Raw genomic sequence first — 72089 nt, forward strand, 5'->3', positions numbered from 1 at the left:
GAGATTGTGTGAAACAGCAGTATCTCCTTCCCACCAGATGATCATGACCACAGAGGTCAACATGAATGACTTGATGGATCTCGCCACTGTTTTACCCTTTATTGGGGATCCAAATTGCCATATTGGAGATGATAATGCCTACTGCCCTCGGAATGACCCCGATCTCTATGAACCCCCCTTTTCCCCAGATTGTTATTATTAAATTACCTTTTCGGAGTTCCATTCAGACCACCCATTTCTGTGTAAAATTATGTCTGACAACATATTAGATATGTAATGTATGGTGATGTCTATTGTTTGCATGGCATCAAATCGGGAATTGTGGTGGCAGAATTTGGGGTGAGCGGTTGTAACTTCTCAAGGGATATGTTCTCTATTGGACTGTGATGCTATGCCTGCTGGTTTGTCTACACCCTAACTCAAGGCTATTGTGTTCTGGAACTGTTGCTTGTATTGAAAAAAACTGTTGAGTAAACAATATGATTGTATTATCACCTCCCACTATATAAGGAACTGGTAACCATTTATTATTTGAGATCTTCCCTGTGAAATCAAAGCTAGATCTCCATTGCAGCTGCTTGTGTGAATAATTTTTCTATTACACAATTAAATAGTCTCTGCCATAATCTTTGGTTCGTATTTTCCAAAGCACCATGTTAATATGATATCTGAGTGAGAGTGACTAACAAAATCAATTAGGGGCCTCCTGGAGGTCAGAGCACCTGGGCACGTGCCCTGCTTCTCGGGTCGGTAATGTGGCCATGATTACTACAAGTTTAGATGGCTGGCTAGACTAACTAGACTAATTTACCAGTCTAAAAATGTTTTTTAAAAATGGCTAATTGAGTGTCTGTCAGTGAGTGACATATAACAAGAGAAAAACTGCTGATGCACAACCAAGTTTCGAAATTAAACCTTGTGTACGATGCTAACTGCCAACAGTAAGTTGAGACTGACTGAGTTCCAATAAATAAATAAATAATATATTTTAAGAATGTACCGAGGTCCTGACTGTACTGACCAGTAGAGTAGAATAGAGTGGAGTAGAGTTCAATAGAGTACACAGTAGAGCACACTAGAGTTGAGTACACTAATGTGCTTTACTGTACTGAACTCTAGTGTACTGAACTCTACTCTATTGCTCTGTGCTGTACTGCACTGTACTTTACTGTACTCTGCTGAGTTCTGTGCTGTACTTTTAGATTTCGTCCGGAACAACCAAATGTGGTCTTGTTCGGTGGCAGAGCTAATTACAATATTAGCCAGTGTGTAGAATAATACCCAGATTTGCAAAGGACGATATTGCACATGTCTACCTTTGTGTATCTATTTAGGATGCACCATAAAGAGAATGACATTCATATCCATAATTATACATTTCTGTGTAGTACAGATCAGGGACCCACGATGTAATTATGTTACCACAATTCTGTTACCAGGTGAAATCCACTTCACTGTAGTTCAATAAACAAAATATATTTTTTTACGAAGTCAAGGTGTCACATCATAGCTGACTCGCAATTCCTTCTGCAGAAATCTTTGAATCTTAATTCAGAGCAGATATTTAACAGAGTTTTTGGAAAACGTGGTCACATAAGGGAGGGGGGAGACTACTAAAATTCTGTTACCAAATTTTGCATCTGCACAGTTCTTCCAATAAATGTGTTTTTGTAAAGTCCTCAATGTAAATTGTTAAAAGTAATCCTTGTGCATAGAGTTGTATGGTTTGTTAAACTTTGAAATCAATCGTTTTATTTGGCATACATTTTAAAGGGAAAAATCTGCATCTCCCCTGCTAACAACAAACATTCCTACAACTTTAGAGAACGTTCCCTTAAAAGTCTCATTAGGTCATTACCTAGCGTTTTCAAATTTTCCAGTGGCGTGCAATGACTGTTTCTAAGAGACCATTCCCTTAAAAAATCTTAGGGCTAGGCATCCCGGCATAGGGACACCTGTCGACAACTTCCGATGAAATTGGAGGGTGCGCAATTCAAATAAACAATCATAAAAAATGATGGTACATACAAGTGTCTTATATCGGTTAAAAGCTTAAATTATTGTCCTCTTAAGGCTCCCCTGAATTTTTTCAACATTTTGTCAAAAATCGCGCAACATTTCAACGTCCTGCTACTCATGCCAGGAATATAGTATATGCATATGAGTAGTATGTGTGGATAGAAAACACTCTGAAGTTTATAAAACTGGTTAAATCATGTCTGTATTCAAAAGTATTCATCCGCCAGTCTCTGAATTGTCTATGGCAAGGGAAAATAGATAACGGTCAGTTTACAGTTCCTACAGCTTCCACACGATGTCGCCAGTACTGGCAATTTCATTGGTTTTAATCCTTGGTGGAATGAGAAATAGGCCCTTCCTGTCATCCAGTAAACAGGAAGAGACTTATGGGAGAGAGACAATGGCCGATGATTTCAAGAGTAGCTGCTATTGAATACAGATTATTAACGTTTACAAATACCTAAAGTTGGGTTACAAAAGTAGTTTGAAGTGTTTTGTCAAAGTTTATAGGCAACTTTTTTAATTTTAAAAAATGACGTTGCGTTTTGGAACGGAGCTTTTCCATGGATCAGACGGGCTATATAAATGGACATTTTGGGTATACATGGACGGATTTAATCGGGAAAAAGACCCAATTGTGATGTTTATGGGACATATAGGAGTGCCAACAAAGAAGCTCATCAAAGGTAATGAATGTTTTATATTTTATTTCTGCGTTTTGTGTAGCGCCGGCTACGGTAATTATTTTGTATACGTCCCCTTCAGGTATTTCGGGGTGTTGCATGCTATCAGATAATAGCTTCTCATGCTTTCGCCGAAAAGCATTTTAAAAATCTGACATGTTGGCTAGATTCACAACGAGTGTAGCTTTAATTCAGTATCCTGCATGTGTGTTTTAATGAAAGTTTGAGTTTTATAGAGTACTATTAGCATTTGGCGTTGCGCACTTCCATTTCCTGTTGACTAGGCTCACATGGCTCTAAGAGGTTAATCTAACTGCATTGTCCGATTTACAATCGGCTTTACAGCAAAAGCATGCCATGCGATTCTTTGAGGACGGTGCCCCACATCAATATATTTTTCAACCAGCACAGGCTTCATAAGTTCACAAATAGCGATTAAATATTCACTTACTTTTTGAAATCTTCCTCTGATTTGCAATCCAAAGGGTCCCAGCCACAACATGCATGTTCGTTTTGTTAGATAAAATCCTTTATATTCCAAAAAGTCTAGTTGGCGCCTTCGATTCGGGTAATCCGCTCGCTCAACATGCAGAGAAAGCAATCCAAAAAGCTACTGCTAAACTTTGTTAAAACAGGTCAAAATAAGTTTATATGAAATCCTCATGTACCCTAAAATGTAATTAAACTATAATATTTTATACAGAAAGAAGTATGTTCAATAGGAAAGTAAAATTAGCAGGTGTGTGTCCTCTTCGTCGCGCACGCACAGACTGATTTCCAACTCTGACTCCCAGTACCAAAACTCTAAATTCTTCCTCGTTTGGGAAGAAACAAGCCTGAAACCTTGAACAAAGACTGTTGACTTCTAGTGGAAGCCATAAGAATTGCAATCTGGGAGCTGGAATTGCGCCCCATAGCTTTCCATTGTAAGAGCATGGGCTCTCAAAAAAAAACAATGTCCAGTTGGTTTTTCTTTGGATTTTCTCCTACCATATCAATTGTGTTATAGTCTCATACATTATTTTAACATTTCTATACACTTCAAAGTGTTTTCTATCAAATGGTACCGAACATCAACAACAAACAAGAATGGTCCAAACACACCAAGACAGTCGTGAAGAAGGCACGACAAAGCCTATTCCCCATCAGGAAACTAAAAAGATTTGGCATGGGTCCTGAGATCCTCAAAAGGTTCTACAGCTGCAACATCGAGAGCATGGTTGCATGTTTACTGGTTGCATCACTGCCTGGTACGGCAATTGCTCGGCTTCTGACCGCAAGGCACTACAGAGGGTAGTCTGGTGCCAAACTCCCTACCATCCAGGACCTCTATACTAGGCGGTGTCAAAGGATCACTTGGGCCAAACTCCCTGACATCCAGGACCTCTATACCAGGCGGTGTCAGAGGAAGGCCCTAAAAATTGTCAAAGACCCCAGCCACCCGAGTCATAGACTGTTCTCTCTACTACCGCATGGCAAGCGGTACCGGAGTGCCACGTCTAGGACAAAAAGGCTTCTCAAATGTTTTTACCCCCAAGCCATAAGACTCCTGAACAGGTAATCAAATGGCTATTTACATTGTGTGCCCCCTCCCAACCCCTCTTTTTACACTGCTGCTACTCTCTGTTTATCATACATGCATAGTCACTTTAACTATACATTCATGTACATACTACCTCAATTGGGCTGACCAACCAGTGCTCCCGCACATTGGCTAACTGGACTATCTGAATTGTGTCCTGCCACCCACCATCCCGCCAACCCCTCTTTTACGCTACTGCTACTCTCTGTTAATCAGATATGCATAGTCACTTTAACCATATCTACATATACATACTACCTCAATCAGCCTGACTAACCAGTGTCTGTATGTAGTCTCGCTACTTTTGTAGCCCCACTACTGTATACAGCCTGTATTTTTACTGTTGTTTTAATTCTTTACTTACCTATTGTTCACCCAATACCTTTTTTTGCACTATTGGTTAGAGCCTGTAAGTAAGCATTTCACTGTAAGGTCCTGATGTATTCGGCGCACGTGACAAATAACATTTGATTTGATTCTCTGGATTGATTTGATTAATATGCATATCCTGGCTTCTGGGCCTGAGTAACAGGCAGTTTACTTTGGGCACTTCAGTCAGACAGGAAGTGGAGAAAAATAGACCCTAGCCTGAAGAAGCTAAACATAGCTTATGTTCATAGAACATGGCAACCATGTGCTGTGTAAGTAAACATGTCGGCATTTCGATTTTTGTGTATTCTTGTTTCTGTGTGTGTGTGTGTGTGTGCATCCATGCCTGTGTTAGGCCGACTGCCCTTGAAATATTTCTGTGTGTGTGGTGTCAGCCCAACAGTTGTGTGTTTGTGCAAGTGTAGCCAAGTATTTTCATCTGTTTGTGTGTTTGTGTGTCAGCTTGCCATGCAGTCTGAGTAATGAATAGCTGCCCAGGGGTTTAGATGTTCTGGGTTCCCAGTACATCCCGTTCCACCAATGTCCCTTTTGGAGGCATGACCAGGCCTGATGTGTGACTCATTGGGAATGAGTAGGATCAGGAATGATGACCCTGTGTGTTCAGTGACTGCCTGTCTGCCTCTGCCCCTGCCAAGCCAAGCTCTACTTCATTCATTCACCAAAATGTTACCCTTCTTACCCACTTCCCTTTAAGGATGTTTAAACATCAAGGGCAAACATACTTCTGTGCACAGACAGTTTGTTTGGAATTGGATAACTCTAAAGTTATGTTTTTACTCTCTCAGTGTTGTTCACAGAACATTGTCCTCATACTATTGGTAGATTGTAAATTGCTGTTTTATTTTACTGTTTTAAATCATTATACACTCTTAGTGTTAATAGGTTGTTATTATATATCATTAGAGATTGAAAGTAGTGTTAGGTTTAAACTCTTGCGTATGAGAAGCGGAATTATTTAGTGGACTGCAGTGTACTGTAGGAATGTGTACACCCAATAACTCTCCTGACTGATAAGAAGTCCTGTGATATGCATGGGGGAGCATGGAGAATCCTGGGTGATGGACAAGTACTGAAGTACATCTTTGTGAAAGGGAGGGGGCGAGAGCTGAGGGTATAAGTGGACACTGCACTGTATTGAATGTATGTATTCAGCTGGTGCATCTTCGCTGAGTAAACATTTGAAATGTCACTCAGAGTTTGGCCTTTTTGTATGATACATTAGTTTATGGTAAATTGAGATATTGGTCTTCTTATCACTATCCAAGAGAAAGGCCTGTTGATTTGCATTTTCTCTGGCTTTAATGTCGGCTGTATCTCGTATGGTCAAGGAGTTCAAGTCTAAGTCATCAGAGGCTAAGTCATAGAGTTTGAATGGTCACTGGTCCTAGATAAGAGATAAGACACCATTATGTTAACGTGCATTATGGGTTCTCTATTACATCATGCTACATAGTGGACAAGCTTGTAGATGACTGAGTGGCATGGAACCTAAGGGTAAAAAGAGACAAGGTACAGGAGTCTTTCTGAGTTTTGTCTGAGCAAAGTTTGAAGTTTAAGGGTCTGGCTGTTATGAGTTTTGGGGAAATCCAGGAGTGATTTCTGGTTCTGTGTTTGGTATTTTTGGGGTGAGTGTTTGGGGGTTAAAAACTTAGGATAAGCAGAGTCTGGGTCTAGAACAAGTCAGACCTGGGGTGTATGTTTGGGGGGTTTGGGGATGTGCAGGTTGTGTGTCTGCAGGGTTAACCTAAGAAAAGCCTAGAAACAGGCATTCAATTGTTGATTGTGTAGAAAAGCAAGGGCATCAGACTCTGTGAATGAAAGGTGTAATATAATACGTGGGAACATTTGCCGGGATGATATTAGCGAGAAGGGAGGATGATCATCGTGCCCCACGGGCCATGTAATGGACCAGTCGATTAGGAGGAGCGAAGGTAGAAGCTGTGATTCTTGGGAAGCCCCATAGGGCTCTGATCAAAAGTAGTGCACTATATAGGGAATGGGGTTCTTGGCCTTAAAAGGATGCTGTCCACAAAAAGTTGAGGAGAACCCAATGAATGATAATAATAAAAATAATAAATTCAATTTGTATAGTGTTTTTCTTTCCAGAGTTATCTCAAAGCTCTGATAAGGATGGGACACACTCATCCTTTTTATTCAAAGCTCTTGACAAAGACATCCCTCCGAAACGTGGGGCAATTGGCTTTTGTTTCTGTTTGTTTAACGCTGTGATTTTTTATTACAAGAAATAATATATTGGAATTTCTCTTGGAGTGCATCCCCTCCTTATCATCCTCAGGAGCTGTAATTCCGGCACTCTGCTTAGAACATGTGTGTGACTCATCTTTGATCACTGACAGACAGACAGCACTAAGTAACAGTATGTTCTGTATGTGTCATAAACGCCACGACCAGATCATGCCCTTGGGAAACCTACAAAACACTCTGGTCCCCAGACTGTGATTCAACAGTGGTTTATTTGAGAGGTTTAAAATAACCATGCCTTGTGAGTCAAACAAATCTGGATTTATTTACTCGTCAGTATTTTTTTTGTTAAGAGCGTGATGATGGGTTGTGAAGATGGCAACGACAGACATGGTCGCCCTGTTTCTAGCTCCTAGCCAACTTTTTTTTGTTTGTTATTTCTTACATATTTTTCTCTGAACATTTCTTGCATTATTACCTACAGCCGGAAATAATTTTTCAAATAACTTTCACTCATTTCAACCACAAATTCTAGTTACCTGAATTGTATCTTTTGATTGAACTCCCAGGGGCAATTCCATTCATCTCAGGAGCTGCTCCATGACACTGTTGCTGGAGAAGGGGAATAAGGATTGGACTTTTAGTCAGACTCAGGAGGCGTGAATACCACCCACCGCTTCCGAGTATATTACTCGCTAACTTGGAGGTGTATGTTTCATGATCAACTACTCATGGTGTGATTGTGGTAATGTACTGGAACTCAAGTCCTTTTGTTCTCCCGATCTATATTCCAGATGGAATTCTCTTCCCCCCCCAAGCCAACACCTCGATGTCTCTCAAATGGAAATCTGAGGAAAACGCTACCGAAGTTTTATCAAAACATCTCCTGTGCTACTCGCTCATCGGGCACTGTTGACCATTGTTCTGGGTTGCCTCTGAGAATAGTATTGACATATACACTGACTCGGTGACTGAATCAGGAAGTGCATAGGTGATGTTGTTCCCACTATGATGATTAGAACTTATCCAAACCATAAACTGTGGATATATGGCAGCGTTCACGCAAAACTGAACATAGACGTGTACAAACAGACCAGCTATGCCCTCCGTAAGGCAATCAAACAGGCAAAACAACAGTACAGGAACAAAGTGGAGTTGCAATTTAATGGCTTAGACACAAGATGTATGTGGCAGGAACTCCAGACAATCACAGATTATAAGAGGAAATTCAGCCATGTCGTGGACACAGATGCATTACTCCCGGAAATGCTAAACATCTTCTTCGCCCACTGAAAACACAGTGCTGCCGACATGGGCCAGCGTCACTCACAAGGACTGTGGGCTCTCGTTCTCCGTGGCCGACGTGAGAAAGACATTTAAGCATGTTAAACTTAGCAAGTTTTCCAGCCCAGACAGCATCCCAAGCTGTGTCCTCAGAGCATGTGCTGAACAGCTGGCTGGAGTGTTTACAGACATATTTAATCTCTCCAAATCCCAGTCTGTTGTCCCCACTTGCTTCAAGATGTCCATCATTGTTCCTGTACCCAAGAAAGCGAAGGTAACTGAACTAAATCACCATCGCTCCATAGCATTCAGTTCTGTCATCATGAAATGGTTTGAGAGGGTAGTTAAGGATCACTTCACCTCCACCTTACCCGACACCCTAGACCCATAACAATTTGCATACAACCCCAACAAATCCAAAGATTTAGCAATCACCATCGCACTGCATCCTGTCCTATCCCATCTGGACAAGAGGAACACCAGCCTTCAACACTAAACTCAGGGCCCTGGGTCTTAAAACTGCTCTGTGCAACTGTGTCCTGGACTTCCTGATTGGCCGACCCCAGGTGGTGAAGGTAGGCATCTATTCTGGCTCTAACCAGAATAGAAAGGGGAGTGGGTGGGCCCCGGTGCACAACTGTGCAAGAGGACAAGTACATTAGAGTGTCTAGTTTGAGAAACAGACGCAAGTCCTCAACTGGCAGCTTAAATATTTTATTTTTATTGGCCAGTCTGAGACAGGAGCCGCAAAACACCAGTCTCACCGTCAAAAATGAAGAGGCGACTCCGGGATGCAAAGAAAAAGCTATATCTCAGACTGGCCAATAAAAAGAAAATATTTAAGATGGGCAAAATAACACAGATACTAGACAGAGGAACTCTGGCTAGAAGGCCAGGGTCTCCTCTTCACTGTTGACTTTGAGACTGGTGTTTTGCTGGTACGATTTAATGAAACTGCCAGCTGAGGACTTGTGAGGCGTCTGTTTCTCAAACTCGACACTCTAACTCGACACACTTGTCCTCTTGCTCAGTTGTGTAAGCTTGCCTTGCAATGCAGTTGAAGTAACATAGCTAGCTAACTATTTACTTGCTTATTGTGTAGTGGAGGATAAAAATAATTGTATGCCTGTGGATGTGTAGCTAGCTACAGTATGTAGCCGATCTGTGTATGGACTCTAAAACATTAGGTTCTGAACTAATATTCATGCGAATCTAGGAACCTCAGCTATCATAGTTGTTTTATCAACTTCAAGTCTGAATGGCATTAATGAAGCCTATGCATCGAGTAGAATATTCTAACTTTATTGTGCCAAGGATGCAAGTCCTACATACATGTACTGCAGTTATTTCCACGCATGAGATTCTCACATTGTAGCCTGTACATTGAATATATTCACTGATCACCTACTCTTCCTTGGCAAATAAAGGTGCAGTTCAGGTATGAATCTCTGAGACGTTATTTTTCAGTCATATCAAACTCCATTATTTGAATGATGCTGTGTCTGCATGTATGTATTACAATTATACACTTCAACAGTGTTTACCACTGCTGCTCCTGGGACATCAATGATTATGCAACCGGTGTGAAATGGCTAGCTAGTTAATGGGGTGCGCGTTAATAGCATTTCAATCGGTGACGTCACTCACTCTGAGACCTTGAAGTAGTTGTTCCCCTTGCACTGCAAGGGCTGCGGCTTTTGTGGATTGATGGGTAACGATGCTTCGTGGGTGTCAGTTGTTGATGTGTAATAATGTAATAAAGTAATGACTTTTGAATTAAGTTACCTTACTCGTTATGTTGGCTGACAATTTGTTAGCTATGCTGTCCTTACGAACCACATAGCATATCATTACAGCAGTATGTACCGGTATGTTAGCTGGCTACCTAACGTTAGTTACATACATCAAACTTGCCAGTATATTAACTATAGGCTATCTAACTACCCAACGTTTATTGACCTGATTTTTCCAGTCATTCTTAGCTTAGCTAAATGGTATAGTCGTTGTGCGTTCTCAATAGACATTCGGGTGCATTCGTAAATTCGCTCTGGCTATCTACAGGCTGGACAATAGAACAGCTTAAGAACGTTGGCTAAGCTGGAACACTAGCGCAAGTCCATAGCAAATGAATAAAATTGAACTGTTTTGACTGGAGTAATGCTTAGAATTCCATTTCACCAAAATGGCACAAAAAATGTATCCCTTTTTATTTTACCACTACAATCTGTTCGTAGGACAAAACTGAAAAAAAAAACAACTTGTGTAGAAAGTTAACATCCGCACCTCGATGGTGTCAACTGTGTTTATGTCTGCGCAATGTGAAAGTAGGGAAAAAATAAAAAAATAACTATTTCTGGTCTTGCGATCGATAAAAACGAGCTCGCTGCCCAGACTTACATAATTACAAAGAGGAGATTCTCATGATTAAAATGGCGCCCGACTTGAAATAAATCTAAATATACACATTGCGAGATATTTGGCAAAATAGACAGACATGCCTATATTTCCCCCATAGAAAACAATTGGAAGACCACAGAGTTCCAATATAATTTTTTGGTTGTTTACGTTTTGATTGTAAAACAACGTGAGCAGCTCTCATTGCCAACAATAGCGAAGCAGGCATTGTGGCGTTGAACAATAAGCTGGAAATAGAACTTTCTGAAGGCAAGTTGGTGCCACGGTGCTCAATAGAACTAATAGGAGCTGGCAAGGTGAAAAATGCACTAAAATAAGACCTGTTTTTTCGCGATGACGTCAAATTGACGGTAAGCAGCTGGGAAATATGGTCACATGATGAAACTGGGCTCCACGGTGGATGCAATGAACTAGTTTTTATCAGAAAATAAAGTTTTTTAAAATGTCATGTGTCCAGCCTACTATCAACACAGATTTCAGAGCATTCTCATCTGAGTGTACCAGAGCACAGAATACAGAATTTACGAGCGCTCAACACCTGTTGAAAATGGCTGGTGTCAGTAAGTGTCGGGGAAAAAGCATAATTTCAAAACTGCCTTACCAGCTCAGCTAGGATGAGTAAAATGGTCAGAGTGGTCTCATTTATGTCTGGAAGTAGCTAGCAAGCTAGCCAACATTAGCCAACACAGCTTGACTGCTGTTGTAAGGCCAGAACGATCAAATCAACCCTACTCCTCGGCCCGAACGTTCATTGTGCGCTCCACGGTCTGAATTTACAAACTGACAATCTGACAATGCTCTGAATTTATGAGCGCCACGTTGTATAGCGACATATGTTCTGTTCCATCCTAATTGAAACCCAGAGGGTTTTTCATTTTTCATGGAATGTTAGCACCATAATATTAATCTAATTAATTAAGCAAGTAACGTTACCAGTCAAAAGTTTGGACACACCACCTCATTCCAAGATTGTTCTTTATTTTTACTATTTTCTACATTGTAGAATAATAGTGAAGACATCACAACTATTTAAAAAAACACAGGTCTCCCACGTTCCCTGCATTCTGTAGTACAGACATGGCCTGCTCTCCCTTATGTAAGGAATTAAGGCACTTTCCCATGTTTACTACAGTATGTATTGTAGACTGCACAGTAGACTAATAAACAAAAAAACACATTTCATTAATAAAATAATTAGAAAAGATACTCTTTCAAAATGCAGATGTTGATTTAGTTATGGATCCATAACGAATTAATATGGGAATAAATATCACTGATTTACAGAAATATTAGAACAAAGTTGTCTAATGAAGGAAAACAATTTAGAATCCTCCAATCCTGTAGTCTACTCCCAACCATCATGTTGTACATCGCCATATTTTCCATTCCATCCTAATGGAAATCCTGAGGGTTTCGTTTTTTGTTTTTCTCTGAAAAGAATCACCATACTATTAATCAAATTAATTAAGCCAAATTTCTTAAAATCAATCCAACATACTTTGTTATTACAAAAAATGTTTTAAAATCTGGTAATGCCAATACGGAATACTATCAAGCGCTTCTCAAAGATGCCCTCTGGTGGTCAAACTAGCAATAACTTGCAGTAACAGAAGAAATTACTGAGAATTAAATGACATGCCACAGAATGCTGCAGCAGCATGCAAGGTGTGCCGCAGTATGACGCAACTTTTAAAGGAGGAATAGCCCATCATGGAAACGTTGTTTGCACCCATAGGTTTTAGGCCTGCAGTAGGTTATAATAATCCATGCCTTCTGGGAATGTTTAAAAGTCCAAACGTTTGGGGTGGAGTTAGAATTTTGGCTGTCAGAAGTATTCAAATTAACCAATGCCTTTAATGCTTTATTATCCAAATGTTTAAAGTGTGTGTGGGCAATGGAGAGAATGCATTTGACTGTTTTGAATATAGGGCTTTCAGGAGGAATGGAAATGTGCGTGTCAATTCATAAACCATGTGCCATGGAATCAGTACATCGAAAATCTCTTCCCAACTATTTTGCAATCTATATGGCACAGCCGTTTTTTGGACCTTAAATTAAACGGATATATATTTTTATTTATCACAATTTTCTTTAACCTATTTTCGTCTTTAATGCAGGGCTGACAGACAAGTTCCTTACTTTTCCCCCTTCCACTTGATAAAGGTTCCAATTGATTAAGTAATTTCTCATTTCTGCCCTCCGAATTCATTTTCATTTTATAAATAGGCCCTTTTAAACCCTAAGCAAATACGTACATGGTAATGTAAAAGTTATATTTTTAGTAAAAGTAAAGTAAAAATATCAAGCTTGCAACACGCATCTGATTGTTCATTATGAATAGGCTTTATTTGATTTATGTTGTTTACATTCTTCATTGTAACCAAAAAAACATTTGTTTATTAAAGACTATCAGAAAGAATGTTGGTACTTATTTATTTTGATCCGAATCCATTAATGAGTGAATAATCCAATAATAATTGGTATGACACGGCTCTTGGAACTCATTAAGGGAGGCTTCTAAATGAAAGTACTTGCAGATCAATAAAATGTCCCTGTACTATAGATATAATTGAATTAGAGGATTGGAGGATGATAAATTAATATCTAAGCGGCATTTTTTGTTAGGACAAATCTGGTCTGTGAGAATATCTAAGGGGGTTTATATAATTATAATGCAGGGTTAATAATAATAATAGTAATAATAATAATAATAATCATTGGCTTTCCTGACATTTGCCTAGTTTTCCTGAAACAGGTCACAAATAGTCACCACTAGCCGGCCTTCACCCAGTACCCTGCCCTGAACTTAGTCACTGTTACTAGCCGGCTACCACCTGGTACTATACCCTGCACCTTAGAGACTGCTGACCTATGTTCATAGTCATAGTCATCGGTCATAGTCATGGTCACTTTAATAATGTTTACATACTGTTGTACACACTTCATATGTATATAGTGTATTCTAGTCAATGCTCATCCTATATAACTACTGCTGTACACACCTATTCTATTAATCTACTGTCCATACTCTCTATACACACCATCATATACATGTATATTTATATTCCTAAATCTGACATTGCTCGTTCTGATATTTACTAATTTATTATTTTAATTTTGTATTTTTTTGTGTGTATTGTTTTTTTATTGTTAGGTATTACTGCACTGTTGGAGCTAAAAACATACAACTTTCACTGCACCTGTGATAACATCTGCAAAATATGTGTACGCTACCAATAAAATGGGATTTGATCTTGAAACTGTGGGGTTCAAGAGGGACTGTGTGAGTGATGCAGGTTGTATTGTGGAGTGAATTATATGGTGGTGATGTGATTGGAAAACTGAGGGTGGATGAAGGGAGTAAAAAAAGTCTTATACATTTGGTTTACATGTTATGTCCAGTCTGAGGGATCATTCTTCTTTCATGTCCTGCCATAGTTCATGTATTTATTCAGTCAATCTCTGTTGGTCTTCCTCCCAATTTTCTTCCTGTGTCTTCTTTTCTCTCTCTCTCTCTCTCTCTCTCGCTTTCTCTCGCTCTCTCTCTCGCTCTCTCTCGCTCTCTCTCTCTCTCTCTCTCGCTCTCTCTCTCTCACTCTCTCTCGCTCTCTCTCTCGCTCTCTCTCTCGCTCTCTCTCCAATAGTTTTTTCTAATTAGAACCATGGGAGAGGCTTGAACAAAAGCCCTCTGTAGAGAGGTTTCTTGCCAGACACACACACACCTGTCTGCATAGGCACGTAAATACACAAACACAGAGGAACACAGATAGGCAGATGCACACAAACTCAAATAATTACACAAGCATGCACACACATGCGCGTTTGAACACACAGAAACAACAAACACACACACACACACACACACACACACACATATTCTAGTGCGAGGTTTACTATGGGTTTCCCCTGCAAAAATTAATCACCTGTATTTATGAGATAGGTGTTGACTGAGTGATAGGCACAAAATAGCTCCCTTGTCCGCTTTAATGCCCCAATGCTCTAACGCGGGCACAAAGCTTAGCATGGATTTAAAGATACTGGTAGTGCAAGAAGATTTTAAGGTTTAAAATTGTGTTTCTAAAGCGTTTTAATCAAGTAGTCAAGTATCAAGTTTAACAATAATTTAATTCAGTTTTGCTCGAAGATAAGACTAAGACTAAGATCAGAAATATAAGATCTGTAGCATTGATTTTTAAATAAAGCTGACCAGCATTTTCTCTCTCACTAAATAGATCCCATACATGCTCAGTAAAAAGCACACAGCCGGGCTTATCAAAGAGCCAGACTAAACGACAGTATATGGGATCTAAAGATACAGTATAATGATGATTGAATGTGCACATTAAGCAACTAATTTTAGTGTAAGGAGAAAAGTGAACATCAGCCACACACACACAGAGACACACTGACACACACACGCGTGGCTAGAGCCCGGCCGCTATGTTTTTTGAACGTACTGACACCGATATATACTATCTGCCGATATAGTGTTATACAGCATAATTCATTAAAAAATGACATCTTTTCGCACTGAATTCTCATAAATTGCCACCCAAAAGAGCATTTGTCCAATAGCTATGCTTAAAATGTTGATTTCATACAATGTGACAATAATCCCACATTATGAGTATGGCCGCATGTTTTCAGATAAGAATGAGATTTCTTTTTTTCATCCTATTAATTGAATATCGGTTATCGGTAGAGTTATCAGCTGTTACCAATATAGCGATAAAAGGCCAATATTGGCCGATAATATTGGTGTACAGATATATCCGTCGGTCTCTACACACAGCACACGCACACACATATACACATAAATACACACACACACACACACACACACACACACACACACACACACACACACACACACACACACACACGCACACACACACACACACACACGGACACACACGGACACACACGGACACACACGGACACGAGCTGGTAGCATTCTGGATCATTGCTACTCGAACTTCCGGAATGGATACAAAGCCCTCCCCCGCCCTCTGACCATGACTCCATTTTGTTGCTCCCAGCCTAGAGGCAGAAACTAAAACAGGAAACGCCCATGCTCAGGTCTATCCAACGCTGGTCTGACTAAAGGATTCCGCGCATCAAGATCGCTTCGATCACGTGGCCTGGGATATGTTCTGGATAGCCTCAGACAACAACATTGATGTATACGCTGACTCGGTGAGTAAGGATACTAGCAAGTGCATCGCAGATGTTGTACCCTCTGTGACCATTAAAACCTTCCCTTACCAGAAACCGTGGATTAATGGCAGCTTCCGCGTAAAAAAGAAAGCACGAACCCCAGTTTTTAATCATGGCAAGGCGACTTGAAACATGACCGAATACTAACAGTGCAGCTATTCTCTCCGCAAGGCAATCAAACAAGAAAAACGTCAGTATAGACACAAAGTAGAGTCACAATTCAACGGCTCAAATATGTGGCAGGGTCTACAGTCAATTACGGATTACAAAAAGAAAACCAGCCCCATCGCGGACATCAACGTCTTGCTCCCAGACAAATTAAACAACTTCTTTGCTCACTTTGAGAACAATACAGTGTCACTGACACGGCCCTCTACCAAAACCTGTGGGCTCTCCTTTTCCGTGGTCAACCTGAGAAAAACATTTAAACGTGTTAACCCTCGCAAGGCTGCCAGCCCAGACAGCATCCCTAGCCGCATCCTCAGAGCATGTGCAGACCAGCTGGCTGGTGTGTTTATGGACATATTCAACCAATCCCTATCCCAGTCTGTTGTCCACATGCTTCAAGATGGCCACCATTGTTCCTGTTCCCAAGAAAGCTAAGGTAACTGAACTAAATGACTATCGCCCCATTGCACTAACTTCTGTCATCATGAAGTGCTTTGAAAGACTTGTCAAGGATCATATCACCTCTACCTGATACCCTAGACCCACTCCAATTTGCTTACCGCCCCAATAGGTCCACAGACGATGCAATTGCCATCACACTGCACACTGCCCTATCCCATCTGGACAAGAGGAATAAGAATGCTGTTCATTGACTTCAGCTCAGCATTTAACACAATAGTACCCTCCAAACTCGTCATTAAGCTTGAGACCCTGGGTCTTGACCCCGCCCTGTGAAACTGTGTCCTGGAATTTCTGACGGGCCACCCCCCAGGTGGTGAAGGTAGGAAACAACATCTCCTCCCCGCTGATCCTCAACACTGGGACCCCACAAGGGTGCGTTCTCAGCCCTCTCCTGTACTCCCTGTTCACCCATGACTGCGTGGCCTCCCTCACCAACTTCAAACATCTGCTATCTGAGCAGCTAACCGATCGCTGCAGCTGTACATAGTCTATCTGTAAATAGCCCACCCATTTTTACCTACCTCATCCCCATACTGTTTTTATTTATTTTATTTTCTGCTCTTTTGCACACCAATATCTCTACCTGTACATGACCATCTGATCATTTATCACTCCAGTGTTAATCTGCAAAATTTTAATTATTCGCCTACCTCCTCATGCCTTTTGCACACAATGTATATAGACTCTCCTTTTTTCTACTGTATTATTGACTTGTTAATTGTTTACTCCATGTGTAACTCTGTGTTGTCTGTTCACACTGCTATGCTTTATCTTGGCCAGGTCGCAGTTGCAAATGAGAACTTGTTCTGAACTAGCCTACCTGGTTAAATAAAGGTGAAATAAATTAATAAAAATAAAAACACATCCAACTCAATCATCAAGTTTGCAGACAACACAAAAGTAGTAGGCCTGATTGTCAACAATGACAAGACAGCCTACAGGAAGGAATGAGGGCCCTTGGAGTATGGTGTCAGGAAAATAACCTCTTACTCAACGTCAACAAAACAAAGGAGATGATCGTGGACTTCAGGAAACAGCAGAGGGAGCACCCCCCTATCCACATCGAAGGGACAACAGTGGCGAATGTGGAAAGTTTTAAGTTCCTCGGCGTACACTTCACGGACAAACTGAAATGGTCCACCCACACAGACAGCATGGTGAAGAAGGCGGAACAGCTCCTCTTCAACCTCAGGAGGCTGAAGAAATTTGGCTTGTCATCTGAAACACTCACAAACTTTTACAGATGCACAATCGAGAGCATCCTGTCGGGTTGTATCACCGCCTGGCACGGAAATTGCACCGCCCTCAACCGCAAGGCTCTCCAGAGGGAAGTGCGGTCTGCACAACGCATCACCGGGGGAAAACTACCTGCCCTCCAGGACACCTACAGCACCCGATGTCACAGGAAGGCCAAAAAGATCATCAAGGACATCAACCACCCAAGCCACTGCCTGTTCACCCCGCTATCATCCAGAAGGCGAGGTCAGTACAGGTGCTTCAAAGCAGGGACCGAGAGACTGAAAAACAGCTTCTATCTCAAGGCCATCAGACTGTTAAACAGCCATCACTAACATAAAGAGGCTGCTGCCCACATACAGACTCAAATCTCTGACCACTTTAATAAATGGACTTAATAAAGGTATCACTAGTCACTTTAAATAATGCCACTTTAATAATGTTTACATATCCTACATTACACATCTCATATGTATTCTACACCATCTACTTAATCTTGCCTATGTCGCACGCCATCTCTCATCCATGTATTTATATGTACAGTACATATTCTTATTCATCCCTTTACATGTGTGTGTATTTGTGTGTATAAGGTAGTTGTTGTGAATTTGTTAGATTACTTGTTAGATATTACTGCATAGTCGGAACTAGAAGCACAAGCGTTTTGTTACACTCGCATTAACATCTGTTAACCATGTGTATGTGACTAATCAAATTAGATTTGATTTGAAAAATATACACACATATACATACACACACACATTAATATACACACACATACACACACACACACATATATATACACGCACATACACACCCGGACACATTCCGTAGCGTTAACGGCTGCAGGGATCCGCTGACTCCTGCGAAGTCACATCTCAACGTACGGCCTGTTTAGATTTACCGTGGCACTGTTTGGCCTTGAAAATGCACGCACACACACCAGCCAGGTCACTCAAGATCTACTTCGAAATCAGACGTCCATCCAGGTACCCAGGACGTTGGAAGATGCTTTCAAAACATTATTACCATCAAGTAGGCTAAGGGGGTTGTGGATAGGGTGGGGGATGAGCTGCGAGCTCCAGCTCTGAGGGTTGCGTGTTCATTCCCATTGATAGGCACTTGTTGTTTTGTTCCCAAATCTTATCCCTTAATTTAACCATTCAGAATGAATGCCTAAACTTAACCAGTCATAAGGCACCAGTGACAGCAGTGGTGCAAACCGGGGTACAGCTGCAGCACGAAAGCAACCCACAACACCTTGAAATTTCATGTTTGGAGAAATGTGGACAAACATCGGAATCTGAAGTCAAATTGGTCAAACCATGAGATCTTGTTGAACACACACAGCACAGTTCCAGAAGGGCTGTGGAAGTGCTAGGGCCTTCCCATGTGGTGCAGATTGGGGCATGTTTACCCTCACACACTTCAAGCCTCTTAACACCTAGGATTAAGCTGAGTACAGTTGGGTGATGCACACACACACACACATGCACACACACACACACACACGCACACACACACACACACACACACACACGCACACACTCACACACACACACACACAAATAGACACATATTGGACACACATGTAAGTGAACAGTCTCACACATATGCACAAAAGCTGGTGCAAAATTTCCCCAAGCTAATTTGACATTTCCCAAGGATTTTCTCTGTTTTCATTTGTCATATTTAAACATACACATTGATTATATTAAATATACACCAGCTCTTGCCTCGTGAGTAAATGTATGTATAAAAAAAATCTAATATCTTGTGCCCTATATGAACATGTGCCTGTCTGTAAGATCATCGCTGTATGTTGATTTACTATCTGTCTTTAAAACCGTTATAGTTCAGGAGGAATCTCTGGTATGAGATACAGTCTGTTGCACACATGTGGAAGATCTGCTGTCTATACGAAAACAAAACCATTTCACGTGTCTCATTGTCTCTGTCTGAGTGTCTGAATGTGTGTGTGTCTGAGTGTGTATGACTGCGTGTGTGTGTCATGAGTATATCTGCATGTGTGTTGTGAGATAATATTTGTTTTTGTGTAATTGTCTCTGTATGATTGAGCATGTGTGTACAGTATTAGAGTATGCACACTATATATACTAAAGTATATGGACATCCCTTCAATTTAGTGGATTCGGCTATTTCAGCCACACCCGTTGCTGACAGGTGTATAAAATTGAGCACACAGTCATGCAATCTCCAGTGACAAACACTGTTTCTATGTTTTGTTTGGTCAGGGTGTGATATGAGTGGGCATTCCATGTTGCATGTCTAGTTAGTCTGTTTCTATGTGTTTTGGCCTGATATGGCCTGATATGGTTCTCAATCAGTGGCAGGTGTTTGTCGTTGTCTCTGATTGGGAACCATATTTAGGTAGCCTGTTTTGTATTGTGGTTCGTGGGTTATTGTCTATGTGATGTTGCATGTTTGCACTCAGTGTTGATAGTGGTCACGGTCGTGTTGTTTGTTTGTTTGTTTGTTTGTTTGTTTGTTTGTTTGTTTGTTTGTTTGTTTGTTTGTTTGTTTGTTTGTTTGTTTGTTGTACTTTGTGTTTTTTCGTCATTCATTAAAAGTATGTATTCACACCACGCTGTACTTTGGTCTCCTCACTACGACGATCGTGACACTTCCTGAAGAGCGCAGTCTTTCAACATGGCACGGTCATAGGATGCCACCTTTCCAACAGTTTGTCAAATTTCTGCCCTGCTAGAGCTGCCCCTGTCAACTGTAAGGGCTGTAATTGTGAAGTGGAAACATCTAGGAGCAACATTGGCTCAGCTGAGAAGTGGTAGCCAACACAAGCTCAAGGAACGGGACTGCCGAGTGCTGAAGCGCGAAGCACGTAAAAATTGTCTGTCCTCGGTTGCATCACTCACTACCAAGTTCCGAACTGCCTCTTGAAGCAACGTCAGCACAATAACTGTTCGTTGGGAGCTTCATGAAATGGATTTCCATGGCCTAGCATCCCCACACAAGCTCGCCTCCATTGGACTCCGGAGCAGTGGAAACACATTCTCTGGAGTGATGAATCATGCTTCCCCATCTGGCAGTCTGACGGACGAATGTGTGTTTGGCGGGTACCAGGATAACGCTACCTGCCCAAATTCACAATGACAACTGTAAAATTTGGTAGAGGAGAAATAATGGTCTGGTGCTGTTTTTCATGGTTCGGGCTAGGCCCCTTAGTTCCGGTGAAGGGAAATCTTAACACTACCGCTTATAATGACATTCTAGACAATTCTGTGCTTCCAACTTTGTGACAGCAGTTTGGGGAAGGCCATTTCCTGTTTCAGCATGACAATGCCCCCGTGCACAAAGCAAGGTCCATACAGAATTGATTTGTAGTGATCGTTGTGGAAGAACTTGCCCTGCTCAGAGCCCTGACTTCAACCCTATTGAACACCTTTGGGATGAATTGGAACGCCGACTGCGAGCCAGGCCTAATCGCCCAACATCAGTGCCCGACCTCACTAATGCTCTTGTGGCGGAATGGAAGCAAGTCCCCGCAGCAAAGTTCCAACGTCTAGTGGAAAGCCTTCCCAGAAGAGTGGAGGCTGTTATAGCAGTAAATGGGGGACCAACAACATATTAATGCTTATGATTTTGGAATGAGATGGTCAATGAGCAAGTGTCCACATACATTTGGTAATGTATTGTATGTGTTAGGGCTGGGCGAAATGGCCTAAAATCATATCTCCATTCACAATATACAGTACATCTCGATAAAAAAAATGTTTTTCTCTAATTTTGTTTTGTTGTACAATTACAGTGCAAATACACTTCATTTCAGACCCATAGCAATAATCTAATGAATTCAGTGGTTATGAAATTATACCGAGGCTAAATATAATCCTTCCACAAATAATGTAATTATTTTATCGAAATAGTTCATCCTACTCTTTTGCAATAATCACCAATCTGACTTTCAAGTCTGTCTATGACAATGCCATTTTTGTTACAAGTTTAACCAGAGCCATGCATAATTCACATTCACTAATAATGACTAACTTCTTGTAGCAGGCATTATGTAAGCATTAACACACAACAGACGTTTATGAGGCCGCTGAGGTGTGTGGCAATTCCCTGGCAACGCACTATCTGGAGTGTGTTAATGTGCTTATAAAACGGATCCCAACATTTTATTTGTGAACATTTCCTCTAAAAAGTCAAACATTTCAGAAAAAAACGACAGGGTTGTTTTGGGTCGTGGGAGTGCGGTTAGCTTCTGACATTAACGTATCCCCCACCTCTCCTCTGACTGTTTCCATGTCACTACGCTACAAAAAATAGTTCCCCCAATCCACTGACTTGGCGAGTCGACTAGCGTTAGAGCTCAGTTCACCACATGCAGCGGCAGCCACGAGTTGCCACCATGATTCTAGTTACCTTCAGGCATAGACAGATATTGAAAACAAGGAAAATCAGAAGCATCAAGTTTTAGTTGTTTATTGTCTCAAGATTTATACACATTTGACACAATTGATAATATTACAGAACGTAAATTAACACAGGTCTAATAAACTATCTATCAAGCACAAGCTCACGTGCTAGTCAGTAGCTAGCTAATATTTATATTTCAAGTTTAACCAACTTGGAGCTATTTGCTAGCTAACAAGGTAGAACAGTTGGATTGATATGAATACACCCTTCTCCAACTGACTGTCTCCAACTGACTGTCTCCAACTGTTTGAACAGCATGCTAGCCTGTCCACTTTGTTATGATGTTGAAATCAAGTGGTCTACCTTATCTCTCAGAATGAGAAGGAGGTACAAATTCCTTATATAATTGTGTTTTACGCTTATTGCAAATTTATAAAACACAGACTAGACAGCTAGTATAACAATCTTTGGCAAGAATGCTGCTAATGCAGCTAAATTTCCACGTTTATTGATACTTCCGCTTTAGTAGCGTCTGCTCTGCAATCAATTGGAAGAGTTGAGATATAAAATGGGTGTCACCGGAGAGGTTAACTTTTCCTCTATTACAGTAAAATAACATCTCAATGTGTTTTGGTGTCCATGTGACCAATTCTGTTGGACCAAACCTTACATGCAAATAGTGAGCTGAAAACTGCTTGTCAGGGAGGAAGAAGTGATCTTTGTTGTTGTGAGTGGCGGAAGGAAGGGCTTGGTATGTGTGTGTAAGTGGGAAGGTGCACATAGCCTACAGTCAATGCACACAGCACAGAAGGGGCGAGAAGAGATGAGACCAAAAAGACAACATGAGAACAACATAAACGCTAAATGAAAAGAAAAAAAAGATTATTGCGATTCATTCCAAATATATACAGTGGGGCAAAAAAGTATTTAGTCAGCCACCAATTGTGCAAGTTCTCCCATTTAAAAAGATGAGAGAGGCCTGTAATTTTCATCATAGGTACACTTCAACAATGACAGACAAAATGAGAAAAAAAATCCAGAAAATCACATTGTAGGATTTTTTATGAATTTATTTGCAAATTATGGTGGAAAATAAGTATTTGGTCAATAACAAGAGTTTATCTCAATACTTTGTTATATACCCTTTGTTGGCAATGACAGAGGTCAAACGTTTTCTGTAAGTCTTCACAAGGTTTTCACACACTGTTGCTGGTATTTTGGCCCATTCCTCCATGCAGATCTCCTCTAGAGCAGTGATGTTTTGGGGCTGTTGCTGGGCAACACAGACTTTCAACTCCCTCCAAATAATTTTTATGGGCTTGAGATCTGGAGACTGGCTAGGCCACTCCAGGACCTTGAAATGCTTCTTACGAAGCCTCTCCTTCGTTGCCCGGGCGGTGTGTTTGGGATCATTGTCATGCTGAAAGACCCAGCCATTTTTCATCTTCAATGCCCTTGCTGATGGAAGGAGGTTTTCACTCAAAATCTCACAATACATGGCCCCATTCATTCTTTCCTTTACACGGATCAGTCGTCCTGGTCCCTTTGCAGAAAAACAGCCCCAAAGCATAATGTTTCCACCCCCATGCTTCACAGTAGGTATGGTGTTCTTTGGATGCAACTCAGCATTCTTTGTCCTCCAAACACGACGAGTTGTTTTTACCAAAAAGTTATATTTTGGTTTCATCTGACCATATGACATTCTCCCAATCTTATTCTGGAACATCCAAATGCTCTCTAGCAAACTTCAGACGGGCCTGGACATGTACTGGCTTAAGCAGGGGGACACGTTTGGCACTGCAGGATTTGAGTCCCTGGCGGTGTAGTGTGTTACTGATGGTAGGCTTTGTTACTTTGGTCCCAGCTCTCTGCAGGTCATTCACTAGGTCCCCCCGTGTGATTCTGGGATTTTTGCTCACCGTTCTTGTGATCATTTTGACCCCACGGGGTGAGATCTTGCGTGGAGCCCCAGATCGAGGGAGATTATCAGTGGTCTTGTATGTCTTCCATTTCCTAATAATTGCTCCCACAGTTGATTTCTTCAAACCAAGCTGCTTACCTATTGCAGATTCAGTCTTCCCAGCCTGGTGCAGGTCTACAATTTTGGTTCTGGTGTCCTTTGACAGCTCTTTGGTCTTGGCCGTAGTGGAGTTTGGAGTGTGACTGTTTGAGGTTGTGGACATGTGTCTTTTATACTGATAACAAGTTCAAACAAGTGCCATTAATACAGGTAACGAGTGGAGGACAGAGGAGCCTCCTAAAGAAGAAGTTACAGGTCTGTGAGAGCCAGAAATCTTGCTTGTTTGTAGGTGACCAAATACTTATTTTCAACCATAATTTGCAAATAAATTCATTAAAAATCCTACAATGTGATTTTCTGGATTTTTTTTCTCATTTTGTCTGTCATAGTTTAAGTGTACCTATGATGAAAATTACAGGCCTCTCATCTTTTTAAGTGGGAGAACTTGCACAATTGGTGGCTGACTAAATACTTTTTTGCCCCACTGTATATATTGCCCAGCCCAAGTATGTGTACATGTGTGTGAAGGTTGGCGAGCTTGTTTGTCTGCATGTTACGAGTACTATTTGTCTGAAACTATTTATGACAAAAATTTGTTCTGTTATTATGATTCAGTGTGCATATGTTTTTACATCATGTATTTACATTATGTTCACAGTATCTATTTATTTGCTCCATGAAATGATGGAGCATGTCTGTGATGTCAACATTATCACAGCTGTGCATGTGCAACTAGCTCTCACAGTCTCACGTCAGAATTAAATAATCATCCATGTTTCTAAAATGTCGAATTTCAAAGTTGTTGCAAACATCAAATGTTGAAGTGTTTAAGGTTAAGGTTAGGCATTAACTCCGAATGGTTAAGGTAAGGGTGAAGGTTTGGGATAGGCTGGAAACAAAAATCTCAAAAACAAATTTCTATCGCTTGACTCGAACTTGCAACCTTCGAATTAGAGGCCATCCCCGTCCACAACGCCCTAGCAAAACCAAAACCTACCTGAAGGTAACAGCGCTCACTGTTGCCCCTAGTAGCCAGTTTCCACATCATCTCCTGACGTCCTCAGACATGGATGGACGTCGAATACTGACTTGTATCACGGGTGACCTGGTTGGCCTCTAAGTGTGCCTTAAGTTAGTCTCTGTACTAAGAGTTTGCACCTTTATACAGTATGTGTTGTGAGAGTGTGTACACTCACTGATAGTGTGTGCCTTTGATGGAGTTTCCATTCCATCTCTGTGTGGGAGTGTGTGCAAGTTGATGTATCCCATCCAATGTTTGTGTTTGTGTCTGCCTTTGATTGAGTCTTAATCTGTGTGAGTGTGCTGGTGTCAGACTGTGGTCAGTGTGGTCTGACTCACAGAGAGGATGTGTTGTGTTTTGATGAGCTCTGTAATGGCTGGGGTAAAGTGTGATAGAACAGGCTGAGTCATGGGCTAGCTAACTCTGCTGGCTGAGTATGACCTTTCCCAGGATCTGGGTCTGGAGTGTGTGTGTGTGTGTGTGTGTGTGTGTGTGTGTGTGTGTGTGTGTGTGTGTGTGTGTGTGTGTGTGTCGGATGGATCCACAGGTCTGGGGTTGGTCTGGGCTGGGGAGGCTAGGAGGAAGGAGTAGTTGTTCATCGGATGAGTCCACTCACCTCAGGGGGGCTTAGCTCATCCACAGCTGTTTACTGCTGAAGCAATCCTCCACACACACACCATATGTTTTACTATCTTTGTGGGGACCTAAAATGTTTTTCCATTTTAAATCCTATTTTCCCTAACCCCTAAAACTAACCCTAACTTTAACTTCTAAAACCTATACCTAAACCCAACCCTAACTCCTAACCCTAACATCTAACCCCAATTGTAACCCTAACCTCTAAGCTTACAATAAGCTTTGTCCTTGTGGGGATGTGGAAAATGTCCCCAAGAGGGAGAATTTTCCTCGTTTTCCTATCCTTGTAGGAACTGAGGATTTGTTGTACCCACAAGGATAGTAATACAAGCCCCCCCCACACACACACACTTAATTGAGACATAGTTACAGACAGAGTGACTCATACACACCCAAACACACTTGACATAGACATAGATACAGACAAACACACTCTGACACACAAACACCAAACACAGACAGACAAATGGCCAAACAGACAGATGCACACTCACAGACACAGATGTTGAACATCTAGATTACCGGGACCAAAATGCCAACACCACAACAATGCCTCTTAGTCACAATTTTCCCCCTTCTCTCTCTGCCCCTTCTCTCTCTTTCCTTCTATCTTGCCCTCCCTGTCGGTCTGTCTCGTTCTCTCTCTCCTGAGCCATGCCCAAAATGGGGCCACATGTGCATAGTCAAGCTTTGAACCTATGTGGGTTTAACTATGTCTGTGAAGAGGATTTCTCAGACTTTTTTTAGTCTCTAACCTAATCTCTATATGGGTATTTTTATAAACTAGGTGTCACGTTAGTCATAATGATCGGACCAAGGCGCAGCGTGGTAAGCGTACATTGTTATTTTATTAAACGAATGAACACTGAAACAAAATAACAAACAACCGAATGAAACGCGACGCTATACAAATAGTGCAGACATGCAACTATACATAGACAAGAACCCACAAACACAAAAGGGAAAATGGCTACCTAAATATGATCCCCAATCAGAGACAACGATAAACAGCTGCCTCTGATTGGGAACCATATCAGGCCACCATAGACATACATATTACCTAGACCTACAAAACCCCTAGACACACAAAACCCCTAGACAATACAAAAACTAGCATACCCACCCTCGTCACACCCTGACCTAACCAAAATATAAAGAAAACAGAGATATCTAAGGTCAGAGTGACACTTTGGCACCAGTGAGAATTTCCTACACTGGACAACTTGTTGCAGCTGTTGCTCAATCATTGATAATAATCAGCAAATTTGTTTCATGTCATTACATTAAGATATACGGGTGTGTGTGTGTGGGGGTGGGGGTGGGGGATCATAGCTATTCCATAAAATGCACGAGTTGATTTAGCCCTTTACTGTGGTTGGTGTCTTGACGGATTTGTCCAATATCGTTTGACATGAAACATTACTTTTCTGTCCTTGCATTTATGGCAGTGTAAGTTGTCATTATATAATATATAATATATAATACAGTGCCTTGCGAAAGTATTCGGCCCCCTTGAACTTTGCGACCTTTTGCCACATTTCAGGCTTCAAACATAAAGATATAAAACTGTATTTTTTTGTGAAGAATCAACAACAAGTGGGACACAATCATGAAGTGGAACAACATTTGTTGGATATTTCAAACTTTTTTAACAAATCAAAAACTGAAAAATTTGGCGTGCAAAATTATTCAGCCCCTTTAAGTTAATACTTTGTAGCGCCACCTTTTGCTGCGATTACAGCTGTAAGTCGCTTGGGGTATGTCTCTATCAGTTTTGCACATCGAGAGACTGACATTTTTTCCCATTCCTCCTTGCGAAACAGCTCGAGCTCAGTGAGGTTGGATGGAGAGCATTTGTGAACAGCAGTTTTCAGTTCTTTCCACAGATTCTCGATTGGATTCAGGTCTGGACTTTGACTTGGCCATTCTAACACCTGGATATGTTTATTTTTGAACCATTCCATTGTAGATTTTGCTTTATGTTTTGGATCATTGTCTTGTTGGAAGACAAATCTCCGTCCCAGTCTCAGGTCTTTTGCAGACTCCATCAGGTTTTCTTCCAGAATGGTCCTGTATTTGGCTCCATCCATCTTCCCATCAATTTTAACCATCTTCCCTGTCCCTGCTGAAGAAAAGCAGGCCCAAACCATGATGCTGCCACCACCATGTTTGACAGTGGGGATGGTGTGTTCAGGGTGATGAGCTGTGTTGCTTTTACGCCAAACATAACGTTTTGCATTGTTGCCAAAAAGTTCAATTTTGGTTTCATCTGACCAGAGCACCTTCTTCCACATGTTTGGCGTGTCTCCCAGGTGGCTTGTGGCAAACTTTAAACAACACTTTTTATGGATATCTTTAAGAAATGGCTTTCTTCTTGCCACTCTTCCATAAAGGCCAGATTTGTGCAATATACGACTGATTGTTGTCCTATGGACAGAGTCTCCCACCTCAGCTGTAGATCTCTGCAGTTCATCCAGAGTGATCATGGGCCTCTTGGCTGCATCTCTGATCAGTCTTCTCCTTGTATGAGCTGAAAGTTTAGAGGGACGGTCACGTCTTGGTAGATTTACAGTGGTCTGATACTCCTTCCATTTCAATATTATCGCTTGCACAGTGCTCCTTGGGATGTTTAAAGCTTGGGAAATCTTTTTGTATCCAAATCCGGCTTTAACCTTCTTCACAACAGTATCTCGGACCTGCCTGGTGTGTTCCTTGTTCTTCATGATGCTCTCTGTGCTTTTAACGGACCTCTGAGACTATCACAGTGCAGGTGCATTTATACGGAGACTTGATTACACACAGGTGGATTGTATTTATCATCATTAGTCATTTAGGTCAACATTGGATCATTCAGAGATCCTCACTGAACTTCTGGAGAGAGTTTGCTGCACTGAAAGTAAAGGGGCTGAATAATTTTGCACACCCAATTTTTCAGTTTTTGATTTGTTAAAAAAGTTTGAAATATCCAATAAATGTTGTTCCACTTCATGATTGTGTCCCACTTGTTGTTGATTCTTCACAAAAAAATACAGTTTTATATCTTTATGTTTGAAGCCTGAAATGTGGCAAAAGGTTGCAAAGTTCAAGGGGGCCGAATACTTTCGCAAGGCACTGTATGTTGTGTCTCCTTATGTTACAGGGTGAAAAAGGTTTTCATGGGCACACAATGTCACCTAACCTTGATACTTAGAACCTAAATCGATACTGTCATTAACGTGGTTCTTCAACAATTATGTATAATACTTGTTGGATACAAATTTAGTGTCCAGCTCATTAGTTAAGCCATCATATTTTCACACATCATCTTCTGATCCAGGAAGGGATTTTCTTAATGACAATCAAGTGAGGAACAGCTGTTGTGATGGCACTTGTGACGCAACAACAGCCCAAGTGCTGGTTAAAAAGGTGTTCTCGATGAATGTCCAGAATATTTTGTTGTCTCATTCTTTATGTCGTTGAAGACAATTGTGCCTGGATACGTTGGATACGTTAGATCTAATAACCCTAGCGAATTGATGTTGCTCATCTGTTGTTGTCTGGGATTTACAGCAGGGTCTCCTTAGATTTAACTGAGACAGCATCATGGTAATGATTTCATGTTTTCATATGTTTCTGTGCCTAGGATTGGACAACTGTCTGCAATTGTGTAGGATAGACTATTGTGCAAGCCCCAATGCTGTTCCTATTAATTATTCTTTACATAATGATGACAAATTACATAGCACAGTGGGCTTATTCACAGTATGACCTGGTAATGAAATATCATGACATATACATGTTGTTTTCCATGTTACTCCTGCAATTCCTATACAAGATGCTTGAAGTAGCATACTTGAACTTGAGCTCACAAATTCAAGCAATTGCCACAACTTCCGCCGAAGCCGGGTCCTCTCCATGTTCGGACGGCGCTAGGCGCTCGACGTCGCCGGTCTACTAGCCATCATCGATCCACTTTTAATTTTCCATGTGTTTTGTCTTGTTTTTCCTCACACCTGGTTTCAATTCCCTCAATTACTTGTTGTATATTTAACCCTCTGTTCCCCCCATGTCTTTGGTGGGATTGTTTATTGTAGTGCTTGTGCACGGTCCCCGTGAGCACACGACGGGATATTTTTGTGCCTATTTATCTTGTTTTTCTGGATGCCGTTGGTTTTGCATAATAAATCTCCGGTTATCACCCAGTTCTGCTCTCCTGCGCCTGACTTCTCTGCCGCCAATTACGCACCCGCTACAGCACTATCCGTTATTTAATTTGTTATTCGTTTTGTAAGCGATGTGGCCACTTTTGTTTGTTTACCGCCTCTTCAGGTGAAGGGTGTTGAGCTGCTCTGTTGCGGTAAAACCAAATGTGGTTATTACGAGGATGACAACTTAAATTTTTGGCTTCAACACAGCTTTCTATACAAATCCTTCCATTTAAAAAGGAACTTGGTTTTTGGTCACTTTCTCGTTATACAAAAAACTGTGATGGTGAGATTCAAATGGTGAGATTAATGCTACCGCTATTCATGGCTTTATTATGTGTGCTTGTGTCGGCCACATCGGCATTCCTCTAAGTACACCTGGAACAGCATAAACAAATTATACGTATTTTTTTTATTTCAAACCATTTTGATTTTTTTATCCCAATGTCACACACTGCCTTATTATTTATAGAAGTACCCATATATCCCTGTACACTCCACTGAGTTTGATATTATATTCATATGCACCAGGGCACAAAATGTAGTGTTAGTTCACTGTTCCATGCCCGGGTTTAGCTGTAAGAGCATTCCTGCCACTCCCTCCCTTCCCTGTACAAGCGAAAATATATTACAGACCGTTCCCATCTCGTAAATTCTTTTCGGCAGGCGTAAGACACAGCCTGTCGGTGGCAAAGTGGTTATTGTGTTTCCTATTCAGAATAAACAATAAATAGTATAAAGGAATAAATAAAGGGTTAATACAAGTTGATTGAAAGGGAAGTCTTAATTATGTCCCTGTTGTTATTCTGGTTAATTTTATTCCCCCCAATTTCAAAGAGGAATAACTGAATGGATCTAATGTCAGAGGGAGGAAAACAAAAAATATACAGTGCCTTCAGAAAGTATTCATACCCCTTGACTTATTTCACATTTTGTTATGTTACAGCCTGGATAAAAAAAAGTTTAAAATCTCACCCATCTACACACAATAGACCGTAATGACAAAGTGAAAACATGTTTTTAAACAATTTAACAGAAATATCTAATTTTAATAAGTATTCACACCCCAGAGTCACCCTTGGCAGCGATCACAGCTGTGAGTCTTTCTGTGTAACTCTCTAAGAGTTTTGCACACCTGGATTGTACAACATTATGCTTTTCTAAATTCTTCAAGCTCTGTCAAATTGATTGTTGATCGTTGATAGACAACAATGTTCAAGTCTTGCCATAGAATGTCAAGCAGATTTAAGTAAAAACTGTAACCCGGGCCACTCAGGAACATTCATTCTTCTTGGTAAGCAACTCCAGTGTAGATTTTGCCTTGTTGTCATACCCTGATCTGTTTCACCTGTCTTGTGTTTGTCTTCACCCCCCACCAGGTGTCTCCTACTTTTTCCCATTTACCCCTGTGTATTTATACCTGGGTTTTCTGTTTGTCTGTTGCCAGTTCTTGTCCAGTCTTACCAGTGTGTTTCCCGTTTATCCTGTTTTTCTAGTTTCCCCGAATCTGACCTTTCTGCCTGTCCTGCCTGCCGTTCTGTCCCTGTTTGACCACGCCTTGGATTACGAACCACTGCCTGCCCTCGACCTGCCCTTTGCCCGCCCCTTTGTGTAATAAATATTCTGAGTATCGAACTATCCGCCTCCTGTGTCTGAGTCATATCCTGAGTCGTGATACTTGTGATACTTGTTTTAGGTTATTATCCTGCTAAAAGGTGAATTCATCTTCCAGTGTCTGGTGGAAAGCATACTGAACCAGGTTTTCCTCTACGATTTTGCCTGTGCTTAGGTCCATTTCGTTCCCCAGTCCTTAACGATTACAAGCATACCCATAACATGATACCACCACCAATATGCTTGAAAATGTGGAGAGTGTTACTCAGTAATGTGTTATATTGGATTAGCCCCAAACATAACACTTTGTATTCAGGACAAACATTGAATTGATTTGCCACATTGTTTGCAGGATTACTTTAGTGCCTTGTTGCAAACAGGACACATGTTTTGGAATATTTTTATTCTGTAGAAGGCTTCCTTCTTTTAACTCTGTCAATTAGGTTTGTTTTGTGGAGTACAATGTTGTTGATCCGTCCTCAGTTTTTTCCTATCACAACCATTAAACTGTAACTGTTTTAAAGTTACCATTTGCCCCCATCTCTGAAATCTCTGAGAGGTTTCCTTAGTCTCCGGGCAACTGAGTTAGGAAGAATGCCTGTATTTGTGCAGTGACTGGGTGTATTGATACACCATCCAAAGTGCAGTTAATAACTTAATAACGCTCACACAGATATTCCATGTCTGCTTTTTTTCTCTGTGTTTGAAATTCCCTGTTCTTCTGAGGGACCTTACAGATGATTGTTGTCACGACTTCCACCGAAGTTGGTGCCTCTCCTTGTTCGGGTGGCGTTCGGCAGTTTCACCGGCTTTCTAGCCTCCACCGATCTACATTTCTATTTCCATTTGTTTTGTCTGTATTGTACACACCTGGTTCCCATTACGTTTTAATTATTTCCCAATTTAACCCTCTGGAGCCATCATGGTTTTGTGTGTGTTTATTGTTGTCAGTTGTCTCATTTATGTGATTCTGGATTTTCGTTCTCCTTGTTGGAAGATTATTTTTCAGTAAAGTTACCATTATTACTCGTCTCTGTGTCCTGCGCCTGACTCCGCCTTACCCACATCACCTAGACTCTGACAGAAACGTGCACCATCAATGGAGTCCATCAATGGAGTCAGCACACAGCCCTCCTCTACCTATGGAGGAGCGCGTCCAGCAGCACGCGACTATGTTGCAAAGTCTCGGCACAGCCATGGATCACGTGCTGCAAACCATGGAGCGATGGGAGAGAGGGGGTTTTCCAGCAACCCCATCATCATCACCCCAGCTCCCACAACAACCCACACCGCTGTCCACCCCTCCTTCACCTGGATCCAGTAGGATTCGGCTCCTTGCTCCCGAGGGTATACGATGGAACGGCTGCCGGGTGCCAGGGGTTCCTACTCCAGCTGGGGCTCTACCTGGCAACGGTTCACCCAGCTCCCTCAGGACGCGAGGGTGTAAACGCCCTCATCTCCTGTCTGACTGGTAGAGCACTCGAATGGGCCAACGCAGTCTGGGGAAGGGAAGGACCGACGTTGGACAATTATGAGGATTTTACGTTTGTATCATCTCAGACAGGGGATGAGGAGCGCACAAGACTTCGCTCTGGACTTTCGAACTCTGGCAGCAGGCGCGGGATGGAATGAGCGGGCCCTGATCGACCACTACAGGTGTGGTCTATGCAAGGACGTTCGTAGGGAGCTAGCCGGCAGGGACACCACCCTTACCTTTGACCAGCTGGTGGACCTATCCATCAGGCTGGATAACCTGTTGGCCTCCCGCTGACGTCCGGATCGAGATCCGTCAGTTCCATCCTCCAGCACCTCAGATCCAATACGATGGAGCTAGGAGGTGCTGCTATGAGGGGGACCGGGGGGGGGGGCATTCCCTGCACCACCTGTGGCCGCAGAGGGCACACTGCTGGTCGGTGCTGGGGCGGTTCTCCAGGGAGTCGAGGCAGCAGGCAGGGCACTGGTGGATCATCCCAGGTGAGTAGGCACCCGACTCACCCAGAGCTTCCTGTTTCGCATCTGTGTGTATGTATAGAATTTCCTGATTTTTCCCCGCATTCCCAGCATAAGACGCTAGTAGATTCAGGTGCAGCTGGGAACTTTATTGATCGTTCATTTGCAATAAGATTAGGGATCCCTATTGTTCCTGTTGATGTGCCCTTCCCTGTACATGCCTTAGATAGTCATCCTTTAGGGTCGGGACCGACCAGGGAGGTCACAACTCCACTATGTATGATAACGCGGGGGGATCATAAAAAGAGAATTAGTCTCTTTCTGATCGATTCACCTGCATTTCCTGTGGTGTTGGGGCATCCCTGGTTGGCCGATCATGACCCCACTATGTCATGGAAACAGGGGGCTCTCAAGGGATGGTCACGTCAGTGCTCAGGGATGTGTGTAGGTGTTTCCATAGGTGCAATTACGGTGGAGAGTCCCACCATGCACATCCCCCCTGAATATGCCGATTAGGCTCTCGCCTTCTGTAAAAAGAAGCCGACTCAATTACCACCCCATCGATGGGGCGATTGTGCGATAGATCTCATGGTAGACGCAGCACTTCCCATGAGTCACGTGTACCCTTTGTCACAGGAGGAGACGGCGGCTATGGAAACATATGTCTCCAAATCTCTGGGACAGGGATACATTCGGCCTTCCATTTCACCTGCCTCCTCGAGTTTCTTTTTTTGTGAAGAAGAAGGATGGAGGTTTACACCCGTGTATTGACTATCGAGGTATAATTCAGATCACAGTGAAGTACAGTTACCCGCTGCCTCTCAAAGCCATTGCATGGGGAGCGCTTCTTCACAAAATTGGATCTCAGGACCGCTTACAACCTTTTGCGTATCCGGGAGGGGGATGAGTGGATGGGCACTGGGCACTATGAGTACCTTGTCATGCTGTACGGGTTGATGCTCCATCAGTCTTTCAATCCTTTGTAGACAAGATTTTCAGGGACCTGCACGGGAAGGATGTAGTGGTGTATATAGATGACATTCTAATATACTCCGCTATACACGCCGAGCATGTGTCCCTGGAGCGCAAGGTGCTTGGTCGACTGTTGGAGCATGACCTGTACGCCAAGGCTAAGAAATTGATGTTCTTCCAACAGTCCATCTCCTTCCTAGGGTACCGACTGTCCGCAACAGGGGTAGAGATGGAGAAGGACTGCATTTCAGCCGTGTGTAATTGGCCGGCTCCAACCACGGTAAAGGAGGTGCAGCGGTTTTTAGGGTTTGCAAACTACTACTGGAAGTTTATACAGGGCTATGGTCAGGTAGCGGCTCCCATTACCTCTTTGCTAAAGGGGGGACCAGTGCGACTGCACAATCACATCAACGGGCTGTAGTAGAGTGGGTCGAGAGCTTAAAGTTCCTAGGTGTCCACATCACTTAGGATCTATCATGGTCCAAACACACCAACACAATCGTGAAGAGGGTACGACGATGCCTCTTCTCCCTCAGGAGGCTGAAAAGATTTGGCTTGAGCCCTCGGATCCTGAAAAGGTTCTACAGCTTCACCATCAAGAGCATCTTGACTTGCGGCATCACCGCTTGGTATGACATTTGCTTGGTATCTGACCGCAAGGCGCTACAGAGGGTAGTGCCTACGGCCTACAGACTGTTCGCTCTGCTCCCGCACGACAAGTGGTACCAAGCCACCAAGTCTGTAAGTAAAAGGACCCTGAACGGCTTCTACCACCAAGCCATAAGACTTCTAAACAAGACTGCTAAATGCTAATCAAATGGCTACACTGACTAACTGCATTGATAATTTTTTGCACTAACTCTTTTGCACTGACTCTATGCACGCACACTGACACCCCAACACACACACACACTACTGTCGGTTTTATCTATCCTGTTGCCTAGCCACTTTATCTCTACCTATTAGTAAAGTACATACAGTAGCTAACTCAATTACCTCATACCCTTGCACATTGACTCGGTACTGGAACTTCGTATATATAGCCATTTTAATGTTACTCATTATTGTTATTTGTTATTCACCCTGTATTTATTCCTTGTGTCACTATTTATATTTATTATTAAATATTTGATCTAATCTTTAACACTGCGTTGTTGGAAATGTATGCTTAAGAAAGCATTTTACTGTTAGTCTACACCTGTTGTCTATAAAGCATCTGACAAACAACATTTGATTTGATATCATGTAGTCTGTGAAGAATTTCAAACACAGAGAAACCACATGGAAAAAGTAGTAAGCAACTTAGATACAAAGAATTTATATTCACCAAGTCAAATTAAAGTGTAGGAGGTTTCAGGATGCTTGTCTCTAAACCAAAGCAGATAATGTTAAGAGTGTTCTATATATTAGCTGTGGTCTCACTTCAATAAACCTAGCATGAAATTGCATCCTTGTAGCTGTGTGGGCTAATATTATAGTCTAAATGTTTGCCTTGGGGTAAGTTCAGCCAATGGCCATGGACTAAGTTGAGCCAATGGTTGAGCCAATTGCAAGGTATTATCACTGGGATAGGAGGTAACAACAGGGCCTGGCCTATGTTAAAAGTGTTTAAAAAAAATACAAAGTGTTTGTTAGGTGTTAACTGCGCCTGTGTTAATATATGCTTAAAATGAATTAAAAGAGAAAAAAGTGATTGTGATTGTGCTGAATTGTGTTTGGGTAATAAAGATAGACATGTTTCCCACTGGGTAAAAATTGGTTGAATAAAAGTTGTTTCCATGTAACTTCAACCCCAAAAAATCTAATCTTCACATCCCTGCAACATTTTTGGCATGCCTCTCAAATAGTATACACATTCACATAGCAAGTCTACTCTTGAGCTGGGCACAAGGATGGAACAACTTGAACAACTGAGATTCAAATCAAATAAAACTTTATTTGCCACATACTCCGAATACACTAGGTGTAGACTTTACAGTGAAATGCTTACTTACAAGCCCTTAACCAACAGTGCAGTTCAAGAAGAAGAAAATATTGACCCTTGTAGGCTAAAATAAAAACGAATAATAAAAAGTAACACAATAAGAATAACAATAACAAGGCTATATACAGGGGACACCGGTACTGAGTCAGTGTCATGTAGGTGGGGGAGAAGTGACTATGCATAGGTAACAAACAAACAGCAAGTAGCAGCAGTGTACAAGAGGGAGGGGGGGGGGGGGGTCAATGTGAATTGTCTGGTGCCAATTTTTATGAATTGTTCAGCAGTCCAATGCCTTGGGGGTAGAAGCTTTTGAGGAGCCTTTTGGTCCTAGACTTGGCGCTCATGGAACCGCTTGCCGTGCAGTAGCAGAGAAAACAGTCTATAACTTGGGTAACTGGAGTCTCTGACAATTTTATGGGCTTTCCTCTGACACCGCCTATTATATAGGTCCTGGATGGACCTTGGCCCCAGTGATGTACTGGGCCGTTCGCACTACCCTCAGATGCCAAGCAGTTGCCATACCAGGCTGTGATGCAACCAGTCAGGATACTCTCAATGTAGAAACTTTTGAGGATCTGGGGACCCATGCCAAGTCACCTGAGGGGGAAAAGGTCTTGCTCACATTGAGGGAGAGGTTGTTGTCCTGGCACCACACTACCAGTTCTCTAACCACCTCCCTATAGGCTGTCTCATCGTTGTCAGTGATCAGACCCTCCACTGTTGTGTAGTCAACAAACTTAATGATGGTGTTGGAGTTATGTTTGGCCACGCAGTCATGGGTGAACAGGCAATACAGGAGGGAACTAAGTACACAACCCTGTGGAGCCCCAGTGTTAAGGATCAGCGTAGCAGACGTGCTGTTGCCTACTCTTAGCACCTGGGGGTGGCCAATCAGGAAGTCCAGGATCCAGTTGCAGAGGGAGGTGTTTAGTCCCAGAGTCCTTAGCTTAGTGTTGAGCTTCGTGGGCACTATGGTGTTGAACTGAGCTGCTGTCAATGAACAGCATTCTCACATAGGTGTTCCTATTGTCCAGGTGGGAAAGGGCAGTGTGGAGTGCGATTGAGATTGCGTCATCTGTGGATCTGATGGGGCGGTATGGAATTGGAGTGGGTCTAGGGTGTTCAGGAGGATTCTGTTGATGTGAGCCATGACCAGCCTTTCAAAGGACTTCTTGGCTAGCGACGTGAGTGCCACGGAGCAGTATCATTTAGGCAGGTTACCTTCGCTTCCTTGGGCACAGGGACTATGTTGGTCTGCTTGAAACATGTAGGTATTACAGACTCGGTCGGGCAGAGGTTGAAAATGTCAGTGAAGACACTTGACATTTTGGTGTGTGCATGCTTTGAGTACACTTCCTGGTAATTCGCCTGGCCCAGCGGCTTTGTGAATGTTGACCTGTTTAAAGGTTTTGTCCACATCGGCTACCGAGAGCATTATCACACAGCTGAACAGCTGGTGCTCTCATGCATGCTTCAGTGTTGCTTGCCTCGAAGCAAGCATAAAATTAATTTAGCTCGTCTGGTAAGCTCGCGTCACTGTGATGACGTTGAATCAATGTGGAAAACTGATTGAATTAGCAAAAAGTCATCAACAAATGGCCCTTTTGTCTTTATTTCACCCACCTTTTATAGGGCTATGCGTCCCGCTAGCGGGACAACTTCCGGGGAAACTTCAGAGGGCGCGCAATTCAAATAAATAATCATAAAAAATATGGATATTAACTATTTAGGTACATACAAGTGTCTTATATCAGTTGAATCCTCTTGTTAATCTAACTGCACTGTCCAATTTGCAGTGGCCATTACAGCGAAGCATGCCATGCGAGGATGGCGCCCCACATCAAAATATTTTTCCACCTGCACAGGTTTCATAAATTCACAAATAGTGATTAAATATACACTTACTTTTTGAAAATCTTCCTCTGATTTGTCATGCAAAGGGTCCCAGCTTTAACAGGTAATGTCATTTTGTTAGATAAAATCCTTCTTTATATCCCAAAAAGTCAGTTTTGTTGGCGCCATCGATTTGAGTAATCCACTCGTTCAACATACAGAGATAGGAAGCCGAAAATCTACCCCTAAACTTTGTTTCAACAAGTCAAAATACATTTCTATTGACTCCTCAGATATCCTAAAATGTAATCAAACTATAACATTTCATGAAAGAAGTATGTTCAATCGGAAACCAATTTTAGCAGGTGCGTCTTCATCGCACGTCGAAACACGAATTTCCAAGACTGTGTCCCTGGCGTAAAACTGTTCTTTCTCATTCATTTTGGAAGTTACAAGCTTGAAACCCTGAACATAGACTGTTAACACCCTGTGGAAGCCATAGGAATTGGATCCTGGGAGATAGAATTAATTATTTCCCTATACTTTTCATTGTAAGAGCATGGGCGCTCAAAATAAAACTCTGGTTGGTTTTTCTTTGGATTTTCCCCTACCATATCTATCGTGTTATATTCTCCTATATTATTTTAACATTTCTACAAACTTCAAAGTGTTTTCTTTCCAATGGTACCAATTATATGCATATCCTGGCTTCAGGGCCTGAGCAACAGGCAGTTTACTTTGGGCACGTCAGTCAGGTGGAAATTGAGAAAAAAGGCCCTAACAAGTTTTAACCTGAATCCAATGACATGGTGACATTCATTGACGATTTCACATTGAATTCATGTTAGTTGACAACTCAACCGAATGTAAATTCCTCCAAGTACACCTGGAACTGCATTAAAATACTTTTTTTTCCAAACCATTTCGAAATGTTGATCCCAATTGGCCCCATTATTTATAGAAAGACCAATAAATCTCTGTACACTCCACTGAGCTTGATATTATACTCATATGGACCAGGGCACAAAATGTAGTGTTAGTTCACTGTTCCATGCTGTAAAAGTGTTCCTCCCCCTCCTCTCCCCTCCCTTCCCTGTACAAGCGATAAGATGTTCCAGGCCGTGCCCATCTCGTAAATTCTTTCCAGGAGGTGTAAGACACAGCCTGTGGGTGGCAAAGTTGTTCTTGTCTTTACTATTCAGAATAAACAATACATATTATAAAGGAGTTAATAAAATGGTAGTAAAAGTTGATTGAAAGAGATGGCTGTTATTCTGGTTATTTTTCACTCCCCCCAATTTCAAAGATGTGAACAGATCTAATGCAGAGGTATAAAAACAAAAACATGTATTCATACCCTTTGATTTATTCCACATCTTGTTGTGTTACAGCCTGGATTAAATGTTGTTGTTTTTTCTAACCCGTCTACACACAATAGCCGATAAGGATGACGTGAAACATGTTTTTAGACAATTTTGCAAATGTATAGATAAATAATACAGAAATATCTCATTTACGTAACTATTCACACCCCTGTGTCAATACATGTCCAAATCAACTTTGGCTTGTGGGCTTGTGTTTTAGGTTAATGTCATACTGGAAGGTGAATTAATCTCCCAGTGTCTTGTGGAAAGCAAACTGAACCAGGTTTTCCTCCAGGATTTTGCTTGTGCTTAGCTTAATTCCATTTTTTAATCCTGAAAAACTCCCCAGTCCTTAACAATTGCAAGCATACCCATAACATGATGCAACCACCAATATGCTTGAAAATATGCAGAATGGTACTCAGTAATGTATTGGATTTGCCCCAAACGTAACATTTTGTTTTCAGGACAAAAAGTGAATTGTTTTGCCAACATTTTTGCAGTATTACTTTAGTGCCTTGTTAGAAACAAGATGCATGTTTTTGAATATTTTTATTCTGAACATGCTTCCTTCTTTTCACTCTGTCAATTAGGTTAGTAATTGTGGAGTAACTACAATGTTGTTGATCCATCCTCAGTTTTCTCCAATCACAGCCATTAAACTCTGTAGCTGTTTTAATGTCACCATTGGCCACATGGTGAAATCCCTGAACGGTTTCTTCCTCTCCAGCAACTGAGTGAGGAAGGACGCCTGTATCTTTTTTGACTTGATGTATTGATACACCATCCAAAGTGTAATTAACTTAAAAACACCATGCTGACAGAAATATTCAAATTGTGTATGCAACCAATAACATTTGATGTGATTTGTAGCCTGCTTTTTTTTGTGATATACTGATAAGTGACCCTCTTTGCTCAGCATTGGAAAACTTCTCTGATCTTTGTGGTTGAATCTGTGATTGAAATTCACTGCTCGACTGACGGACCTTACAGATAATTGTATGTGTGGGGTACAGAGATGAGATAGTCATTCAAAAATCATGTTAAACACTATTATTTGACTTGTTAAGAAAGTGTTAACTCCTGAACTTATTTAGGCTAGCCATAACAAAAGGGGTTGAATAATTATTGCCTGAAGACTTTTCAGCTTTTAATAGGTAATTAATTTGTAAACATTTCTGAAAACCTAATTGCACTTTGACATGATGGGGTATTGTGGGTAGGCCAGTGAACAAAAACAATCTCAATTTAATCCATTTTAAATTCAGGCTGTACAAGTCAAGGGATGTGAATACTGAAGGCATTGTAGCTATCTATAGCTTCTCATAATGTCTGTCCTCTGTTTTCATCCTCCGAGATCATTGAAACTGATTTTTTGTGAAATACTGGTCATAATAGAGTTCCCAACTTTTGTTTCCAGGTTTTATCAGCTGTCATGACAGTGCTTTTCCATTCTATTTTTAAGGAGGCTGAGCAACCTAGTGGAGCCAGTAACTGTAAGCACAACATAGTGGCAGGCCCAGGCTGTTAAAATAACAGATTGTGTTTTTAATCAATTGTCATCCGACCACAGCTCTAATCTTGATATTGACCTTTCAATATGGTAATTGACTCAGCATTCTTCATGCCACGGCTTATCATAGTCATTTATATGATTACAATGACTTTCCACACAAGAAAAAAAATGTTTTGGCAGATTCTAGAGGGCTTTTCACACTACTGAGCCAAACCAAGCTGTATGGGAGAGTGGGGTAAATTGAGCCAAAGGGGTAAGTTAAGCCTTCCTTGTTTCTAGGAAACCCTACACAAAAAGAATAATTGAACAGGCCCAGGCGGAGTACTCAAAGAATGCACGAACCAACTGGCAAGTGTCTTCACTAACATTTTCAACCTCTCCTTGGCCAAGTCTGTAATACCTACATGTTTCAAACAGACCACCATAGTCCATGTGCCCAACAAAGCGAAGGTAACCTGCCTAAATTATTACCGCCCCGTAGCACTCACGTAGGTAGCCATGAAGTCCTTTAAAAGGCTGGTCATGGCTCACATCAACACCATCATGCCAGAAACCGTAGACCCACTCCAATTCGCATACCCCCCCCCCCCCCCCCATCAAGAGCATCTTGACTGGCTGCATCACCGCTTGGCATGATAACTGCTTGGCATCTGACCGCAAGGCACTACAGAGGGTAGTGCTTACGGCCCAGTATATCACAGGGGCCAAGCTCCCTGCCACCCAGGACCTCTATGCCAGGCGGTGTCAGAGGAAGGCCCAAAAAATGGTCAAAAACTCCAGCCACCCAAGCCACAGACTGTTCGCTCTGCTCCAGCACGACAAGTGGTACCAATCCACAAAGTCTGTTACTAAAAGGACTGTGAACGGCTTCTACCACCAAGCTATAAGACTTCTAAACAAGACTCCTAAATAGCTAATCAAATGGTTACCCAGACTATCTGCATTCACACTTTTTTGCACTAACTATCTTGCACTGACTATGCAAACACACTGACACCCCAACACACACACACACACACACACACACACACACACACACACACACACGGACTACATACAGTTGAAGTCGGAAGTTTACTTACATACACCTTAGCCAAGTACATTTAAACTCAGTTTTTCACAATTCCTGACATTTAATCCTAGTAAAAATTCCCTGTGTTAGGTCAGTTAGGATCACCACTTTATAATAGTAGAGAGAATGATTTACTTCAGCTTTTATTTCTTTCATCACATTCCCAGTTGGTCAGAAGTTTACATACGTTCAATTAGTATTTGGTAGCATTGCCTCTAAATTGTTTAACTTTGGTCAAACGTTTCGGGTAGCTTTCCACAAGCTTCCCCCAATAAGTTGGGTGAATTTTGGCCCATTCCTCCTGACAGAGCTGGTGGACCTGAGTCAGGTATTTAGTCCTCCTTGATCGCACACGCTTTTTCAGTTCTGCTCACAAATGTTCTATAGAATTGAGGTCAGGGCTTTGTGATGGCCACTCCAATACCTTGACTTTGTTGTCCTTAAGCCGTTTTGCCACAACTTTGGAAGTATGCTTGGGGTCATTGTCCATTTGGAAGACCCATTTGCAACCAAGCTTGAACATCCTGTAACGGTCGTCGTATGAAGGAGAACATAGAAAACGGAACATAGACAACCCACCCAACTCACGCCCTGACCATACTAAAACAAAGACATAATAAAAGAACTAAGGTCAGAATGTGACACATTGATGTCTTGAAATGTTGCTTCAATATATCCACATAATTTTCCTACCTCATGATGCCATCTAGTTCGTGAAGTGCACCAGTCCCTCCTGCAGCAAAGCATCCCCACAACATGATGCTGCCACCACCGTGCTGCACGGTTGGGATGGTGTTCTTCTGCTTGCAAGCCTCCCCCTTTTTCCTCCAGATATAACGATGGGCATTATGGCCAAACAGTTATAATTTTGTTTCATCAGACCAGCGGACATTTCTCCAAAATGTACTACATTTGTCCCCATGTGCAGTTGCAAACTGTAGTCTGGCTTTTTTATGACGGTTTTGGAGCAGTGGCTTCTTCCTTGCTGAGCGGCCTTTCAGGTTATGTCGATATAGGACTTGTTTTACTGTGCACATAGATACTTTTGTACCTGTTTTCTCCAGAATCTTCACAAGGTCCTTTGCTGTTGTTCTGGGATTGATTTGCACTTTTCGCACCAAAGTACGTTCATCTCTAGGAGACAGAACCCGTCTTTTTCCTGAGCGGTCTGACAGCTGCGTGGTCCCATGGTGTTTATACTTGCGTACAGATGAACGTGGTACCTTCAGGCATTTGGAAATTGCTCCCAAGGATGAACCAGACTTGTGGAGGTATTTTCTGAGGTCTTGGCTGATTTCTTTTGATTTTCCCATGATTTAAAGCAAGGAGGCACTGAGTTTGAAGGTAGGCCTTGAAATACGTCCACAGGTACACCTCCAATTGACTCAAATTATGTCAATTAACAGAAGCTTCTGAAGCCATGACATAATTTTCTGGAATTTTCCAAGCTGTTAAAAGGCACAGTCAACTTAGCGTATGTAAACTTCTGACCCACTGGAATTGTGATACAGTGAATTATTAGTGAAATTATCTGTCTGTAAAGAATTGTTGGAAAAATGACTTGTGTCATGCACAAAGTAGATGTCCTAACGACTTGCCAAAACTATAGTTTGTTAACAAGACATTTTTGGAGTGGTTGAAAAATAAGTTTTAATGACTCCAACCTAAGTGTATGTAAACTTCCGAATACAACTGTACGCCCACACAGACGGACATGCACCTTCACGCATACTGACGCCACACACTCACACACAATTGCACACTCACCACATACACTGCAGCTACAATATTGTGTATTCTCTTTCCTGTTGCCTAGTCACTTTACCCCTAACTACAGGATATGTACAGTACATAGCTACCTCGTACCCCTGCACATTGACTCGGTACTGGTACTCCATATATAAAGCCATGTTCTTTTTGTTATTTACTGTGTATTTATTCCTTGTGTCACTATTTACGTTTTTTATTTAAAAAATTGCATTTTATTTTTATCTCTGCATTATTGGAAATGGACCCATGAAAAAAGCATTTTACTGTTAGTCTACAAAGCATCTGACAAATATAATTTTATTTTATTTGATTTCAAGGGAGAAACTTCATGGACAAAAGTGGTAAGCAACTTAGGTGCAAAATAATGATTGATTAACAGTCAAACAGCCAAATAAATGGATTGTGTTAGAGTTGTTCATGATGCTTGCATCTAATCCGAAGTAGATCATGTTAAAGTGTTCTGTACATTACTGTGGTCTTTTTAAGCTTCAATATGAGCTCTTAAACTTAGCATAAGTTTAGCTGTGTGGGCTAATATAGTACGAATATTTGCCTTCGGATAAATTGAGCCAATGGCCAAAGAGTAAGTTAAGCAAATGGTTGATCCAATGGCATGTAGAGCAAATTGAAGTGTTTTCTTCCCATATGTATTTCAAGGCTTTATTGCTTGGATAAAAGGTAACAACAGGACCTGGCCTATGTTAAAAGTGTTTAAAAAAGTACTGTGTTTGTTAGGTGTTAAGACTGTGTTAAAAGATGCTAAAAAATATTTAAAAGACAAAAAAATGATCGAGATTGTGTTGAATTGTGTTTGGGAAACAAAGATAGACATGGTTCCAAATGGGCAAAAACTGGTTGAATCAACATTGTTTCCATGTCATTTTGACCCAAAATATCAATGTGATGACGTTGAATCAACGTGGAAAACTGATTGGATTTGCTAAAAGTCATCAACATCAGGGCATGTCCTGTTTTTTCACCCAACTTTTAACTTAAATCCAATGACATGGTGACATTTGTTGTTGATTTCACGTTGAATTCACGTTAGATGACAACTAAACCAATTGTAAATCCAAACGAGATGTTGAATTTATGTCTGTGCCCAGTGGGTTTTAAAAATGTAGTGGTAATATTTCCTTCAGTACATACATTTGTAACTCAACTTATCCCATATCCGGTGTACTGTAAGTTGTGCCAAGAGACCACTTTTTTTTGGATAAGCTATCATTTCAAACTGTAATGTTTACATTAATTCTGATTATTTCCCGGGATACACAACATCCTGACACGTGTAGATGTCTTTGTTAGAACGAATACTATATTTCCCTTGACTGAGTGATGCTGAATGTAAAAGATTGCTCAACTTACCCCACTCTCCCCTACTGCTTGGTTACAGAGGACAATGCAAAAAGGACAATGCAAAAATAATATATCAGAGCCATCTGAATTTAGTTTCACAGTAGTGTGAAAATTGTATAAGAATGTCTAGTAGGGATGCCCACCTCAAATGATCTCAGTGAGATCCAAGCCCATCATTTTTTGTCACAGCCATTCGTCTCTGTGAATCTGTCAGGGCCCACTCAGACCACAGCCAATAGAGGAAAATGTAGTGTTGACTCTCCGGCCCGTCCCTGTAGAGATGTAAATCTTGTTTTTCTCCTGGTGACCACCGAGCTCCCAAGAAAATACAACATTCTCCACACGGTTGTAGACTTCCGATTACAGCCCTGTCACTTAACCTCTAGTGTGTAGAGGCAGAGAGAGAGAGAGAGAGACAGAGAGATAGAGAGAGGTGAAAAATGTACAGCAGGAGAGCGGGGCTCACTATGATAGGGTGAGGGAGAGGGAGAGAGAGAGAGAGCTGAAAAATGTACAGCAGGAGAGTGGAGCTCATTATGACAGGGTGAGGGAGAGGGAGAGAGACAGAGAGAGAGAGGTGAAAAATGTACAACAGGAGAGCGGGGCTCAGTATGACAGGGTGAGGGAGAGGGAGAGAGACAGAGAGAGAGAGGTGAAAAATGTACAACAGGAGAGCGGGGCTCACTATGACAGGGTGAGGGAGAGAGACAGAGAGAGAGAGCGGGCAAAAGAAAGTGAGTTAGAAAGATAGAGTGAGATAAGAAAAGAGAGGGACAGAGACTAGGGTGTGTGGGCTGCTTTTTATTTGCTACCAGGCTGTGGAGTCAGACCACTGGCCGAGAAGGCTATCATAAAGCACCAAGCCAATGGGATGCTGTTGTCCATTTTTAGCCTGGAATCCAATCCTCCCGGATAGCTTTTTTTACAGTTTTCTCTCTGGTTGTTGGGCAGTATCAACTGTATACTGTAAATATAATTCCTACAATGGACATTCCCATTCAAGTCAAATGGTCTGTGGTGGATGTACACTTTCATACAGTGTGATTGACATATTACTGACAGTCAACACCACACCCAGACAGAAAATGTGATTGTTAAAAAAAATGGTTAGTCCTGTTCTCGTTAGAGAACTATGTGCTATGGGAGAGTTAGAAACAACTGAAATATGGCCGTAAATCATAGCTGTTATAATGGTTGTCCATCATCCATGTATGGCAGCCCAGGCCCTGAAGTGACTCTTCTCATCGTATGCAAGGATTTGCTGTGTTGTCTTAGGAATGCAGCATTCTGTGTTGATCTTGCCAACCCCCATTGTCACACCTCTGAGAAGCAGATTTCATAAAAAAATGGCAAGAATGGCCTTACATTTGATTCGACTAGGGTTGAAATGATTAATTACTGGCAATATGTTGGCATGCATAAGAAAAAAATGAAGAAGATATTAATTCTAGAGCTTGTTGTATTTTTACTTGGGAAAAATGTACTTTGACACAGCAAACTAGCGTTCAACATGCTTGATATGACTGTGAAGTCCCAGAGGATGTCCCAGAGGACATCGGAGCACGAAATAGTTGCAATCAGAACTTGAAGCGGGCGAAAACAAGCATGGTTTGACTAGGTCATCCCTACATGACCCGCAGAGAGATTTGTTAGAATGGAGCACACATAGGCTCTAAAGTGATTTGTATGTTTTGGATACAGATAGCGGGATGGAAGCACAGTCAGTCCAACCTACGGGTGTGGTGTGCGAGTCAACGCTGTTTGCTGGTATTACATTGGGCTAAGCTACCAAAATAGCTCCCATTGCAGCTGTTGGGACAGGTACAGAGGCTAATCCCAAACAGCTCACAAAGCGTTGTTGTGATTAGTGTGAAAAGGAAGGGAAGATGGTCAGGCATTGTTGGAACCCTCCATTTTAGACGGCTATATAGGTTACTTTTGTGAATGTGCTTTCTTTGTTGTATACAGAGTGCTCGATAAAATGTAATGGCTCCTGTTAAGACACAAAGAATAGTTTCTTTTCCTATGTGTGGTGCACATGGCTAAGTCCATCTGAATGTGTGTGTGCTATGAAAAGTCCTGACTTTTATTGTCACAAAATTACCTTAGAACGTTCCCCATTGGTCTGCTAATGTTGGGTGCTGTAAACTGAGACGCTGGTACATTTCATTTTGAAACTGCTTGTGAAACCACTCAAACCTACATTGTAATTCTCACACGTTTATGTTCATCTGACTGATTTGATTAAACTACATCTGCTTTTGACCAATCCAATCAGATACACAGACAATTTTATGCTTATTGAATTGTGGATTAATCTGGGATGTACCTTCAGTTATGTGTTTTGCTCTTACAAGAACAATTGGAGCATTCCTTTCTAGCTTGCTTGCAGGAAAGGTGTTACCTAAGTGCATTTGCACGTCTAAAGACGGAGACAATATTGAGCGCCAAAAAGGACACTCCTGAAGAGATGCTGCTAGGACCATGAACTGCTGGTCTGAACATTGTCTACGGCGACTACAGTGCTAGGCGTCAAGTTTGGAAAACATCTGTCTTATGTAGGGCAGTCCAGGCCCAGCAGTGACTCGACTTATCAACTGTATGGTAGAATATGATATGCATTGTCTTAGGTATTCAACATTCTCTGTGTTTCTTGCTAACCCCCATTGTCACACCTCTGAGAAGCAGACGTTACATCGTAGTTCTGATATGTGATTGGAGGTTAACTTTACGGTAATACTATTGGTCACCAACTCAGGTTTTGAATCCAAACAACTCAGACGCTTATAAAAGGGTCTAAGATTAATTGTGTTCTTTCTCTTATTTGTTCCGGAACTGCCGAGGTGAGATACTCTTTATTTATTTCTCTCTACACCCCAAGAACATTTGGGTCATGGACTTTCAACCTATGCTTTCTCTCTGTCTCTCTCTCTGACCATGCTTAGAATGATGCCTTGTAATGCTTATTAATACCTTGTAAGCGTTATGCCTTGTATGTGAATCCATTCATTTTACAAAGTCAGTAAATACACACGTAGTTAGAATTAAATTCTCAGACTTTTCTTCATTGCATATTAATGTACAGTGGCTTGTGAAAGTATTCACCCCCCTTGGCATTTTTCTTAATTTGTTGCCTTACAACCTGGAATTAAAATATTTGTTGTATAATTTGATTTACACAACATGCCTACCACTTTGAAGATGCAAAATATGTTTTATTGTGCAACAAACAAGAAATAAGACAAAACAAAAAAAGAAAACGCATGCATATCTATTCACCCGCCAAGACAACACTTTGTAGAAACACCTTTTGCAGCCATTACAGCTGCAAGTCTCTTGGGGTATGTCTCTATAAGCTTGGCACATCTAGTCCCTGGGACTTTTGCCCATTCTTCAAGGCAAAACTGTTTCAGCTCCTTCAAGTTGGATGGGTTCTGCTGGTGTACAGCAATCTTTAAGTCATTCCACAGATTCTCAACTTGATTGAGGTCTGGGCTTTGACTAGACCATTCCAAGACATTTAAATGGTTCCCCTTAAACAACTCGAGTGTTGCTTTAGCAGTATACTTAGGGTCATTGTCCTGCTGGGAGGTGAACCTTTGTCCCAGTCTCAAATCTCTGGAAAGCTGAAGCAGGTTTTCCTCAAGAATTTCCCTGTATTTAGCGCCATCCATCATTCCTTCAATTCTGACCAGTTTCCCAGTCGCTGCCGATGAAAAACATCCCCACAGCACGATGCTGCCACCATCATGCTTCACTGTGAGGATGTACTCGGGGTGATAATAGATGTTGGGTTTGCGCCAGCCATAGTGTTTTCCATAATGGCCAAAAAGCTCAATTTTAGTCTCATCTGACCAGAGTACCTTCTTCCATATGTTTGGGGAGTCTCCCACATGCCTTTTGGCAAACACCAAATGTATTTTTTATTTATTATTTATTTTTTTAAACAATGGATTTTTTCTGGACACTTCTATAACCCAGGGTAACTCAGGGTTATCTTTGGTCTCTTTGCTGCTTCTCTGATTAATGCCTTCCATGCCTGGTCTGTGAGTTTTAGTGGGCGTCCCTCTCTTAGATTTAATGGTGCTCCGTGGGATGTTCAAAGTTTCTGATATTTTTTTCTAACCCAACCCTGATCTGTACTTTTCTACAACTTTGTCCTTGACCGGTTTGGAGAGCTCCTTGCTCTTCATGGTGCCGCTTACTTGGTAGTGCCCCTTGCCTAGTGGTGTTGCAGACTCTGGGACCTTTCAGAACAGGTGTATATATACTGAGATCATGTGACACTTAGAATGCACAGAGGTGGACTTTATTTAATTAATTATGTGACTTCTGAAGGTAATTGGTTGCACCAGACCTTCTTTAGGGGCTTCATAGCAAAGGGGGTGAATACATATGCACTCACCAATTTTCCATTTATTTATTTCTTAGAATTTTTTGAAACAAGTTATTTTTTTCATTACACTTCACCAATTTCGATTATTTTGTGTATGTCCATTACATGACATCCCCCAAAAATCCATTTAAATTACAGGTTGTAATGCAACGAAATAGGAAAAACGCCAAGGGGGATGAATACTTTTGCAGGGCACTGTAAGTCAACCATAGACTCGTGCATGTTGGTAATTACCTTTATGGAATCAGATAAAAAAAATTATAGGCTTGTTGCTGAGTCGCATGTAATGTGTACTGTGCATTCAGAAAACATTGAGACCCCTTGACTTTTTCCACTTTTTGTTATGTTACAGCCTTGTTTTAAAATGTATTTTCATCAATCTACACAAAATACTCTATGAAGACAAGGCAAAAACAGATTTTTTTGTTGCTAATTTATTAAAAACTTAAAACTAAAATATTACATTTACATAAGTATTCAGATCCTTTACTCAGCACTTTGTTGAAGCACATTTGGCTGCGATTACAGCCTCGAGTCTTTTTGGATATGACGCTACAAGCTTGGCACACCTGTATTTGGGGAGTTTCTCCCATTCTTCCCTGCAGATCCTCTCAAGCTCTGTCAGGTTGAATGGGGAGCGTCACTACACAGCTTTTTTCAGATCTATCCAGAGATGTTTGGTCAGGTTCAAGTCCGGGCTCTGGCTGGGACACTCAAGGACATTCAGAGACTTGTTCCGAAGCCACTTGTAGGGTCGTTGTAATGTTGGAAGGTGAACCTTCTCCCCAGTCTGATGTCCTGAGTGCTCTGGAGCAGGTTTTCATCAAGGACCTCTCTGTACTTTGCTCCGTTCATCTTTCCCTTGATTCTGACTAGTTTCCCAGTCCCTGCAGCTGAAGAAACTTCCCCACAGCATGATGCTGCCACCACCATGCTTCTATGTTGGGACAGTGCCAGGTTTCCTCCATACGTCATCAGACCAGGGATTCTTCTTTCTCATGGTCTGAGAGTCTTTAGGTGTCTTTTGGCAAACTCCAAGCGGGCTGTCATGTGCCTTTTACTGAGGACTGGCCACTCTACCATGAAGGCCTGATTGTTAGAGTGCTACAGAGATGGTTGTCCTTCTGGAAGGTTCTCCCTTCTCCACAGAGGAACTCTGGAACTCTATCAGGGTGACCATCGGATTCTTCGTCACCTCCCTGACCAAGGCCCTTCTCTCCCAATTGCTCAGTTTGGCCGGGCGGCCAACTCTAGGTGTAAGTTGATTGAGAACCATACCCGGCCAAAACAAAGAAATACAAAACATAGAAAAAAGAACATAGAATGCCCACCCCAAATCACACCCTGACCAAACCAAAATAGTGACATAAAAAGCTCTAAGGTCAGGGCGTGACACTAGGAGGAGTCATGGTGGTTCCAAACTTCTTCCATTTAAGAATGATGGGGACCACGGTGTTCTTGGGGACCTTCAATGCTGCAAAAAATGTTTAGTACCCTTCCCCAGATCTGTGCCTCAACACAATCTTGTCTCAGAGCTCTACGGACAATTCCTTTGACCTCATGGCTTGGTTTTTGCTCTGACATGCACTGTCAACTGTGGGACCTTATATAGACAGGTGTTTGCCTTTCCAAATCATGTCCAATCAATTAAATTTACCACAGATGGACTCCATTCAAGTTGTTGAAAGATCTTGATGATGATCAGTGGAAACATGATGCACCTGAGCTCATTTTTGAGTCTCATTGCAAAGGGTCTACCTACTGGGTTATTCTGTGTCGATTTATGAAGATTTTTAAATTTTTTATCCAATTTAGAATTTGGCTGTAATGTAACAAAATGTGGGAAAAGGGAAGGGGTCTTAATACTTTATGAATGCACTGTATACTGCATGTTCACATATCAAATATTACTGTCCGCTACATCCACAAGGTCTTTGTCATCACCCATCCCCAGACCATTGGACAAGACAGTTAGTCATTGAGGCTGGCTGAGCTCTTGGACTCCTGACTTAAATATGATTATTTTAGACTGTAGCCTTTTGAGGCCTTCTCACATGGTCTGGAGCAAGGACGGCATTTTGGAAATAAACGTGGAATTTAGCTTAATTGCAGTTTACAGATTTAGGAGGGGCAGCATTTTCTTCTTTATTTTCTTGCATAAGTAGAGAGCAAGCTGAGGCCAAAGACATGAGGTTTGGAAGCCACAGAAAGAGGTTACAAAACGTCAGAGAGAGAGACAGAGAGCGAGAGAGACAAACAGGGAGAGAAAAGCAGAGGACATTAATGTTCAGAACTGTTTTTTCTAATTTGCTTGAGGCTGATGCTCAGCCCTATACTGCTCTTCATGAGAGATATTTCTCTCTTTCTCCTCTCTCCATTCCTATCTATATTCTATCTCTGTCTCTCTCTCTCTCTCCCTTCCAATCTATTCTCTCTCTCCCTTACAATGTATTCTCTCTCTCCCTTCCTATCTATTCTCTCTCTCTCTCCCGTCCAATGTATTCTCACTCTCCCTTCCTATCTATTCTCTCTTTCTCTCGCTCTCTCTCTCTCCCCCATCCTATATCTTTTCTCTCTCTTTCTCTCTTTCTCCCCCTCCCTTCATATCTATTATATTCCCCTCCCTTCCTATCTATTCTCTCTTTTTCCCTCCCTTCTTATCTATTCTCTCTCTCTGTCTCTCTCTCCCCCTTCCTATATATTCTCTCTCTTTCTCTCTTTCTCTGTCACGTTCTGACCTTTATTTCCTTTGTTTTGTATTTATTTAGTATGGTCAGGGCGTGAGTTGGGTGGGCAGTCTATGTTTGTTTTTCTATGTTTTGGGGCATTTCTATGTTTCGGCCTAGTATGGTTCTCAATCAGAGGCAGGTGTCATTAGTTGTCTCTGATTGAGAATCATACTTAGGTAGCCTGGGTTGCACTGTTTGTTTGTGGGTGATTGTCTATGTTGATTGCTTCTTTCAGCGCAGTTTGCATTAGCTTCACGGTTGTTAGTTCGTTTATTGTTTTGTATAGGGTTTTCAGTGTTCAGTGTTTTTCTGTAGTAAAATAAATGATGAACACATACCACGCCGCATTTTGGTCTTCCGATCCATCTCGCCTCTCCTCTTCAGATGAAGAGGAGGACAACCGTGACAGAATCACCCACCAACCAAGGACCAAGCGGCGTGGTAAAAGACAGCGACGACAGCAGCAGCAACAACAGCGGCCGGTATCACAGGACTCCTGGACATGGGAGGAGATACTGAACGGAGAGGGACCCTGGGCACAGGCTGGGGAATATCGCCGCCCCAAAGCAGAGCTGGAGGCAGCGAAAGCTGAGCGGCGGCGATATGAGGAGGCAGCACGGCAGTGCGACAGGTACGAGAGACAGCCCCCCCAAAAAAATGGGGGGGGGCACACGAGGGGTGGAGCTAAGCCAGGTAGCAGACCTGCGCTCACTCCTCGTGCTTATTATAAGCAGCGCGTTACTGGTCAAGCACCGTGTTATGCGGTTAAGCGCACGGTGTCGCCAGTACGTGTCCATAGCCCGGTGCGCTATAGGACAGCCCCCCGAGAGTGTCATGCGAGTGCGGGCATCGAGCCAGGGCGTATGGTGCCTGCTCAGAGGGTCTGGTCGCCGGTACGCAGTTTTGGTCCAGGGTATCCTGCGCCCGGCTCTGCGTGCTGTGTCTCCGGGGCGCTGGGAGGGTGCAGTGCGTCCTCTGCCTGCGCTCCGCTCGTGCCGGACAAATGTGGGAATGGAGCCTAAGGGAGAGGTGCGTGTAGTAAGCACTAGATCTCCCGTGCTTACCCACAGCCCGGTTCAACCTGTGCCTGCACTCTGGAGGGTCCGGGCTAGAGTGGTTATCCAGCCTGGGGAAGTGGTGCCAAGGTTGCGCACCAGAGCTTCAGTGCTCCCCCACAGCCCGGTCCTTCAGGTGCCTCCTCCTAACACCAAGCCTACTGAAGGTCTCCCCAGCCTGGTGGTTCCTGTGGCAGCCCCACGCACCAGGCTGTCTCTGTCTCCTCCCTGCAGGTGGTCCCGCCTGTCCGGCGCTGCTGCCGGAGTCTCCCGCCTGTCCGGCGCTGCTGCCGGAGTCTCCCGCCTGTCCGGCGCTGCTGCCGGAGTCTCCCGCCTGTCCGGCGCTGCTGCCGGAGTCTGAGGCGCCAGAGCCCCTCAGCCCAGAGGTGCCAGAGCCCCTCAGCCCAGAGCAGCCGCCCCTCTGTACCGAGCTGCCGCCCCTCTGTCCCGAGCTGCCGCCCCTCTGTCCATTGAGAGGAGTGGCCATGGTTAGGACAATGAGGCGGACTAAGACAATGGCGAAGTGGGGTCCGAGACCCGCGCCAGAGCCGCCACCGCGGACAGACGCCCACCCAGACCCTTCCCTATAGGTCAAGGTTTTGAGGCCGGAGTCCGCACCTTTGGGGGGGGGGTTACTGTCACGTTCTGACCTTTATTTCCTTTGTTTTGTATTTATTTAGTATGGTCAGGGCGTGAGTTGGGTTGGGCAGTCTGTTTGTTTTTCTATGTTTTGGGGCATTTCTATGTTTCGGCCTAGTATGGTTCTCAATCAGAGGCAGGTGTCATTAGTTGTCTCTGATTGAGAATCATACTTAGGTAGCCTGGGTTGCACTGTTTGTTTGTGGGTGATTGTCTATGTTGATTGCTTCTTTCAGCGCAGTTTGCATTAGCTTCACGGTTGTTAGTTCGTTTATTGTTTTGTATAGGGTTTTCAGTGTTCAGTGTTTTTTGTAGTAAAATAAATGATGAACACATACCACGCCGCATTTTGGTCTTCCGATCCATCTCGCCTCCTCTTCAGATGAAGAGGAGGACGACCGTGACATTCTCTCCCTTCCTTCCTATCTATTCTCTCTCCCTCCCTTCCTATCATTATTTTATCTCAATTCAATAAAATTTTAATTCAAGGGGCTGTATTGGCATGGGAAACATGTGTTAACATTGCCAAAGCAAGTGAGGTAGATAATATACAAAAGTGAAATAAACAATACAAATTAACAGTAAACATACAGAAGTTTCAAAACAATAAAGACATTACACATGTCATATTATATATATATATATATACAGTGTTTTAACAGTGTACAAATGGTTAAAGTACACAAGGGAAAATAAATAAGCATAAATATGGGTTGTATTTACAATGGTGTTCTTCACTGGTTGCCCTTTTCTCATGGCAACAGGTCACAAATATTGCTGCTGTGATGGCACACTGTGGTAATTCACCCAGTAGATATGGGAGTTTATCAACATTGGATTTGTTTTTGAATTCTTTGTGGATCTGTGTAATCTGAGGGAAATACAGTGCCTTGCGAAAGTATTCGGCCCCCTTGAACTTTGCGACCTTTTGCCACATTTCAGGCTTCAAACATAAAGATATAAAACTGTATTTTTTTGTGAAGAATCAACAACAAGTGGGACACAATCATGAAGTGGAACGACATTTATTGGATATTTCAAACTTTTTTAACAAATCAAAAACTGAAAAATTTGGCGTGCAAAATTATTTAGCCCCCTTAAGTTAATACTTTGTAGCGCCACCTTTTGCTGCGATTACAGCTGTAAGTCGCTTGGGGTATGTCTCTATCAGTTTTGCACATCGAGAGACTGACATTTTTTCCCATTCCTCCTTGCAAAACAGCTCGAGCTCAGTGAGGTTGGATGGAGAGCATTTGTGAACAGCAGTTTTCAGTTCTTTCCACAGATTCTCGATTGGATTCAGGTCTGGACTTTGACTTGGCCATTCTAACACCTGGATATGTTTATTTTTGAACCATTCCATTGTAGATTTTGCTTTATATTTTGGATCATTGTCTTGTTGGAAGACAAATCTCCGTCCCAGTCTCAGGTCTTTTGCAGACTCCATCAGGTTTTCTTCCAGAATGGTCCTGTATTTGGCTCCATCCATCTTCCCATTAATTTTAACCATCTTCCCTGTCCCTGCTGAAGAAAAGCAGGCCCAAACCATGATGCTGCCACCACCATGTTTGACAGTGGGGATGGTGAGTTCAGGGTGATGAGCTGTGTTGCTTTTACGCCAAACATAACGTTTTGCATTGTTGCCAAAAAGTTCAATTTTGGTTTCATCTGACCAGAGCACCTTCTTCCACATGTTTGGTGTGTCTCCCAGGTGGCTTGTGGCAAACTTTAAACAACACTTTTTATGGATATCTTTAAGAAATGGCTTTCTTCTTGCCACTCTTCCATAAAGGCCAGATTTGTGCAATATACGACTGATTGTTGTCCTATGGACAGAGTCTCCCACCTCAGCTGTAGATCTCTGCAGTTCATCCAGAGTGATCATGGGCCTCTTGGCTGCATCTCTGATCAGTCTTCTCCTTGTATGAGCTGAAAGTTTAGAGGGACGGTCAGGTCTTGGTAGATTTGCAGTGGTCTGATACTCCTTCCATTTCAATATTATCGCTTGCACAGTGCTCCTTGGGATGTTTAAAGCTTGGGAAATATTTTTGTATCCAAATCCGGCTTTAACCTTCTTCACAACAGTATCTCGGACCTGCCCGGTGTGTTCCTTGTTCTTCATGATGCTCTCTGTGCTTTTAACGGACCTCTGAGACTATCACAGTGCAGGTGCATTTATACGGAGACTTGATTGTATTTATCATCATTAGTCATTTAGGTCAACATTGGATCATTCAGAGATCCTCACTAAACTTCTGGAGAGAGTTTGCTGCACTGAAAGTAAAGGGGCTGAATAATTTTGCACACCCAATTTTTCAGTTTTTGATTTGTTAAAAAAGTTTGAAATATCCAATAAATGTTGTTCCACTTCATGATTGTGTCCCACTTGTTGTTGATTCTTCACAAAAAAATACAGTTTTATATCTTTATGTTTGAAGCCTGAAATGTGGCAAAAGGTCGCAAAGTTCAAGGGGGCCGAATACTTTCGCAAGGCACTGTATGTCTCTCTATGGTCATTTCAGGAGGTCAGGAAGTGCAGCTCAGTTTCCACCTCATTTTGTGGGCAGTGAGCACATAGCCTGTCTTCTCTTGAGAGCCAGGTCTGCCTACGGCAGCCTTTCTCAATAGCAAGGCTATGCTCACTGAGTCTGTACATAGTCAAAGCTTTCATTAAGATTGGGTCAGTCACAGTGGTCAGGTATTCTGCCACTGTGTACTCTCTGTTTAGGGCCAAATACCATTCTAGTTTGCTCTGTTTTTTTGTTAATTCTTTCCAATGTGTCAAGTAATTATCTTTTTGTTTTCTCATGATTTGGTTGGGTCTAATTGTGCTGCTGTCCTGGGGCTCTGTGGGGTGTGTTTGTGAACAGAGCCCCAGGACCAGCTTGCTTAGGAGACTCTTCTCCAGGTTCATCTCTCTGTAGGTGATGGCTTTGTTATGGAAGGTTTGGGAATCGCTTCCTTTTAGGTGGTTGTAGAATTTAACAGCTCTTTTCTGGATTTTGATAATTAGTGGGTATCGGCCTAATTCTGCTCTGCATGCATTATTTGGTGTTCTACGTTGTACACGGAGGATATTTTTGCAGAATTCTATATGCAGAGTCTCAATTTGGTGTTTGTCCCATTTTGTGAAGTCTTGGTTGGTGAGCGGACCCCAGACCTCACAACCATAAAGGGCAATGGGCTCTATGACTGATTCAAGTATTTTTAGCCAGATCCTAATTGTTATGTTGAAATTTATGTTCCTTTTGATGGCATAGAATGCCCTTCTTGCCTTGTATCTCAGATCGTTCACAGCTTTGTGGAAGTTACCTGTGGCGCTGATGTTTTGGCCAAGGTATGTATAGTTTTTTGTGTGCTCTAGGGCAACAGTGTCTAGATGGAATTTGTATTTTCAGTCCTGGCGACTGGACCTTTTTTGGAACACCATTATTTTGGTCTTACTGATATTTACTGTCAGGGCCCAGGTCTGACAGAATCTGTGCAGAAGATCTAGGTGCTGCTGTAGGCCCTCCTTGGTGACAGAAGCACCAGATCAACAGCTAATAGTAGACATTTGACTTTGGATTCTGGTAGGGTGAGGCCGGGTGCTGTAGACTTTTCTAGTGCCCGTGCCAATTCGTTGATATATATGTTGAAGAGGGTGGGGCTTAAGCTGCATCCCTGTCTCACCCCACGACGCTGTGTGAAGAAATGTGTGTGTTTTTTGCCAATTTTAACCGCACACGATTAAGCTGCATCCCTGTCTCACCCCACGACCCTGTGTGAAGAAATGTGTGTGTTTTTTGGCAATTTTAACCGCACACTTGTTGTTTGTGTACATGTATTTTATAATGTCGTATGTTTTACCCCCAACACCACTTTCCATCTATTTGTATTGCAGAACCTCATGCCAAATTGAGTCGAAGGCTTTTTTGAAATCAACAAAGCATGAGAAGACTTTGCCTTTGTTTTGGTTTGTTTGGTTGTCAATTAGGGTGTGCAGGGTGAATACATGGTCTGTTGTACTGTAATTTGGTAAAAAGCCAATTTGACATTTGCTCAGTACATTGTTTTCATTGAGGAAATGTAGTAGTCTGCTGTTAATGATAATGCAGAGGATTTTCCCAAGGTTACTGTTGACGCATATTCCACGGTAGTTATTGGGGTCAAATTTGTCTCCACTTTTGTGGATTGGGGTGATCAGTCCTTGGTTCCAAATATTGGGGAAGATGCCAGAGCTAAGGATGATGTTAAAGAGTTTTAGTATAGCCAATTGGAATGTGTTGTCTGTATATTTGATAATTTCATTAAGGATACCATCAACAACACAGGCCTTTTTAGGTTGGAGGGTTTTTATTTTGTCCTGTAACTCATTCAAGGTAATTGGAGAATCCAGTGGGTTCTGGTAGTCTTTAATAGTTGATTCTAAGATTTGTATTTGATCATGTATATGTTTTTGCTCTTTATTCTTTGTTATAGAGCCAAAAAGATTGGAGAGGTGGTTTACCCATACATCTCCATTTTGGATAGATAGTTACAGTGGAACGTTTTACCCAGGAAATTGTCTAAAAGGGATTGAATTTGTTGTTGCCTAATTGTTTTTTGGTAGGTTTCCAAACTACATGCCTTCCATCTATAGCATTTCTTAATGTTACTCAGTTCCTTTGGCTTTGATGCCTCATGATTGAGTATTGCTCTGTTCAAGTAGACTGTGATTTTGCTGTGGTCTGATAGGGGTGTCAGTGGGCTGACTGTGAACTTTCTGAGAGACTCTGGGTTGAGGTCAGTGATAAAGTAGTCTACAGTACTACTGCCAAGAGATGACCTATAGGTGTACCTACCATAGGAGTCCCCTCGAAGCCTACCATTGACTATGTACATACCCAGCGTGTGACAGAGCTGCAGGAGTTGCGACCAGTTTTTGTTGTCATAGTTGTGCCTAGGGGGCATATGTGGGAGGGAATGCTGTCACCCGCAGGCAGGTGTTTGTCCCCCTGTGTGCTGAGGGTGTCAGGTTCTTGTCCGGTTCTGGCATTTAGGTCGCCACAGACTAGTACCTGGGCCTGGAAATGATTGATTTCCCCCTCCAGGATGGAGAAGCTGTCTTCATTAAAGTATGGGGATTCTAGTGGGGGGATATAGGTAGCACACAGGAGGACATTTTTCTCTTTTAAGATAATTTCCTTTTGAATTTCTAGCCAAATGTAAAATGTTCCTGTTTTGATTAATTTAATAGAGTGAGTTAGGTCTGCTCTATACCAAATTAGCATACCCTTTGAGTCCCTTCCCTGTTTCACACCTGGTAGTTTGGTGGATGGGACTACCAGCTCTCTGTAACCTAGAGGGCAACCAGTGGGTCCGTCTCCTCTATACCAGGTTTCTTGTAGGATGACAATGTCTGCATTACCGATTTCTTTGGTGAAGTCCGGGTTCCTGCTCTTTAGGCCAAAGGCAGATGACCTCAGGCCTTGGATATTCCAGGATGATATAGTGAAGGCTTTTTGTTCCATAAAGTGTCCAATGTTGTTGGTCGTGGTTTAGCCTCAGGCCAGTAAGTGTGAGCAGAGCCTGCTGAGCATCTGGTACATGCCATTGGCTTGGGCGAGTGTAAGAATGGGGGTTGGGCCTGTTTGCCCGCTCACTACCTGGGCGTATGTGTGACTTCCATGTTGAGGCCCTCTTTGCGGGGTGGGGTGCATGGGGTGGGCAGGAGTGGCATAGGTCTGATCTGAGGGGGCCTAAATGGGGTGTGGGCATGGTTGACGTGGGGGGGTGTTGATTGGTTGGGGTGGGGGTGTGGATGTGTCTGGGGGTGCTGTGGTCTGGATGTAATTCCTCTTGGCGTGCGTCCTCTATGTGTAGGTCCAGGGGGGGGGTCCTGCAGGTCTTGGAGGGTGTCTCACTGGTCTGGGTGGGTGTCTATTGATCTGTTGCTCCTGTGTGAAGTGTTGGGGATACGTTTGAGAGCGATGTCCTTTAGAGTCCGGGCAAAGGTGGGAAATTTTGCCTTGTAGAGGTGGACGTGGTCAAGTCCACCTTGGAGTGGTGGGCCAGGAAAACATTTTGTTTTGAGGCATAGTCACGGGAAATACTTGCGTTTACCCGCTGTATTGTGGCAGGGTGAAAGTCTTTTCGTGGTAGCAGGGTGGAGATAACCACTTGTGCGTTGGGGAAAGTAGAAGAAGCCTTTTTTTGTGTGTATTATTATGTGGCTAGGTGAGCCTGGTTGGTCCTCAGACAGAAGGTCTAGGGTGCGCTGGGTTTTGGACACCAGAGTTTAGACACACTGTGTTTGGGAAAACGTTTTTTTTCTTCTATATATTTCCCATTTGAGTCCATAAGGAGTACAATCTGTGTCTTGTGTTTGTCCTCAGTGGGTGTGGGGGGCTGTCGGAAGGGCTATCAGGGTGGCTGACAGAGGGGGGTGATCAGAGGGGGTGAGAGCCACTGGGCTTGGGGTTCTTCATTTGTCTGTTCTGCTGTGATGTCGACTCTATTTGTCAGGGTCTGGTGTGGACTGTTCGGCTGTGATGTCGAGACTTTTGTTGGGTGCTGTGGTGGGCTTTTCTGCTGGCTTCTCTGTGGGGGTGGCCACCTCTCTAGTGGGTTGTTCTCTGTCACACGCCATCCCCCTCCACCTTTCCTCCAGCAGTCTGATCCTCTCCTCTAGTGCTTTGTTCTTCTCCTGCTCCTGCTCTTTCTCCTGTTGAAGTTGTCTCACCACTGTCCAGAGTGCAGATATGTTTCTCTCCACCTCCAGCACTCCGGGTCTGGTTAAGGGGGTGTTGTTGTGCTGGACTGTTGTCTGGGTCTGTGCTGACTGAAGTGTAATCACCTGCTGTTCCAGCTCCACCTGCCTTACCTCCAGCTGGGTGAATGTATCCTTAATTTCAATGAGGGAGTAGTACTCTGTGCTGGGAGGTTGACTGTCCGCTGGGGATTGCTAGTCTGTGGGGTTATATAATGAAGAGGTCTGGTATGACACGCTCGGGGTTGGGGTATCTTTATCAAGGGAGAGCTTCTCCTGCTGGGCTAATTCTTTAATTTGGTGAAAGTCCAACTGAAACTGTTTGGGGTTACCCTGTACCATTACTGTTCCGGACTTTTAAAGGTTTATATTAGCTGACTCAGAGTCCTCGTTGTCAAGTATCCTGAGTTTCCACCCCTCGTTAAACCCCCCCTCTCTTAACAAAGGGGTAGTGTGCTAATATAGCACTGTGCCATGCCAGGGGATGGTTTGTGTGGAAGATAAGTTTGCTGATGTTCCCATTTTTGTAATAGTCAGCAAAAAGTGTCTCTTGATTTTTCATAAGGATCTTCATTTTGTAATCTTTTCTTGCCTTGTCATTCTTTACATACACAGGGTAGTGTATCTTAATTACCTCTGAACAGCGGGAGGGAGCTTCTAAGGCCACTCCATTTGGTTGGAGTAGACTGTTTGACTCTCCTGCCATTGTTGGGCTAATGGGCTTTGACACCTCTCACTTGACACGTCAGAGCTAGTTGAAGCTGTATCAAGCTTGGCAGAATTATGTTAGAATTCAGTCCTTATAAAGTAATGTTGTGTATTTTTCTTCTTGGCTTTTGGAAATAGAATATAGTTTCAGACTAAACATTACTCACTCAGTTCCAGGTTGGGTGGTGTTTTCAGGTTTCTGTTGTTTTCCAGAGAATTTGCTGTATAGAATAATAATCCTTGGTAGTTCTGAACCTTCCAGGTGATTCCGTAAACCCGTCCAAAATCAGGTTGAATGTTTTGAGTTTTGATTTGAAGTGAGGCTTATGTTGTAGAGGGTAGCATTCTGTATGTGTTCCTGACAAAACAAATCAAAGTTTATCTAACTCTAAATCTATCTTTTTTTAAGAAAATGCTGAAAAATGCAGGAGCCCATCTGATCTTGGCCTCTGCTCTGCTCTCTCTCCCTTCCTATCTATATTAGCTCTCTCTACTTTCCTATCTATATTCTCTCTCTCTTTCTCTCTATCTCTCCCTTCCTATCTATACTCTCTCTCTCCCTTCCTATCATACACTCTCTCTCCCTTCCTTCCTAACTATTCTCTTGCTCCCTCTCCCTTCCTATCTAGTATCTCTCTCTCTCCATTCCTATCTATACTCTCTCTCTCCCTTCCTATCATACACTCTCTCTCCCTTCCTATCTATTATCTCTCTTCCTTCCTATCTATTATCTTGCTCCCTCTCCCTTCCTATCTAGTATCTCTCTCTCCCTCCCTATCTATTCTCTCTCTCTCCCTTCCTATCTATTATCTCCCTCCTTCCTATCTATTCTCTCCCTCCTTCCTATCTATTCTTTCTCTTTCCCTTTGTTCCTATCTATTCTATCTCTCTCACTCTTCCTATCTATTCTCTCCCTCCTTCCTATCTATTCTCTCTATTTCCCTTTGTTCCTATCTATTCTATCTCTCTCTCTCTCTTCCTATCTATTCTCTCCCTCACTATCTATTATCTCTCTCCCTCCCTTCCTATCTATTCTCTCTCTCTTTCTCTCTCACTTTTTTTTATCTATTCTCTCCCTCCCTTCCTATCTATTCTCTCTCTCCCTCCCTTCCTATCTATTCTCTTGCTCCCTCTCCCTTCCTATCTAGTATCTCTCTCTCCCTCCCTATCTATTCTCTCTCTCTCCCTTCCTATCTATTCTCTCCCTCCTTCCTATCTATTCTCTCCCTCCTTCCTATCTATTCTCTCTCTTTCCCTTTGTTCCTATCTATTCTATCTCTCTCTCTCTCTCTTCCTATCTATTCTCTCCCTCCCTATCTATTATCTCTCTCCCTCCCTTCCTATCTATTCTCTCTCTCTCTCTCTCCCTTTTTATCTATTCTCTCCCTCCCTTCCTATCTATTCTCTCTCTCCCTCCCTTCCTATCTATTCTCTCTCTCCCTTCCTATCTATTCTCTCCCTCCCTTCCTATCTATTCTCTCTCTTTCCCTCCGTTCCTATCTATTCTCTCTGTCTCTTTCTCCCTCTCTATCTCCCTTTATATCTTTATTTTATCTCTCTCTCTCCCTTCATATCTATATTATCTCTCTCTTTCTCTCCCCCTTCATATCTATACTCTCTGTCTCCCTTCCTATCATACTCTCTCTCTCTCCCTTCCTATCTATTATCTCTCTCTCCCTTCCTATATATTATCTCTCTCTCTCTCTGTCTCTCCTAACCATGCAGATCCATCATGTTTATGATGCTAGCCAGGCTATTAGCTCCACACAATAAAACTATCCTGTTAGTGTTTTAACTGCTTTCTCTACTGATTTCCCCCCTGTGAGGTGGTGGGATAACCAAACGTGCCTAGATCTTGCCCAGGCCTTGTCAAACATCTCATTTGTTCATTAGATAACAGTGAAGGTACTCTTACAGTTGTTGTTAGGGTTATATCACCTCTCTCCATCCTGCTCTTTGTCCCTCTAATCCACGTCAATAACAGTGGAGGAGCTCCCATTAGAGTAACATGGTTATATCACTCTCCTGCTCTCTGTTTGGACTCATCAGACCAAAGGACAGATAGCCACCGGTCTATGTCCATTGCTCGTGTTTCTTGGCCCAAGCAAGTCTCCTCTTCTTATTGGTGTCCTTTAGTAGTGGTTTCTTTGCAGCAATTTGACCATCAAGGCCTGATTTACGTAGTCTCCTCTGAAGAGTTGATGTTGAGATGTGTCTGTTACTTGAACTCTGTGAAGCATTTATTTGGGCTGCCATTTCTGAGGCTGGTAACTCTAATAACATTTCTGAGGCTGGTAACTCTAATGAACGTATCCTCTGCAGCAGAGGTAACTCTGGGTCTTCCTTTCCTGTGGCGGTCCTCATGAAAGCCAGTGTCATCGTAGCACTTGATGGTTTTTGCGACTGCACTTGAAGAAACTTTAAAAGTTTTTGATTTTACATATTGACTGACTTTCATGTCTTAAAGTAATGATGGACTGTGATTTCTCTTTGCTTATTTGAGCTGTCCTTGTCATAATATAGACGGGGTCTCTTACCAAATAGGCTATCTTCTCTATACTACCTCTACCTTGTCACAACACAACTGATTGGCTCAAAAGCATTAAGAAGGAAAGAAATTCTACAAATTAACTTTTAACAAGGCACACCTGTTCATTTTCATGCATTCCAGGTGGCTACCTGATGGCACTGGTTGAGAGAATGTCAAGAATGTGCAAAGCTGTCATGAAGGCAAATAATCTCAAATATAAAGTATATTTAGATTTGTTTAACACTTTTTTGGTTACTACATGATTCCACATGTGTCATTTCATAGATGTCATGTCTATACTATTGTTCTAAAATGTAAAAAATAGTAAAAATAAAGAAAAACTCTTGAATGAGTAGGTGTGTCCAAATTGTTGACTGGTACTTTAAATTAAATATACAGTGGGGCAAAAAAGTATTTAGTCAGCCACCAATTGTGCAAGTTCTCCCACTTAAAAAGATGAGAGAGGCCTGTAATTTTCATCATAATAACACTTCAACTATGACAGATAAAATGAGAAAAAAAATCCAGAAAATCACATTGTAGGATTTTTACAGAATTTATTTGCAAATTTTAGTGGAAAATAAGTATTTTGTCACCTACAAACAAGCAAGATTTCTGGCTCTCACAGACCTTCTTTAAGAGGCTCCTCTGTCCTCCACTCGTTACCTGTATTAATGGCACCTGTTTGAACTTGTTATCAGTATAAAAGACACCTGTCCACAACCTCAAAACAGTCACACTCCAAACTTCACTATGGCCAAGACCAAAGAGCTGTCAAAGGGCACCAGAAACAAAATTGTAGACCTGCACGAGGCTGGGAAGACTGAATCTGCAATAGGTAAGAAGCTTGGTTTGAAGAAATCAACTGTGGGAGCTATTATTAGGAAATGGAAGACATACAAGACCACTGATAATCACCCTCGATCTGGGGCTCCACGCAAGATCTCACCCCGTGGGGTCAAAATGATCACAAGAGCGGTGAGCAAAAATCCCAGAACCACACGGGGGGACCTAGTGAATGACCTGCAGAGAGTTGGGACCAAAGTAACAAAGCCTACCATCAGTAACACACTACGCCGCCAGGGACTCAAATCCTGCAGTGCCAGACGTGTCCCCCTGCTTAAGCCAGTACATGTCCAGGCCCATCTGAAGATTGCTAGAGAGCATTTGGATGATCCAGAAGAAGATTGGGAGAATGTCATATGGTCAGATGAAACCAAAATATAACTTTTTGGTAAAAACTAAACTCGTCGTGTTTGGAGGACAAAGAATGCTGAGTTGCGTCCAAAGAACACCATACCTACTGTGAAGCATGGGGGTGGAAACATCATGCTTTGGGGCTGTTTTTCTGCAAAGGGACCAGGACGACTGATCCTTGTAAAGGAAATAATGAATGGGGCCATGTATCGTGAGATTTAGAGTGAAAACCTACTTCCATCAGCAAAGGCATTGAATATGAGACGTGGCTGGGTCTTTCAGCATGACAATGATCCCAAACACACCGCCCGGGGAGGAGTGGCTTCGTAAGAAGCATTTCAAGGTCCTGGAGTGGCCTAGCCAGTCTCCAGATCTCAAACCCTATAGAAAATCTTTGGAGGGAGTTGAAAGTCCGTGTTGCCCAGCAACAGCCCCAAAACATCACTGCTCTAGAGGAGATCTGCATGGAGGAATGGGCCAAAATACCAGCAACAGTGTGTGAAAACCTTGTGAAGACTTACAGAAAACGATTGACCTCTGTCATTGCCAACAAAGGGTATATAACAAAGTATTGAGATAAACTTTTGTTATTGACCAAATACTTATTTTCCACCATAATTTGCAAATTAATTCATTAAAAAAATTGTCTGTCATAGTTGAAGTGTACCTATGATGAAAATTACCTCTCTCATCTTTTTAAGTGGGAGAACTTGCACAATTGGTGGCTGACTAAATACTTTTTTTGCACCACTGTATGTATCTGTAGGTCAGTAGAAGCTGCTGAGGGGAGGATGGCTCATAATAATGATTGGAATGGAGTGTACTTGCTGGAATGGGGTGAATGGAATGGTAGCAAACACGTGATTGATACCATTCCATTTACTCCATTCCGGGCATTATTTTGAGCCGTCCTCCCCTCAGCAGCCTACACCGCTATTGGCATAAATTCTAAATGGTGGTTGTTTTGAATAGTGTGGCTGTGTACAGTGTAATTAACGACATGTGAAATGATATCATGGGATATTGTGGACTAGATTTCACTAACAGGGCTTTGGAGTAGCTGTAATGGATGCCTTTCAGATGGAGCACCAGTAAACTGTCTTGGGTAGACTTTGACCCAGTTCTGAGGAAGGACGAGGGGGTGGAAGTCTGAGTCTCGAATCTACCCCCAAGACATGGCATTTGCTTCCACATGGTGGAGGGTGTATGTGTGTGTGTCTGTGTGTGGATATAACGGATTTATGCATTCTGTATATGTGTGCATCTGTGAATGTCTTCTCTCCCCCCACTTGGCTGCCTGGCCTCTGGGTGTAGAATGTCTTCTCTCCCCCCACTGGGCTGTCTAGCCTCTGGGTGTAAAATGTCTTCTCTCCCCCCACTGGGCTGTCTAGCCTCTGGGTGTAAAATGTCTTCTCTCCCCCCACTGGGCTGCATGGCCTCTGGGTGTAGAATGTCTTCTCTCTCCCCACTGGGCTGCCTGGCCTCTGGGTGTAGAATGTCTTCTCTCCCCCCACTGGGCTGCCTGGCCTCTGGGTATAGAATGTAGAGGGAGGGTCTGGGGGATCCATGACTGCATAGGACAATCTGTGAGTATAGGATAGCATGATATATACTGAACATACTATACTCAGAACACATACTGTACATGAATACAGACACACATAGACACCCGCGTGCACACACACACGAACACACTCTCTCACCCCCTCCACCTCCACCCTCATCTATCCCCCCAACACACAAACACAAACCTCACAGTGGGTTACGTACATGCAAGGCATGAGCAGGAATGCACACAGAGCTCAGATAAGAGTGTGTTATCTGGAGACAGATTATGTGAAATATGTCCATTAATAACCAGTGCTCTGTTGGAGAGGGTGTTGTCTTTGCAGCAATATATCAGCGCTGGTTAGAGGGTGTCACCGTTCTCTCGTCTGTGGACCTAACAAATAAGTTTAGTTCAAAGAGCCCCAGATCAAACAACAATCCCTCTCTATGGTTGCTAGGCTGGGAGGACCTGGGGGACAGGGGAAGGAGGGAGGGAAAGAGATAGGTAGGGAGGGAAAGAAGGAAAAAGGGAGAGAGCGAGGGTGGCAAGGCTGGGTTGGGGGATGAAGTCAACGAGATACACGGATAAGCTTAAGTGAAAAAAGGCTACCTCCGCGACTCGATGACAGATTAGTAAATTAGGTTGAAAGTGTAATAATGGTCTGCGCAGACTGTCACGTTTCTGCAGCTGTGGACTTTGAATTGAGCTTTAGGAAAGTTGAGGGACCAGATATGGTCAGGAGTGAGTAGGATGGCGACTAGCGAGGTAGAGGGATGATATAGAAGGTGTAAGAGGAGGAGGGGAGGGGGGGAGTTGGTGGGACATGTCAATGGATGGATTGAGGGTACAGCATTAGACTAGGCAAGAACAATTATTTAGGAAGGGGAGGAGGGTCACCGATAGAGAGAGAGAGTGAGATGGTATGGTCGGTGGGTGGATGGATGGATGATTGAGGATTAGACAATTCAATAGGAGCTCTAGAGATGAGGGTCTACCAGTGACAGTAAGAGGTTTGTGTGTGTGTGTGTGTGTGTGTGTGTGTGTGTGTGCGTGTGCGTGTGCGTGCGTGCGTGTTTGTGTGTGTTTGGGGGGGGGGGCTAGACAAGGTGTTGTAGGGCTGATGAGGTGAGTGCAGTATAATGAGCAAGAAGAAGAATGACGTTGATAGTAAGACAATGTTACGTTACTGTATAGTTAGTAAGTATAGTGAGTGAGTAGGTGTAGGGAGTGAAAGTTAAAGTGGATGTGAGTAGGAGGGGTAAAGATAAGAGTAAGGGGAGGGTCCAGCGTAATGACAAATGTCCGAAAACAAGGTCATTTCCTCTAAAACCAGACACCCACAATAGAAATCAACTCAAAACCTTTTCAAAGCTCAATTTTGGTATACAATGTGTTTGTTGTGGTAGAGGTGTGTGTGTGTGTGTGTGTGTGTGTGTGTGTGTGTGTGTGTGTGAACTGCAGTCATGTTGAAATTAGTCTCACTGTTTCTGTTGCATGGTGGTTGTGTAAGTAGAGATGTGAATAAAAAGTAGAGGTGTGAATAAATCCTTGATAAGTCTTTGGTACAAAGCCTCCTTCCACCACCCAACTCTGAGCAATGGGCCCTTGTCACTGTGTTTGAATACATACTGTACAGCTTATGCAGTAATTATGTCAGCTCTCTTACCACCACCTATAAACTTGGACTTGTCCCATCTATGTTCCAACTCCACTGTTTGCTGTGTGGAGGAACCACTTTCAGAGGAGTGGATTGAAGGTGAATGTTTGGAAAGACAGCTGAGAGTGGGAAGCCAGGGCTGCGTTCAGCAGGGCACATCCGTGCAGTGGAATGTTTAGAAACAGGTTACGTTTGTAACGGTTCTCGTCCTCCTCTTCTGAGGAGGAGAAGCGAGAAGGATCGGAGGACCAATGCGCAGCGTGGTAAGTGTCCATAATGTTTTTTAATAAAGACAATAGAACACTCGCACAAAACAACAAACGATGATGTGAATATACAAAACCGAAAAGAGTGGACCAAACACTCACACTGAAAACAAACACCCAGAACCCAAAAGTGAAACCCAGGCTACCTAAGTATGGTTCTCAATCAGGGACAACAATTGACAGCTGCCTCTGATTGAGAACCATACTAGGCCGAACTCAAAAACCAACATAGAAAAACAAACATAGACTGCCCACGCAACTCACGCCCTGACCATACTAAAACAAAGATATAATAACAGAACTAAGGTCAGAACATGACAACTTTGAACAAACAATCCTCGTTTCTTCCATCCATCTATAGTTATCTACACTTGAACCATCACCTCGTTATTATTCCCATGACCGTTGACACTCAAACTATCCTCCCATACTTTCTCTGTGGTCTTCTTCTCATCCATTACTACAATAATAACCCCAAACTAGGGCTTTTAGGGTATCACAGATAACACTAACTGGGATGTACCTTTATTTAGCTTCTAGCTGCTCTCAGGCAGAAATTAGATCTCCCTCTAACTCTGCTCATACACACAAACACACGCGGTGTATATGTATCAAGGTAAGACCCAGATGCAGACCGTGTCGAAGTAACAATGTTTATTACAGCAACAGGGGCAAAGGTACAGGACGGCAGGCAGTATCAGGGTCAGGTCAGGCTGAGGTCGGTAATCCAGAGGTGGGCAAAGGTACAGGACGGCAAGCAGGCTCAGGGACAGGAGCAGGCAGCATGGTCAGGAGAGGTGGGTACAGTGTCAGGACAGGTAACGGTCAAAAACCAGGAGGACGAGAAAAGAGAGACTGGGGAAAGCAGGAGCTGACACAAAAACGCTGGTTGACTTGACAAACAAGACAAACTGGCAACAGAGAACACAGGTATAAATACACAGGGGATAATGCGGTAGATGGGAAACACCTGGAAGGGGTGGAGACAATCACAAAGAGAGGTGAAACAGATCAGGGTGTGACAGTACCCCCCTCTAGGTGTGCCACCTGGTGTCATACCAGGGCGCATACCTGGTTGATCGGGGTGCCAGGGGTGGAAGTCGGCGATGAGGGCTGGGCCAGGATGTCTCTAGCGGGGACCCAACACCTCTCCTCTGGGCCAAAACCCTCCCAATCAACCATGTACTGGAAACCCCTGCCCCGTACTCAAACCCTCAGGAGGCGTCTCATCGTGTATGCCGGATGGCCATCGACGACACATGGAGGAGGGGTGGGACTGGAAATAGAAGACAAAGGGCTGTGAGACACGGGCTTAATTCTAGACACATGGAATGTAGGATGAATACGAAGGGTGCGGGGAAACAGAAGGCGGACAGCAGAGGGGCTAATGATCTTGGGTGGACAGCCATAACTTCTGCCCGAGACTATACCGGGGAGCCGGGGTCCAATGGCAATCCACTTGTCGTCGATACCTGGAGGTGGTCTTGAGGAGGGCCTACCAGGCTCTCCTCCAGGTACGTCGACATCTGGGCAGAAGGTATTCCTGCTCAGGGAAGAGCGGGGGCTGATACCCCAGGGAACACTCAGAGGGAGATAGGCCCATGGCAGATGGTATTTTGGGGAGAGGAATGAAGTGGGCTGCTTTGGAAAACCGATCCACCATGGTCAGGATGGTGGTGTTGCCATCAGACAGGGGAAGACCGGTGACAAAGTTCAGGGAGTGTTGAGACCAGGGATGGTGGGGGACAGGCAGAGGTTGGAGGAGCCCAGCCAGAATTTGCAGAGGAGTCTTGTTCTGTGCACACAACGTGCAAGCGGCAATGAATGCGGACACATCAGGAACCATAGTCGCACAAAGGCCAGGGTCTGACGTGTGCCCAGGTGGCAGGCAAACCTGGAGAAGTGGGCCCACTCCAGGACCGCGGAGCGGACAGCATCAGGAACAAACATCCAGTTATCAGGGCCCCCATCCGGGGTTTGTCTTGGTTACGCTGCGCCTCACGAACCTGCTTCCCTATTCCCCAGCTGAGTGCTGTCACCAGGCATGAAGTGGGAAGGATAGTATTGGGTTCCAGATAGTAGTTGTGGGCTATAGCAGCAGGACAGGGCATCCGGCTTGGCATTCTTGGATCCCGGACAGTATGAGAGGGAGAAGTTGAACCAGATTAACAGCAGGGCCCATCTGGCTTGCCTGGAGTTGAGGCGTTAGGTGGTGCGGAGATACTCCGGGTTTTTGTGGTCGATCCACACAATGAACAGATTTTCCGCCCCTTCTAGAGAGTGCCTCCATTCCTCCAATGCCATCTTCACCATGAGAAGCTCCCGATTCCTCACATTGTATTTCCTCTGTAGAGCATCACCAATAGTTCAAAAATAGACATGTACTCACCAACAGGTGACCATAGCAACAGTCCTTGGCACTTTACAGAAATAACCAGACATGCCATCCTGCTAACTCCTCTGAAAGGGACTCTAACATAAGTGGGGATGGAGGGGGCTGAATGGGGATATTCAGCTCGAAAGCCAGTGTGGCGTCCAAAATGCTCTCCTCGGTCCCAGAGTCAGTGAGGAATGGTTTGAAAAGGGGTGAGAGTAAGGGTAGCAGAAAAGTTCTCCAAATGGCCCACTAGAGTACTAGCTCCTACCTGCTAGCCTGGTCTTTTACCGGGCAAAAGGAATGAAAATGACCAAAGTCCCACAATACGGACAGCTTCTTGTGTTGATCCTGTGTTCCGCTGGAGACGGCCCAGCTCTGCCTAGTTGCATAGGCTCTGGAAACAGTGCCTTGGACGTCTTTGTGACTGATGGGAAGGTTGGGAAACCTCGGGTGCTCTCGGCTATGGGACCATTGGGGACTTCAGGGATGACTCAGAGGCTAGGTGGAATCCCTGGACGTGTGAGCAAAATCAAATTTCCTCTCCATCTGTTGTTCCCGCAATCGCCCATCAATGCGGATGGTCAAAGCAATGAGGGAGTCAAGATCTGTGGGTAACTCACGAGCAGCAAGCTCGTCCTTAACCTTTCTAGCGAAGCGGAACCCCTCGACAACATTCCGCTGAAAAGGCAGCGAGCGAAATTCAAAAATATTTTTTTGAAATATGTAACTTCACATATCAACAAGTCCAATAGAGCAAATGAAAGATAAACATCTTGTTAATCTACCCATCGTGTCCGATTTCAAAAATACTTTACAGCTAAAGCACAACATATGATTATGTTAGGTCACAGCCAAGTCGAAAAAACACACAGCCATTTTTCCAGCCAACGATAGGAGTCACAAAA

Source organism: Oncorhynchus clarkii, chromosome 1, assembly GCF_045791955.1.
Source record: "Oncorhynchus clarkii lewisi isolate Uvic-CL-2024 chromosome 1, UVic_Ocla_1.0, whole genome shotgun sequence".
In the NCBI taxonomy this organism is placed as follows: domain Eukaryota; kingdom Metazoa; phylum Chordata; class Actinopteri; order Salmoniformes; family Salmonidae; genus Oncorhynchus; species Oncorhynchus clarkii.